The 65,953-nt window shown below is 40.2% G+C and overlaps 3 protein-coding genes across 4 annotated transcripts; all 3 read left to right on the top strand.

Moving 5' to 3' along the window:
• Positions 1-6,231: 6,231 nt before the first annotated feature.
• On the top strand, positions 6,232-11,078 carry trim35-28 (tripartite motif containing 35-28). 2 transcript variants are annotated; one of them, XM_055048076.1, is made up of 7 exons: positions 6,232-6,278; positions 6,362-6,880; positions 7,724-7,819; positions 8,067-8,297; positions 8,418-8,440; positions 8,537-8,655; positions 8,764-11,078. In XM_055048076.1, exons 2-7 carry the CDS (start codon positions 6,467-6,469, stop codon positions 9,294-9,296), a joined length of 1,416 nt encoding a protein of 471 aa, XP_054904051.1. In that variant the 5' UTR covers positions 6,232-6,278; positions 6,362-6,466; the 3' UTR covers positions 9,297-11,078. The 2 variants fall into 2 exon arrangements, with proteins under 2 accessions (XP_054904051.1, XP_054904050.1); XM_055048075.1 differs by lacking the exon at positions 6,232-6,278 and having other exon boundaries at positions 6,285-6,880.
• A 1,281-nt stretch (positions 11,079-12,359) lies between these two features.
• On the top strand, positions 12,360-32,825 carry megf8 (multiple EGF-like-domains 8). Its single transcript, XM_055047646.1, has 44 exons — positions 12,360-12,764; positions 13,380-13,572; positions 14,059-14,222; positions 14,314-14,523; positions 14,666-14,846; positions 15,253-15,341; positions 15,689-15,902; positions 15,994-16,177; positions 16,431-16,576; positions 16,663-16,773; positions 16,871-17,022; positions 17,134-17,235; positions 17,740-17,887; positions 18,234-18,397; positions 18,722-18,925; positions 19,553-19,750; positions 19,907-20,167; positions 20,280-20,398; positions 20,490-20,621; positions 20,822-20,935; positions 21,076-21,159; positions 21,406-21,645; positions 21,781-21,965; positions 22,074-22,287; positions 22,381-22,621; positions 22,740-22,872; positions 22,977-23,227; positions 23,406-23,516; positions 23,619-23,737; positions 23,863-24,100; positions 24,194-24,365; positions 24,546-24,709; positions 24,795-24,930; positions 25,012-25,243; positions 25,328-25,454; positions 25,530-25,740; positions 26,757-26,971; positions 27,053-27,248; positions 27,358-27,526; positions 28,134-28,326; positions 28,426-28,596; positions 28,703-28,827; positions 29,632-29,761; positions 29,873-32,825. The coding sequence occupies exons 1-44, from the start codon at positions 12,741-12,743 to the stop codon at positions 31,367-31,369; spliced, it is 8,664 nt and encodes a 2,887-aa protein (XP_054903621.1). The 5' UTR covers positions 12,360-12,740; the 3' UTR covers positions 31,370-32,825.
• Positions 32,826-33,690: 865 nt separating this feature from the next.
• Positions 33,691-38,660, top strand: LOC129371195 (gastrula zinc finger protein XlCGF57.1). The gene is made up of 2 exons (XM_055047647.1): positions 33,691-34,510; positions 36,934-38,660. Exons 1-2 carry the CDS (start codon positions 34,054-34,056, stop codon positions 38,313-38,315), a joined length of 1,839 nt encoding a protein of 612 aa, XP_054903622.1. The 5' UTR covers positions 33,691-34,053; the 3' UTR covers positions 38,316-38,660.
• Positions 38,661-65,953: the final 27,293 nt, after the last annotated feature.

A 65,953-nucleotide genomic window follows, 5' to 3' on the forward strand; every position in this document is an offset into this window, starting at 1 on the left:
AAATCCTAGAGCCGACCAAACAACCAGACCAAGACCCACTTTTTGAATTAATGTTGGCCCACTTCTAAATTAATTCTAATATGGTTTGCCTCAGATGTGAATACAGATTGGCCATTATCTGAACCAAGTATAAGAAATGTACAGCTGTTTGGACATCATGAGCCAGCTGTGCATTATGGTAAAAATGAGTTCTTCAGTGTTGCTAACCTTGCTACTGTATCCTCTGGAACGTACCTGATCCATAGTTTTTGATAAGCGACATTGTCACGTCTCGTCTCATTGAGCTTGCAGTCGAATTTGCCAATACGTTTCCAAAATTGATATCATATTGCAAAACCTGCTATGTATGAGATCCTTTTGACAGCTGCTGCAGTTTTAAAAACAGCACAAAGGCACACAACAAAAGCAACAAGCAGAACTTCCAAAGTTTGCTTTTTCCAGGTCTGTGATTATCTGTCCCGTCCCTTTTATTCCTGTCAAATGGGAGCAATGATGGTAACCAGCATGGCTTTGTTTGCATTCAAATTGTGCAAAAAAGCACAAATTGAATGCAAAATAAAGTTTGCTTTTGGTCTGGACTGCAGGACTTTCCAGGTGTGAATAAACTCTAAACGTTACAGGAAACAAAGCATTGAGGTCTTAATTTGAAGAACCCTAGTGTATGTGAATATATGTGTGTGCATGGGTGTACATATGTATAAATGTGCTGTGTTGTGGCTCTTGAAGTTCAACAGGTTTTTTGTGATGTTACTAAAACAAGACCACGATGACTCATTTCAAAGCTTTCTTTAAGGTGGCTTGCAGTTTCAAGAAAAAAATGTCAGGTATCTGATTGTTTCATTGTCATGAAGTTTCCTGACCCACATGCAGAATCACATACAGGACACAGAATGAACAATGGAAATTTTATTTCCAAACAAAGTGAAAATAAATATTTTTTTTTTAAATGTTAGTTTATATTTCAACAATGTCTGGGGAGGAGAGGAGAAGTTAGAACAGTGATAAGGTTTAAGAAGATGAGTAATAATTTTAGAGGAAGAATGAAGTAGGCTTCCAGTTCTAGGTCGGAAGAGGGATGGTTGGTGTGTAGCAAAGTTTTGTGTGCCATTAAGGTTCCAAGTAGTAGTGGTGGAAAGCGGAGCATGAGGTCCAGATGACTGCTCAGAACATTGAAGAATCAATAGGCAGGCCGAAGTTGGAAATGACGAATCGGTAGAGAACAACTGTATGTGGAATGTTATTCAGGGAACAACTGTCTCTGAGGTTCTTGGTGAATGGATTCATAGATTGGTGATGAAACCAGAAATTGGCAACTGCTCCTTTTATCCCAGAAGCTACAGAAACAATTGTGGCTAGGCGTACCAATCTGTAGCAACACAGTCACACCCTCTACATGTTTGGTCTCTGATAATGTTTTTGGAAAGAGTTCTGACCTTTGATATTAAACCTTATGAAAAAAAGATGAGGATAAAGTAGGGAGGAGAATGGGCAGAAATGATAGATGACTGCGATAAACACTTGAGTCCATCTTTAACATGTACCTATGCTGTAATTTCCAACTCTATTTTTGTCTTTTAGGGATATAACCCACTATGTTCAAAATAGATCTGTCCTTTCAAATTTATTGTCAGAGATGCAGACAGTGGTCAGCTTTTTCATAATCATAATCACGTCTACCAGAGTACAACACCTACGTTGAAATCGTCCCTGGCAGTAAATCCCCAACTGGAGAGTAAACTCTTAAAAAGAAAAAAAGATTTGTGACTTATAGAGCCTCACTTGTTAACATCAAAAAGCCACAGCCGTCCTGTGGATTTCCTGTGTGACATTTTGTTCTGTGACGACTGTAAAAACATTCTTACACTTTGCTTTAGCAAATACAGACTTGGTCTGAACACCATACTGACGTGACAAGACATGGCACCTCTTTCACTGAGTATATGTTATCATATTACAGCCACAGTTAAAGCATTTTATTCAGCTATTATGTTCTGAATTGACACAAAGAACTACATCATTGTGAAGTGGAAAGAGAATAATATACTGTTCTTTAATTTTGAAATAAAAATAAAAATTTCAATTTGAATATTTGTACAAAATATCCCATTTTGCTTTCGGCTTTCAAGGTTTGCTGAAAAATATTAGTGAGCAATTCACATCATAAAGACATAGGAACACACCAGAAATGTCAGGAATATATTTGGGGAGAAGTTGAAAGCAGAATTGGGTGATAAAGCATTATCTCATGTTTCAGATATATCATGAATGCCTTAATGTGATCATCCTAAAATTGGACTCAGGAGAGGTTGAATTCAAATGAACGCCACACTTCTCAGATATATATATATATATATATATATATATATATATATATATATGATATATAATATGATAAATATACTGTTTTCAATTTTATATATATATATATATATATATATATATATATATATATATATATATATATATATATATATATATATATATATATATATATATATATATATATATATATATATATATATATATATTATATATATATATATATATATAAAATTGAAAACAGTAAATCAATTTTCTTTCTTCTTCAGAATATTGGACTAGTTTGTACTGATTTATTACATATTTACATTTTTCCTTGCAGTATCTCATTAGAGATTAAATGTGATGGATTTTCCACATTTAATTTCTCTGCTATTGACAAGTCGTGGTGTGGTATGTATTTTAGAAGCATAATTAATTGACTCCAGGACTAAAAATGAAACCAGTCTACAGATTATGATGTAGGCATTAAAACCACTAATATAAGTAGCTACAAAACTGGCCCTCTGGATTAATGTGTTGGTGTGCTTTTGAACATTTGCTTAAAATTCATGGCTCATATTTGACAATAGAATGGAAAATAAGGGGGTGTAAGAGAAATTCTGCAGTATTTGTTTTGATCTTCCTGTTTCCCGTAGCTTTCTGGTATTTCATGACATGAGTTCAGCACATGAGAAATGAAACTCTCCAAAAGCCAAAAGTTCCTCATGCTCTCCTCAAAAGTAAAGTTGCCTCAACTTAGTGGGGGCCCATTTTTAGTTTCTCCTTTTTATGTCTGTATTAATTTGTGGATGGAAAAAAAATGTTTGCTAAAATAAAAATTGAAGCATGTTGTTTGAGAGATATTCAACATGCCCAATGAGACACATTTAACACTGACGACTGGTAAGGCTGATGTCTAAAAACTGAATTGGAGTGCATTATAGACCTTGTTTTGAGCTTGAAAGATTTCAGGTGTTAAATTTTGCTATGATGAATATGCACACAGCATACATTTTCAGCAACCTAATATATGCACCCTCTGCCATGACCATGAAAGCATCACAACCACAAAAGTCACACCATATTTCAGGTGTAGAGCTGTGAGTCCATAGCAACACAAACATTGCATCAAACCGTTCTTTGAACTTTCATGTAGTTATGTTTTGAGGTAACTAAAATAATACATGTAACATAAAACACATTTATTTCTAGATTAAATAATGTAAACGGACATCATGCTTGTCTTTGATGAAAGATCCTGTTTGGCAAAATCTGTTGTCCAAACTGGAGATGTGTGGAAAAATTTCCTTCTCTGCTTCTCTCGCTCTTTTAAAAAAATGAGGAATGAGTGAAAGATGCTACTCTTTGTCTTCATACAAAGAGGGTTTGTATGAAGACTTCCATTAAGTAAACAGCACTTGTGGCCTGGGAAATAGTAGATGCCACAAGTAGGTCATAAACTCTTCGGTTAGATGCTCGCTTGAACTAGAGCAGTGTGCTCTCATTCCAGAAAACAAGTGAAGAAACGAAGCATGTTGGTTGACTCATGTTTCCACAGCGACGAAGCAATGCCAGTGCACCTCATCATCTTTTGGAACTGCAGCAGCATTTATAGAAAGATATCTTCTTTATGTTAAATGTTTTGAAATTGTATTTCAAAAGTATTTGGTAATTCTGATTGAGTTGAGTTTTGAGTTGTTTGACATGAATGACACAAATTTTGTTTTCTGAATTTTTCTGTAAGTTTGATGTAATGTTCTCATCTTCAGTGTTGTGTTTTTATTAGCTGTGACCAAAAAAAACGCCATAATTAACAGAAATAAAATCATCATAATTAATAGAAATAAAGCCTGAAAGCAAAATGCTTTGTGCATTCAATCTATATACTTTGAGAATAGAGCTGCTGAAAGAAATTAACTTTTCAATAACGTTACAATCAAATGAAAATAAAAGCATATATTACAAAAGTAATCCAAGTCCTTGAACTATTTCAGTCTGAAACCACAAACTTTAATGTGTTATATTTTATTGAGATTTAATGAATTAATATGTGAAAATGCAGAAGGAATGGGATAAATCTAGAACTAAAACTCTGTTATGTATGCATTCAATCATGTAATAACCATAAACTGCTTTCTGTGCACAATATTGGCTTTAAAAGTCATCTACTTAGAGTTAATTTGTGTACAGTTTTATTTCAGTGATAATGTAACTGTGAAGGCCTCCAATGTTTGTCAGTGAACTTTAGTGAATAAATGACATCATAACGGCCAATAACCACATCAGTCAGGCAGAAATTTGAGGACACATTTAAATCAAAGTTTGTTTATAAAATATCATAAGCACTGAGCATCTCTCTTAAAATTGTTCAATCTATCATATGAAAATGGAAATAATGTAGTACAACTGTAAATACTTGACCATTTTTAATTTTCCTATTTCATCTATATTAAAACAGTTTGTGAAGTTTGCCAATTTTAATGATTGCAGTTGAACTCGACCCTGCAACAGATGTCCAAGTGATCTATCTCCTTCTAGTGTATCATCACGTGTTTAATCTACTCGGAGTTTTGGTTTTTGTAGAACAAACTTTGAATCTAGAAAAACTACCTTAACAGTTTTGGACTCCTATTCTTCCAACCCAGAAAAGGAATTAGACCAGAGGATACATACTTATACTTATCCACCAACCCTGAATAGGAGTTTATCTAGTTTATATAAACTATAAATTCACATAACAGTGTATTATAGAATCGTGATCCACATTGTCTAAGCACTTATGATTACATACTTTAGATTACTGTTAGCGTTTTTCTTCTTTTGCTTTTCCCTTTGGTTTGTTATTTTTTTCTAATTCCTGCAAAGCACTTTGTATTGTCTTGCTGCTGAAATTATGCTACATAAATAAAATTACCTTTACATTCACCTTGAGCGATCATCACTGTTTCTGTAGTGCTGGGAATGGTCAGTGGCGCCATCTGTTGGTCATAGCTGAATAAAGAAAAACAGACAAGTGGTACAAAAGGCTACACACTGAAGCATGGGTTTGTTGGGAGCAGTGATGGTTATAATATTGCAGCTCCCGGGAAGAAGGACCGGTGCTAACACTGCTTTGTGCATCTAAGATACAGCAGTCTGTCACAGTTCAGTAACAGCTTCTTCCATGGGAAGAGAAACATAATTTATCAATTAATTTATATTAGCCAGAGTCCTTCTGTCTTCAACCATTTCTACTTGTTGAGGAGGCATCCTGGGATACAGCTGACCTGTATTATTTAACCACCTCCTCTTATCTGTTGATATGCTGCTGCTCCAACAGACAAAATCACAGAAGATGGCTGATATTGATACCGTCTCAGAATTGAAAAAGTACATAAGCAGAACGTTTTCATCCATCAGTGCATTGATGGACTCCTTACACATCTACTTTGTTAAGAGAATGTTTCTGGGGCTTCACAAGGGGGAGCTTGACAAGGGCTGTCATTCATACAGGAACAAAGAAGGTTTTTAAGCACATCCAAAACACATCTTTGAAGCATAGAATATTTCTGAGGTCATGCCTTTCTTTTTATATGTCTGTTTTTAAAAAGGAGCCATTAGTTTTCAAGACCTCCATATCCACGAGAGGGTGGTGTTTTGAAATATACAACTTCGTTCCTTCTTTTTATTACGATTCACAGCAATGTTGTGCATTAATGATATAAGCTCTACATTTATTGGGAGAGATTTAGGAAAATAGTAATGACATGACATGAATGGAGTCTTAAAGGAATATTGGACACTGAAGAAAATCAAGAGTAAATGTATGTAGTAAGGGAAGCATTATTTATTTATCTTCTTGATACAACAAAAAATTAATATAAGTTAATGTTATTCATGTACAATAGGTGGCGGTATGAACCTAAAGATTGCTTGTGATCCGCCATTGCAGTAAAGAAGAAGAAGGAAGAAGAACCCGGAAACGGATTATCCCAGCGGTAAGACAAACTTAGTTCGCGCTGTAACCTTACTTGTGTTATTCCTCTCTGTCCATGGAATAACTATTTTATTGTTTTAACAGAGGTTTGGGGCTGTTTGACCTGAAAGAAAGTCGGGTGAGTCTTCGTGGCTTAAAAGAAAACAAAAGTGGGCCTAACAACTGGTTGGGATCAAGAAGCCTGAGAACATGGAGGAGGAAATGTTCGAGGACACTTTGCCTCTCCGGCAGGACCTGACGTGTCCTGTATGTCAGGGGATCTTCAAGGACCCTGTCCTGCTGCCGTGTTCCCACAGCTTCTGTCGGGAATGTCAGCAGAAAAGCTGGCAGTTCAACAACCGGACGTGTCCCGTCTGCAGAGTTCCCTACGTGGAGGGCAGCGCTATCAGTAACCGAGCCCTCAACGACGCCTGCGAGAGCTTCCTCAAGCAGAACAGTCTGCGGCCCGTCCAGGTCCAACTCAGCGAGGAGCTCTGCAACCTGCACCTGAAACCGCTGGGGCTGTACTGTGAGAAGGACGAGGAGCCGGTCTGCGTGGATTGTGTCTCCCAGCACGTCGGACATAGGCTGTGGTCCCTGAAAGAAGGCACATCCATATGCAAAGTAAAATCGCCTGTTTTCTTTACTGAAGCTCAGACAACGTGGATTACTATTCTATAATATACTGTTAAATTAATTTGCAAGACATAATAAACGGAGGAATGACAATATAGTCATTTCTCCATTTATGTATACTAAGGCCTAAAGGTTTTTTTTTTCAAATGTGCATAAGTGTGAAAAACAATATTGATTTTTACTCGAACTTAAAGAAGATGAAAGTACATTAGAACTGCAGAGTATTTAACAATTGCAATATTCATATGGCAACGTAATGTTAGGAGATTAATAATTGTTGAATAATATCCTCAGTGTTAAGAATATGAATTATATGGTAATATTTAGTCTTGAGTTTTACCAAAAGACACAGAATGATGGAAGCACAGATGAAAAAGAAGAATTAAGAAAATGGGCAAATATGAGGCTTTGCTACAGTTATCTTTTACCTAAAAATAATAATTGAGGCAATCATCCTGGTACACAAACCTGTTTAACAGGAGTAAAAACTGCCTGGAGTAATACTCAATTCAGACCTGTTCAGCTGAATTCCTTTACATGCGCGGGCATATTTTGTTGCTCTGGAGCACATTGTGTTAAACTGAAGGCCCATGGGCCAAATCCGGCCTAACCCAATGATTTCTGAGGCCCTGTTTACTCTAACGATTATATTGTAATAATTTATTAATAAATAGTTTTATCAAGACATTCTGCCACCACCACTGGCCCACTGATAATATTCTAAATCTTGATGTTAATTAGATTATATCTATTAAGATGCAGTGAGTCTAAACTGAAGTAAACATAATATTTATGTCTTTACTAAAGGCTGTTCTCTTTGTGCTTTTTCAGACGGAGCTTAGCTTCAAAGTTCAGATTTTTGAAAAGAAAGTGGAATTGCACAAAAAAATGACCAAGAAGTTTAGCAATGCAATGGAGTATGTCAAGGTAAGGTTACTGTCACGGTGCTCATGTTACAATTCATGGGAAAAAAGTTTGAATAATGATTCATAAGACTCAGACAAAACGGTTTTCATAACAAAACGAATTAGACTGACACAGATGCAGATTGGTTAGAATTAAGTGATATTTTTTCTTTACGAAAGTAAAAATTGTAATTCTACAATTTTCCATTGTCGATAACAGAACAAATTGCATACACTGTTTTATTTTTTTCTCTCTTGACTCATCACAGCATCAGGCTTCGGAAGCAGAGAAACTGATCAAGGCAGAATTTGAGCGACTCCACATCGTGCTTCACCAGGAAGAAGCCAAACGACTGGAAGCTCTGTCCATTGATGAGACGGAAAAGATCGAAATTATGCAGAGAATGATTAAGGAGACAGAGAGGGAAATTAAAGAATTAAAGGGCCTCATTGACACGATGAAGAAAGAGATGGGAAATGAGGATTTGGCCCTCCTGAAGGTAACAGAGGCAGCTTGTTTTGCCATCTCATTTCGAGTTTTTTTTATTTTTTATTGTAAAACCTGCTTCAAGGCTAATTTCCAACTCCTACCCTTTCTGCTGTTTTTCTTTATATTACAGAATTTCCAGAATGTAAAAAGACAGTAAGTCATGGCCTTAATATGTGGTGGAATCTCAGTATGTAAACACAAATACATTTGATTGTTTTGGGTTTTTAAAAAAATTAATTTCTTTTACAGAGCCCAGTGGGTTGAACCCGATCCATCCTTTCTTTATGATTGCCTCATAAACATGGGGAAGCATGTTGGCTCTCTGGGCTTCAACATATGGAAAGACATGAAGGATCATATCAAATACTGTAAGCATAGTTTCATAATTTGGGTTTTATTCAAGTAAAAACCATGGGAGGAAGTGAAACATCCGTCAAGTTGTTTGAAGGAAATGTTGTTTCTCGTTGTCTGTGCAGATCCAGTGGTGCTCGACCCAAACACAGCTTCCCCGTGGCTGTCCCTGAGCCCTGATCTTACCACCATGAAGGAGAGCTCAGAGCGGATGACCGTTCCTGACAATCCAGAGCGCTTTGATCCCATCGTCTTCGTCATGGCGACTGAAGGATACAAAACTGGTAAACACAAATGGGACGTCAATGTCGGTGACAACCCCAAGTGGATCCTGGGAGTGTGCAAAGAGGTTTTGACCCGTAAAAAGAAGTTCACGGTCTCCGCAAGTCGTGGCGTGTGGGCCCTAGGGCTCAGTAAAGGGGTGTATACCGTCCACACTGATAAGCGTACAGAGATAATGGTGCCGCAAGGTCCTGAAAAAATACGCATCAAGCTAAATATGGATAAGGGCGAGGTGTCGTTCTGGGATTCGGGCAGAGAGAAGCACTTGGTCACTCTTACACACAAGTTTGAAGGGAGAATATTCCCAATTTTTGGGCCTGGGCTTCATACTACTCCTATGGTTCTGGTTCCTGGAAAAATAGCTGTACACACATGAGCGGCCTCCTCCCCAAAGTATCACAAAAAGATTCAAGTTGATCAAATGTTGGATGAATTTAACTCTAAATTTATTGAAAGAAAGCTTTTGATGCAAAGTTAGTGTCTGTACACCTTACCAAATAAGATTGCTATGGGAAAAAAATCTGAATTGAATTAAAGAAAATTGAGATTAGTTTGCTATTGCTGCTAAATGTTTTTTAGACTATGCCAGACATCTTCAAGCGTAATGCTTTACTTCTAAATCTTGCATCAACTGGATTTTGATGACAATTAAGAATTTTGTTTAGAACCTATTTGTGTGTAAAGTAAAACTCGCTGTTTAAGGTTCTTGTTAAAAATGAAAAGCAGTTTTGCCTCTGCCTTTTTCAAAATAAATGATTATGCAGCAAAAGTAAGAAAATGAACAAGTGACCATATTAACTATAATTGCATATTAAAAGCTAAGAAGACACTTAGCTTTCAATATCTGTTTTTGTTTTTGTGTTTTTGCCAATTCAAAACTGCATACTTGCCTTTTTACTCGTCTTGGTGTTTGTTTCAATCCTTAGATATTTTTTCCTTTATTTTTTTTAATCAAAATTCTGCGTTTCAAATCTTGGCAGATTCAAGATTTAATTTCATTTTAATCATTTTGGGTTTTTTTTGTTTTTTTTTTAAGTGGTTTTTTAAACAACGTCTGTGTTAGCTTGATCAGAATTGATTGTATTAGGAAGCTCGTGTTCTTCACTTTTTCACCTGACTATGATGTACAGAAACAGAAGAGTAAAATGAATCAGAATGCAGAAAATGTTATCTAATACTTCAATGAACTGGGTTTTGTCTCATACTAATTATATTTCAATTTTCTAAAATATGCTTCAAATGTATTTTAAAATACATGAGTGTTATGATAAGTTACCTTACTCTTCATATTTTTTTCTTTATATAGTCTCTTGGTATAATTTTTTTCACATTTTGTTAAAATTTACACTATTATGTTTTAAAATGTTCTTTTTATCTCATTAAAGGACAAATACAGACTGTTCCTCTGGATTCATGATCCCTTCTTTGTGTGTAAAGTAAAACTCGCTGTTTAAGGTTCTTGTTAAAAATGAAAAGCAGTTTTGCCTCGGCCTTTTTCAAAATAAATGATTATGCAGCAAAAGTAAGAAAATGAACAAGTGACCATATTAACTATAATTGCATATTAAAAGCTAAGAAGACACTTAGCTTTCAATATCTGTTTTGTTTTTGTGTTTTTGCCAATTCAAAACTGCATACTTGCCTTTTTACTCGTCTTGGTGTTTGTTTCAATCCTTAGATATTTTTTCCTTTATTTTTTTAATCAAAATTCTGCGTTTCAAATCTTGGCAGATTCAAGATTTAATTTCATTTTAATCATTTTGGGTTTTTTTTGTTTTTTTTTTTAAGTGGTGGTTTTGTTAAACAACGTCTGTGTTAGCTTGATCAGAATTGATTGTATTAGGAAGCTCGTGTTCTTCACTTTTTCACCTGACTATGATGTACAGAAACAGAAGAGTAAAATGAATCAGAATGCAGAAAATGTTATCTAATACTTCAATGAACTGGGTTTTGTCTCATACTAATTATATTTCAATTTTCTAAAATATGCTTCAAATGTATTTTAAAATACACGAGTGTTATGATAAGTTACCTTACTCTTCATATTTTTTTCTTTATATAGTCTCTTGGTATAATTTTTTTCACATTTTGTTAAAATTTACACTATTATGTTTTAAAATGTTCTTTTTATCTCATTAAAGGACAAATACAGACTGTTCCTCTGGATTCATGATCCCTTCTTTTCTGGATGACAATATTTTCACCAATCGGTACATTATTAAAGGCTTCACAATTGATTTTAGCACTGATAATTTAAAATTACTCATCCATTCATTTTAAATACGCTGTTATTCTTGCCGGTGCATTCTTAGAGCCAAACTACACCTTGGACAAGTCTAACACACTGAAATCTGAGGGTAATCTTAAAGAGACAAATTAATCTACACGCATATTTTTGCACTGGGAGGAAGCCGGAGTCTGAAAAGAACCCAAGCATGTTTTCATATAGTTCCATGTTAACTACAATGGAAGCTTTCTATGTGATAGACCAGCACAAGCAATTAAATAATTCTGACCAATAGACAATGTTTTGTTTTACAAATAGGAATCTGAAAAGTTTAACTTGATTTGAAGTCTGTACTTTGAACAATCACATTTCACTACAATTACGGTCACAAGTCTGATGTCTGTCTATCAACATTAAAATTCTGGTAACTGAATCGAGCCGATTCTTCTTGGACTCAATCTTAGTCACAATGGCTGCATAAGATCTGCTATAGTTTTTTTTTTTTTTTTTTTTTTTTTTTAATCAAGCTTGCCACAGATTCTCAAATGGTTTTAGAACTGAACTTAGATCTAATGGTTCTAAATGGTTAGAATTATTTATTCTAACCAATGAATAATTATTCATTAATCATTTTATCTGTTTTCTCTGACCAGAGCACTTTCCATATGTTACTTCCTGATATGTGTATTGATGCAAGAAGGATTTACTGTGGCTTATTTTCCTACAGCATCTTTCTCCTGTCAGTCATCCATAAAGGCTGGATTTGTAAAGTACACAATAATTGTGTTGATATGCTGAGCTGTGGATCTCCAGATTTACCAAGGGCCCCTACGGTGAGATTGAATTACAGGCAGATTCTCTTTACTAATTAGGGGCCATCTGAATGGAAATATGACTGCAGAGGATTAATGAGTATCGAAGTAAAGAAAAGTTATTACAAATGCATGCCACAATTTCAAGATATTTTTTGTGAAATAACTGAAATAAATAGATGTTTAGTCTTATCAATAAATCCAAGACAGTGTCATAAACAAACTGCTCTCGACTCACTGTGTGGCTCTTTGTTGCACAACTTAATCTGACCTTTTAAAAACTAAACGTTGCTTAATCCATTAAATCCCTTGTTAATGCAGTGAACAAGGCTTCTGTCCAGATGTTGAACGTTGTCCTCCATCTCCACTGGATGGCAGTGCTTTTACAAGCAACCTGCAGCTCAGTCTTTGTGCTGGAAACCTCTGGCCACAGCTACCCAGCCATAAATACCAAAACAATGGCACTGAGCTCTATACCAGGCGGCTGACAGGGTAAAGGCGTTTAAAAACGTAGTGTGGGTTTGTGGTGGAGATGTTCCATAGCCGGGCGATTGGCTTCCCTTACAGAAGAGCATCGAATATCATAACAACGTAATTACTGCAAGGGTTCTCTGCGGCCACTGACGCATCTGGATTTAACAGAGCTCCGTGTTGCAGCCTCTATTCTCTGCAGCGATATACGCTCCGCTGCGGTTAGCCAGTCGAGCTAGTTTCGCCAAAAAGGACAGGTCGACTCATGCGGCTGCTTGCCTTATAATACCCTTCGACAATGTAACTCATTATGCAATCAAAGAGACGGGAACTGGTAAGTATGGTCTTAAAAATTTTATAATCAACGCGAAGACGGCCCCTGGTAATTAACGGTTTTCTGTCGGCTAGCTTAGCAACACCTTTCCCGATAGCCTTGTTATGATAGTCTCCAGAGTTCTTCCTTTTTAGAAATCCTTTTCATGAACCCTTCTCTCTGTTTTATGGGTAAAATTTGTGCAGTGGAGGGAGGTGTGAGGCTTCTCGTTGCGTTTTTGTTTGTTTTTAGCCCGTTATAGCCGTTGTTGCATCTAGGGTTAGCATGTAGCTACATAAAAATAGTTTTTTTTTCCTCCAGAAGCCTGTGCGTCTTGAAGAGCAAATATGGGAGTTTGTTCGTATATTTTTGTGAATGCCAGAGTAATGCTGAGCGTTCTGACGCAAACTGATATCCGGCAAAATTATCGGCAAAATTGCGCAATCAAGACGGTGTTTTCAGGACCCCTTTAAATATTTCACACCTCATATTTGATGATGGCTTTCATTTGTCAGCTGTCTTATCCAGACTTAAGTTTGTGGTGGATCGTGATCTTTATCAAGGAAATCTAAATCCAAACTTACTGTATGTGTATCATGTTTTGATAGAAATTAAAACAAGGCATTCTCCTTTCAGGCAGTGCCAGAGATGGCCTCCCCTTTTCCTGTCTCCGTTGTCATTCTGGTGGTCCTCCTGTCAGCTGAGTCACCTGTGTGCCAGGCAGGGGACTGCAAGGGCCACAGGCAGGTGCTGAGGGGGCTTCCCGGTTATGTGACTGACGGACCGGGAAACTACTCTGTTAATGGGAACTGCGAGTGGCTTATCAAAGGTAGAGTTGATGCAAATTGTTGTGCTTATCAGTCACATTACACACTCCATAGGAAAAGGTAATCATAGACCTAGAACTGTTTCAAATTTTGAGACATTACAGCTTAATTTTGATATTTATGTGATGGAGGCATTCACAATGGATGAAGGAAGTGAAGAACAGAGTGATTTGTGGAAGAAACCCTGTTTGTTCCTGCAAAAATACTTACAATGTTGCAGTTTAGATCAAAGCCTATTCATGTTAGTATGACCCAAAGGTCTAGACCTAAATCCAGTTGAGAACCTGTTCCATACAATACATCAACAGGCCAGACTTCTCAGATTTTTATTTGTAAACAAAAAAAAAAAAGAATCTTGTATTAATTTTTTAATTGTGATGCTTGTGGTTGTGTTTTTTGGGTTGTGGGTTGGATGTGGTGGAAGCGTTCATGCAAGACTCTTACATTACCAAGTATTAGACTGAGCAATATTTTCTTCTCTCTCTCAGCTCCCAGCAACGGTCATCGAATTGTGTTAAATTTCACCTTTATGGACACAGAGTGTACCTACGACTATCTGTTTGTGTACGATGGCGACTCCTATCAAAGCCCACTTCTTGCCAGTCTGAGTGGAAACTCTTTGCCTGAACCCATTGAGGCTAAATCTGGCAAGGTAACTGAATAGAAATAACATGTTATTTGCTGGGATTCTTTTTTTATACAGATGTAGCAGATGTTAACATATGTTTGTTTTCTTCTTCCAGATGCTTATTCACCTCTTCAGTGATGCTAATTACAACCTTTTGGGCTTCAATGCAACATACACCTTCTCTGTTTGTCCTGGAGCCTGTGGCGGCCATGGGCGCTGTGATTCCTCTACATCCAAGTGCCACTGTCACCAGGGTTGGGGCGGAGCATCATGTACAGCTCCTCTGTGTTCCCAGGCTTGTTCTTTGAATGGACAATGTGACAAGGTAAGAAGAAAGCACATGATTTTATGACCACTCTAACAACCTCTTATTAGCCAATTCTTCAATTGTATTCAGTGAAAAAGTCTAAAGTAAATCCTTCTGTTTTTATGACTTTAAATGTTTCGTATTTCTGGTTTTGTTTCAGAAAGGAGAACGTTGTCAGTGTAACCCTGGCTTCCTTGGCCACAGCTGTCAGCTGGGTCTCCGTGATGATAAGGGGCCGGGACAGTGGTGGCGTGTGAGTGAGGGAAACCCCAACGCACCTCCAAGGACAGGCTCTGCTGGCGCGTACCTGTCCTCTACTGGAGCCATGTATTTGTTTGGAGGTTGGTGCAACCCACTGCCACTGTTCATTAATTGGAATTAAATATTTACAGAGAGCAAATTCTGCTTTTGCTCACTATTTTTTCACAGGCTTTTAAGTTACTTGTCTTCTACTGTTTCTTCATTCTTACCTTTATTATAGTTTCACTTGAATCACAGATTATGTCTTAAATATTGTGTTAAGCATTGATATTTTGCAATATCTAAATCTTTGTTTTAGGTGTTTGTCCTGTTTGTAGTATACAGTCATATTTAATTATTGAGAATATTCATGTTCATTTATTTCAGTAACTTCATTCACTAAGTGAACATTAAGGCTTGTTTTTAATATGAAAAACAAACCTAATGAGAACTTATAATTTTCACTGTTAGAAATTTATTTTCATACTTTTTTTCTTCTATGTGCAGGATTTGATCTGAACAGAGCTCTTGGTGACTTGATCAAGTACAATTTCACTTCCAACCAATGGGAAAGCAGATCTTATGGTCATTCCCCTGTAAGTGCTTTTTTAATATGTAAACATTAAATATTTCAAAAGAGACTATTTAACAATGCATTTTAAAATCTGTCTTACATGTGATATTTTGTTTTTTAAAATCATGATTATCATCTTTAGTGTAAAGTGATCCATCATTAATATGCACCTTGATGTCTCTTTAATTGAACAGACTAAATGCTTTGTGAACAAAGGTGAACATGAGCTCTCCATAAATAATCCAATAATAAACTAAACTTAATTGCATTCAAATAAAAAAATGTATGTACGATCAAGCAAAAGCTGATAGAACGTCTGCATGAAATGTTTGAATTTTTTTTTCTCATTTTTAAACTCTCCTCTGTAAGCTGGCTCGTCACTCCCACACTGCTGTACAGTACATGGGTAATATGGTTATCTTTGGAGGAGAACTTGCTAATGGATCCCTGGCCAGTGACGTCTGGATGTACCGGCCTGTCCAGGATGATTGGCAACAACTCGGTTTCTCCCACTCACGCGGCGCTCCCAAACTGGCCAATCATGCTGCAGCAGTCGTCGACACCTATCTCTACATTTTTGGCGGTGAGGACAATATCCCTGCCTCACATTGCTGTGTGTGCTGAAATTGAGATTATATTTTGAGAAATACATCTTACCTCTGCCGTTGCACCAGGTCGCACTGAGGAGGACATGTTTTCCTCGACTCTGTATCGCTTCGGTTTACACGGTTCAGGACGATGGGAAACAGTTCAGCCCACCGGTGGGAAACCCCCTGCCTCTGCTGGCCACTCTATGGTGTTCCACAGCCCATCCAGGACTTTGTTGGTCTACGGAGGCCACAGGCCGACGACTGCAAGGTACACACCTCCTCATATGCGCTTGGCATTATTTTAAATTTTATTAAGGAGTAAGAGAAAAGTAGAACTGCTACCAGCAACCTTTCATATTCAAAATTTTGTCAAAATTAGTGTGTATTTTTCAAGTTAAAGTAAAAAAGAACAACAACTAAGCATCGCATTGAATTCTCGCATTGATTATTAAGCAACATGATAAACCGATATTAAACCACAAAGAATAGCTGTGCTTAATCATTTTGTAAATTTTCTTAAGGTTCAGCGTGCGGGTCAACAACACCGACGTTTTCCACGTGGACAGGCGGTTTTGGACATCCTTCCGTTCCCGTTTTCCAACCACTGGGCCCAGAGAGAGAGCTTTCCACACTGCCACGGTCATTGGAAACTACATGGTGGTCTATGGTGAGAAAGAGTACAATTAGGAAACATGAAATAGTTTGATTTGAGCTTCTTTTGTATTCATTTAGCTTTTTGCCCTTTTTCACCAGGTGGAAATGTGCATATTCATTACCAGGAAGAGAAATGCTATGATGAGGAAATCTTTTTCTATCATTTGGGCTGCCACCAATGGGTGTCTTCTGGGGAGAGATGGTCATCCAGTCAGTAACTCTGTTTTTTTCCTCTCTTCTTTTCTTCCTATAGGCTTTTACCACCTGTGGACATTTATTGCATGCATTTTTTTGTATTTTTCCTAAGATGGTGAAGCTGTGAGGGGGCGGTATTCACATGTTGCAGCAGTGATGGAAGGACGTGTGCTGCTGGTTGCTGGTGGTTACAGCGGTGTTTCCCGGGGAGATCTTGTGGCTTACAAAGTGCCGCTCTTTGTTAGTAGTGATCAAGGCGACAGGGTGAGTCAAAGTGCTCGACAGCAAATTAATATAGAGTAATATGAAGTAAAAACTGGAGAGAAACAGAATGAAAAGAAAAACAACATTTAATCCAACTTCCTTTTAATGTAGGACGCTGTTTGTGCCGAGGCGCTTGATGAAAGCATGTGCCTGAAGAACCCAGAATGCAGCTGGTGTGAAGGCCGCTGTCGAGAGTACCAGCCCACCAATCCGGTAACATTTCCCTCAGAACGATTTCTGCAGTTGTTTATTTTTACAAGATTTTAACCTTTTATCAGTTGGGCCTCATTGGTGATCAGAAGACTAAATGTTAAAACATTTTTTTAAATTATTTTTGGCATCAGAAATAAGAACTCACAAAATTAAATTATCTATAAATCCATCAACCTAAACTTTGCCTTTATTTCACTTTTTATAGCTTAATATTAAGTGTAATAAAAATCAGATAAAGCAAGGAGACATAAAGTTTGACCATGGGGATAATCTCAGAGATAATCTGTACATATGTTTGATTCAACTAAATTATTAGCTCTATCAAAGAATCCAACGGGTATTTTCTTCACTCTTATGTGTTTTGATCCTTAAAATGAAATAAGAATCAGTCCAAATCATAATTAGCAGACCAGACATCAAAAAAAAAAATCTTGTTCCTCTATCTTTTTGTCTGTGAATGCTTGTCTATATTTCCTTTGTATAACATGAATTTTCTGCTCACAGTGTGGCAGCACTGGGTGCTTGGGCCTGGCTCGCTTCCTGTCCGACTGCCAGTCCTGCCTTGTGTTCAGCGGCACGCCGGCTTCCCTTGCGCGAGCCCCCGGAGAATTTGGCTGGTGTGTTCAGAACGAGTCCTGCCTGCCAGTGTCAGGTGAGACGTAAGAAGGGAGGAAGGAGGGCAGAAGAGAGGGAACTAAAAGATGTTGGGAGCTGACATGGGAGGGACGAGCCTTCTGTGTGATCGTGTTGCTCTGGTGGAGTTCAGTAACTTGACAGCGCTCAACTGTGATTGGACAGGCTGCTCAGATGCTGATTTGGCTTGTCTGTCCAATCACGGTGTATGATCACGTCATTTTACTCCCAGAAAGCACAACACACAAAAGTCACAAATTTACATTTCAGTACAGTAGTGAACTATAAGAAACTGCTGTATAATTAAAGTTTTAAGAGGTCAGATGTGTTACTTGTGTGCTGACCTCTCCCTCTCGGTCTCACAGAGCGAAGTGCGTGCCGTGTGGACCAGATCTCAGGGGCGTACGGCTGGTGGGGGGAGCGTACCCGTTTCCTAACCTCCCTCCACTCCTGTCGCACCGAGAACTATGTCCCGGGACTGCACCTGCTCACCTTCCAGCACCCCCGCAACGACTCCCAGCCTGACAAGGTACGGAGTCTAAATCTCAACTGCTCACTCTTCTGGATGTGGTTGTAACTCCTTCCCTCTCTGTTTACACCTAATCCTCCTTCCTTCCTTTGAGACTGTGACTCATCTGCTGTTCTCCAACTTTTTTTATAATAACACCTCTATAATCTATAGTTATACTGAACTCTTTTATTTTTATTTTTTTCTTTGTTTTGCATAGACATGCCTTTATCCCAAATAGTTACACACATGTGGAGCAGTTTATAGAGAATAGTGCTTCTGTTGATGTGTTTCCACTTCCACCCACCCCTCCACTATCCTCCATCCGCTTCACCCCTCCGCCAGGTATCCATCCTCCGCAGCACCAACATCATTCTTAGCCCCACCACAGAAATGGATGTGGCCCTACAGTTCAAGGGCTTCATCCACCCCCTGTGGGGAGGGCCTCCACCTGCACCTCCTCCCACAGAGACCGTCTTCATATGGGCTCGCATCCAGAGGCTCCACTTTGAGGCTCGAGTGGCATCAGGACCTAACTCCACCCAAATGGTAAGGACAACAGCTTTGGAGCCACAAATGGCTCTTAGTAAGTTTGGCTAAAAATGAAAAAGAACCAAATAAATATAATTTAGATCTAATAACAAATGCGGGTTTGTAACATTTTTTTCTTTTTCAGTTCACTCTTGCAATATTTGCATTTGAAACTTTCCATGCCACAGATCCATCCTCACTTTGCAAAATTTTATGTTTCTCTTTATTTTAAATCCTAAACGTAGAAATAAAATGGTGGTTCTTTAAAATGGTAACAAATTTCCTTATGCTTACTTCAGAGTTTCAGCACTGGCCTCATTTAACTTCTGACTTGCGTTTTATATAAAGCCCAGCTGTACAAGTGATATTTTATGAAAGCTACAGTCATATTTACATGCCTGTGTGTAGTTTTGCTCTCTTGGCTAACAACAATACTGAGCATTTCAAAAGCATTTCTATTCCTTAATGTTTTAATGTATTTTACAATTATGCACAGCTTTTTGTTGGCCTATCACATACAGTCCCATTTAAATACATTGAGGTTTGAAGTTGTAATGTAACAAAATGCAAAAATGTACGAATATGTAAACTATTCTGTTGAATTATAAAATGATAGGATTTAATTAACTTGCTGTCCAATTGAAGGAGGTGGTGGGTCGCTGGGCAGCCCAGCAGGAGAAGGAGCTGAAGCTGCTGGTCCGACCAGATGGAAATAGACTCTTCTCCAACCTGACCAGAGGGAACCATTACCTCGTTCAAGCCGAAGGCTACCTTAACAACTCTGGCTCTGGACAGACGAGTGAGATGGCCCTGATCTGGAACAGAACATTGCCTGGAGGGAGTGTAAGTACTATTAATACCTCAACTTTCATGGACCAGTAATGTTGTAAAACCTGTAACTATAGGAATGATTGTGTTTCTTGTAAAATTCTACGCAAATAAATTCCACAAGTTCATTTTGCTAAGGTAGATTAAAAACCAAATATCCTTCCCCTCCAGGAGATTTCCTTCCTGTTCCTAGAGCCGTATCGCTCTGGTTCCTGCTCGGGTTACATGTCCTGCCTGGCCTGCCTGTCTGACCAGTCGTGTGGCTGGTGTCCGTCTCTGTCCCGCTGCCTGCTGCGAGACAGCCTAGACCTGGAATACTGTCCCGAGACAGAAATGGTCGAAGGCAAAGGAGACAGTCAGCGCCATCTGCTGTTGGCACCACAGCACTGCACTCTGTGTGAGGATTACAGAGATTGCTCTGCATGTACTCAGGTATGAAACAAAATGGTACCTTACAGAACATTGCTGTTGTGGCTGACTCTTCTGCAAATATGTAGATAATTTAGATATTTTTATAATATTGCGATCTAACTTTGGCCCACAGGACCCTTACTGTGAGTGGCAGATTAACTCCAGCAAGAAAGGCGACTTTCAGTGCAGCCGTAGAGGAAGGTTGGAGGGATCCATCCGCGACTCAAACGGGTGTCCTAAAGTCTGCAACCAGTGAGCAGAAAGACTAAAATATAAATTATTGCATAATTTCATCTGGAATTTGTGATTTATCACAAATGGATTTCTACTTTTTGTTTCAAAGGAGAAATACATGCAGTGAGTGTCTGTCCAACTCCAGTCAGTGTGCATGGTGTGAATCTGCCCAAGCTTGCTTCTACTTTGCTGCCTACCTCACAAAATATCCCTACGGAGAGTGCAGGGACTGGTACGACAGGTAAAACAAAGACACTCAGCTAAAATCTTGAGCAATTGCTGGATTTACTACTCACCCAACATAATATCGAATAATGTCTTTGTAATTAGTTTCTAATTGAACGTAATTTGCGTATTTACACCTCTTCGACGCATATCTGAATATTTCGTATGTGAGATTAACTTGTGTGTTTACTGATTTGTTCTCTTCTTGATCCTCAGTGTCCATTCGGTTCCTCAATGTAAGCAGTGTTCAGCTTTAAACACGTGCACAGAGTGCCTGAGAACATTTCAGTGTGGCTGGTGTGGTGACTACAACAATCCCACAATTGGAAAGTAAGAATGGCCTATTATAAATAGGAGATGTTATTGTGAAAAAAGGATTAGATTTGTGGAAGTGGAATAGACTCTGCATTAATTTTAATCATAGGTGTGCGAAAAGTCATGTGTTTTTTGTTTTTCTGTGCTTGTTTTAGGTGTTTGAGGGGAGACTGGGCAGGAATGGATGATCCATCTGTGTATAACTGCAGTGTGGCTGTGGCTGAAGCTCGAGCTGCAAAGTAAATGAACTCATTATACTTTGATGAGTCATGTTCCAAGCTGCCTTTATCGCAGTGAAGTGTTAACCTGGAATAAGTTGTTAGAGTTCATTACTACGCTAAAAATGTCTTTTTAGTAATACTTTTTAAATATTACCAGGCTATAGTAGTTATTTTTGAAAGCAGTTCAAAATAATAACCAGAAAATTTTAATCTGTCCAGTTGTGTCTTGATATAACTTTATTTTTATTCATTTATTTTTTTTAGTCCTGAACCTCAAACTTCAGCCCCACCCAGACCCCTGGAAATGGAAATGGAGATGGAGATCTTCGATGATGAGGAGAAAGATGCAGTCTGGTCTTACCCCACATGTCCTGATGTGGAGGAATGCAGGCTGGGTCTTCATAACTGTCATCCCTTTGCTACGTGTATCAACACTCCCACCTCGTACGAGTGTCACTGTGAGAGAGGATACACCGGCGACGGCACGCTGCACTGCAACCAGACGTAAGAGTTCTGTTTAAACATAGTTTTGTTTTCTTTTTTTCTTTATCTCAATCTGATGGGTTTGGTATTTATATGATTTAAATTATGATTGAGTTTGCAAATCTAATTTCAAATCAAATTTTTCCGCTTTCCCAGCTGTTATAATGAATGCCGTGAGGGCCAGTGTAGCGGCAGCCCACGGTTTGAGTGTGAATGTTCTCTGGGCTGGACGTCCGACCCTGCCACGCTGGTTCTGAGTGGTGTTGAATGCGACGTAGACTGTGGCTGCAACTTCCACTCCACCTGTATCACTGCGCCTGGGATCTGTGATGAATGCCAGGGTGAGGCCATTATTTAGCTCATTCTATGTCTTAAACAGTTGCCAGTATTTTCCTGGCAACTTTTCAGTGTGTTCACACTTTGTTCACAGTTGTTTGCTTGTCTTTCAGACTGGACTACAGGCCCTCACTGTGAACACTGCCGTCCAGGGAGCTTCGGCTCCGCCCTGGCTGGAGGTGGCGGCTGCGTTCCTTGTGAGTGTAACGGACATGGCGACCCGCTCCAAGGCTACTGTCACAACCTGACAGGCCAGTGCTACTGCACCCACAACACTCAGGGGCCGCACTGTGAGTCCTGCCTTCCTGGGTACTATGGAGACCCTCGGTAAGAATCATTTACTTTTCATCTCTTTGTCTAAACAAAACCAATTTCATGGGATAAATACAAACTCGGCTAAATGAATATTCCCACAAACAGGAACAACGGCACATGTTACCGTCAGTGCCAGGGCCGCTCCGTCCTGTTGTCCTCCACCTCTTCCTCAACCATCCCCTTGTCTTCGTCTTTGGGATGGCGAAGTGGCACAGAAGGGAAAGGAGGACTTTCTCACTGTCTTTGGGTCTTATCTGTCACTGAGAAGCTTGGACCTTGCAAGCCCAAACAGCTCTGCCCCCCAGTAGCGCTCACGTTACACCCAGACTCCCACACTTACTGTAAAGTGAGAACCAGTGTTACTTTGTTATTAATCCACTCATGGATTAATAATTAATAATGACATTTTTGAGCTGCTGTGACATTAACTTGTGTCTTTTTAAAACATGTGCGTTATTTTGCAGAATTCTTACGTTTACGTGTTCGATGGCCTCCCTCGTTTTCTGCCCAATGGAGTCGTGCGTTCTGATCATAACCTCATTGGAGCGTTTTGCGGAACAACAAGGACTCAGCCAATCACAGTCGAGGCCACCTCAGGTAAATGTTACTCATCCCTTTTAGTGTCTAATTTTGAGTCTAATTTTGAGTAGGCACCCAATGCACCTTCAGACTTCACAACGTTGCTTGTTTATGAACACTAGGTGTGATCTCAGTCTACTTTGAAGCCAACGTCTCTTCAAACAAACCTCAAGGCTTCAATGCGTCTTTCTGGGTGCGACGTTGTCAGCAGAGCTCTGATGAGGATGAAGAGGGGTCCGCTGTGTGTGCAGGTGGAGCCCAGTGTCAGGGTGGGCTCTGCCGGTGTCCTCAAGGATCTGGGGGGCCGTACTGTGACCGACCCATGTGTCCCCAGGATTGTGGAGCAACAGAAGAAAGAGGAGTTTGTAATGTAGTAAGTTTCCTGGTGGGAACATTTTATTTTAACTTAATTAACTTTGGAGAACTGGACTAAATTTTGTTTTTACAGTTTAGATGTAGACAGTTTTGTTTCTATGTTACCATGTGAACAAATAAACTTGTTCACATTAGTCCTTGTGGATATCTAACTATCCTTATTTGCTGTACTTTAGTCTCTGGGAGTTTGTGTGTGTTCGGAAAGCTGGTCCGGCTCTGACTGCTCAGTTCTGCGGGATCCCAACAGCTTGACTTGGGAGACTCTGTTGGACACACAACTGACAATGGTAGGTCCTAAAACAAATATGATCAAAATATGTTACATTTCCAATTGGAGCAGTTCATGAATTACAAATCTATTCTGACATTCAAGCACTTCCGTTTTACAGAAACAGGCCCATAGGTTCCTGCACAGGATGGGACACTCTCTGGTAGCTGGACCTCAGGGTAACCTGTGGATGTACGGGGGGCTTTCTCTGTCAGACGGCATTCTTGGCAATGTGTACAGGTGGGATGGAATAACCTGAGATAAAATCGCAGAACTCAGAGAGGCTTAATGTTTGACTTTTTTAGGTGCTTTCTTTCCTGTCCAGTTTGTCTGTATAACAGCAAGTCCCCCTCTGTCTGGTGTAGATATTCTTTGTCGGAGCATCGTTGGACCCAGATGTTGACCAGTTCTGTAGATGACTCGGCGACTCCTAGCGCTCGCTATCACCATGCTGCTGCGCTGCTTAACACTTATGATCTGGACTCTGGAAGCCATGACGGTGGTCACAGCCTAATGTTAGTGGTAGGCGGTATCACTCAAAGTGGTGTTGCCATGGATACCTGGAGTCTCAATCTCAGCAGCTTGGTCTGGAGAGAACACAAGGTTAGCGGTTGTTTTATCATGGATTTAGAATATTTCTTTGTGCGGGGAACAAAAATGTCTAAATGAAATCCAATGTTGACCCCTGTCTGACAGAGCTCAGTGCTGCCCCCGGTGGCCGGTCACACTTTAACTGTACGTTGGGACTCCTCGGTTCTCCTGATCGGAGGCTACTCTCCTGAAAACGGTTTCAACCATCATCTGTTGGAGTTCAACCCTGATTCAGGGAACTGGACAATTGTCCCCCACACCGGAACCCCACCCACAGGTTTCATAGCTGTTATTTTTTCACATTAAATAACCATACATCCACTGATGAACCTTCCGTTTAAAATCTCAAAAGGCTCTTGTTATGAAAATGTATAGAATAGTCAAGGGAAATGTAGATGGATGTTGCTAATGTGTTTTTTTGCTCAGAAATCTGATGCTACACATTCCCTTTTGTCAGGTTTGTATGGCCACTCAGCTGTGTATCATGAGCAGACTGATGCCATCTACGTGTTTGGAGGCTATCGCTTTCATGTGGAGACAGTGGAGCCGTCAGGCGAGCTCTACAGCCTGTATTACCCCAACCTGACCTGGTCTCTCCTGGTTCCCTCACAGGGGAAAAAGGTAACAAGTTAGCCTTGTTTTTATGTTTTTATATGCGATTTGACCACCTCATGCAGTGCTGATGTATTATCTGTTTGCTTTACAGCCCCTGTCCCGTTTCTTCCACGCTGCTGCGCTGATCAAAGACACCATGGTGATTGTAGGGGGGAGGACAGAAGCAGAAGACTACAGTAATTCTGTGTCTCTGTACCAGATCAACTGCAACACCTGGATACATCCTGGTGATTCTCTTAATATTAAGCTGCTGCTTCATTTCAAAATATAATATTCTATCGACTAATAGTTTTTCATTTGTCATTCAGTTTCAGTTGTTGGAGATCCAGTCAATCGCTCTGTGTCTCTCGCGATGACAACCTGGGGTGGTCGTCTTTTCCTATCTGGTGGCTTCAATGGTGTCACGCTGGGTAGACTCCTTACTCTGACCGTGCCCTCTGACCCCTGTGCCGTCCTGCCCACACCAGAGGCTTGCAACACCACCACAGGCAGCTGTGTGTGGTGTAGGGGTACCTGCACTTCTTCTGATGCTGCAGAGAGGTAACACAGACTATAAACCAAGCTTGAAATTATCTGCAGCTACTATAATTAATGCAGCATGCCTGAAACATTAATTGTCCCCAGAATTGGCTGCCTGTTGGGACATTCCACCTGCTCCCCGACTCCTCGTCTGCCAGATCAGTGCCGCAGACTTAAGACCTGTAGCGAATGCCTTGCTCGGCATCCCAAGACTTTTTCCAGTCCGCCTCAGGTATCATACTTTATTTTACAGAATCTGATTAACAAAACATTCAGGAAACTAAAATCATTTTTTTTATTTTTCCAGTCTGCTTTACAGTGTAAGTGGTGCACAAACTGTCCAGAAGGGGCTTGCATCAGTAGCTCTGTCAGCTGTACATCGGAACATGACTGTCGCATCAACCAGAGAGAGATTTTCCTGTCCAGCAACTGCACTGAGACCAGCTGCGAGGCTTCAGACTGCCCTAAGTGTACGGCTTCTGGAAAATGCATGTGGACTCGCCAGTTCAAACGCACAGGTACACAAGCTTCATTTGACAGAAATCGCTATTTTATTTAATAGCTGTTAAACTACTGTATGCAGTAGCAGCTGTTAATATAAGCTAATTCCCAAGGGCATCTTGGTTTGAAGATGGTCTAAGCACTGGGTGGGAAAAAACTTATTAGTTGCACTTGTAACTTTTTTCTGTTGCTTTTTTGATTGTGGAATCAATGGTGAATTGGCATGAGCTACATTATGTGAAGAACTTAAAAAAAAATCAGCTATACTCTCTGGGTTGCTGTTGACATTCAAGTTTCTGACTAACAGAACCAGTAATAATTAAAAAGTCACTTTTATAAGGAGGGTTTAAAAACTAAGTGTCAATTATGCCAGAACCAGGGGTATTCAAAGTGCAGTTTGTGAGCCATTTAACATTTCAGATTGTTGTAATAATATTTTACATCTCTGGCTGCAGTTTAAGAATGGTAATAAATGGCCACTTTAAATTTCTTTGGGTGGTAAGAAATTCACAGAATAAAATCTTTATTTTCTTTATTTTACTTATTTGACTAAAATCAGGCTACCTTCTTATTGTTAAAATATTGAATGTTTGTATATATGTAGAATAATAAAAAGAAATGTTTGCATTTTTGATTTAAAAAATGTTTAAATAAGAAAAGTTTATTTTTGCAAGCAGTCTATACATTTAACATAAATTTAGCCCACATGGCAAATCATATGAACTCCTCTGATTTAAACCCCTCGAACCTCTATTAATGTTTCAATACTAACATATTTTGTGGAAGTAATAAGAAAGGTCTTACATATCTCTTTTTTTTCTTTTTTTGAAAGTACAAAAGTCATTCAGACTTGTGATACATTGACTTATTCTACATTGATTAGAGGTGCTTTTGAACACTGGTTTGTTAAACCTTTATTTGTTGAGGATATGAGGTTCCACATGTATAGCTGAATATTTGTAATTAATTCAGATTTAAGGCATTTATGTTTATGTTCTACCAAATCACTGAATGCAGTGTGTTCCTCCTTCAGGTGAAACAAGACGAATCCTGAGTGTGAACCCCACTTACGACTGGACGTGTTTCAGCTATGCGCTGCTCAACGTCTCCCCCATGCAGGTGGAGTCATCTCCGCCTCTCCCATGCCCTCCTCCATGTCACACTCTGCATAACTGCAGCCTCTGTCTGGGCTCTAGGGGCTCTGATGGGGGCTGGCAGCACTGTTTGTGGAGTATGGCGCTGCAGCAGGTAAAATCTAACAGCTTTACCTTTCTTTGATTGTGTTGAAATAATCCTAATATTCAACAAAACCGTCTTTCTATGTTTCAGTGCATGAGTCCATCTTTTGTGCCTCTTCGTTGTGAAGCGGGCCAGTGTGGCCGGCTTCTCTCTGGGGGAGACTCCTGCTCTCCAAAGTGCTCCCAGCTCACCCAGTGCTCCCAGTGCATCACCAGGCCTCAGTGTGGCTGGTGTGCTTCTGGGGGAGGCAATGGAGCTGGGCGCTGCTTACAGGGAGGAGTTGATGGTGAGAATAATTTTCAGTTGAAGAATTCAAAAAGCAATCTTTCAAGATGTTACAAAATAAGTAATGTTCAATGCAGTTTGCCTAACTGTTACTAGTGATCTCATTCCAGGTGTGAGTGAGGGTGTTTGCCCCATGAGAAACAGCACTTGGTCTTTCCTGCATTGTCCAGAGGAGGATGAGTGTGCCAACGGTCATCACCATTGCAACAGCACTCAGGACTGCCACGACTTACCTGAGGGCTACCACTGCACGTGCAAGCAGGGTTACATACTTAATGGGTAATGAACAGCTGTCAGTAAAGCTGCTGTCTCATTGTTTTTATCTTATGTGTGACAGCTTTTCTAAAAATGTATTTTTGCTCAACTTAATACATACATAGAAATACTTAGTAACCCTGAACAGGAGCACCTGGCTTATGGTTACATACTTATGGTTACATACTTTAGATCAACATTAGATTTCTTTTCTTATTTTGCTGTTTCCTTTGGTATGTTATTTTGTTTGTATTTCCTTTTAATTCCTGTAAAGCACTTTGTATTGCCTTGTTGCTGAAAATGGGTAACAATATATAAATAAAATTACCTTTACATAAAATGCACATTGTGAAACATCAAATCCTCCTATCTCAAATAAATATACAATATATTTCACATATGGCATGCCTCTGTTTTATGAAATATGCATGTCTTTGGATGTACAATATGAATGAGAAAATATGTCAGGCTGTCCTGCTGTTGGCACTAGTTCAAGGATTTGGTGTGCAGAGGTGAGAGTATTCATCAGTGCAGCATGACATTAACTTCAGGTTATAGGCTACCATACCTTGCCTTGTCGTAACCTTATATATTTAACCATATCTCAATCTCTTGTGTTTTTTCCCTTCAGGGTTTCTGGTCAGTGTGAGCCGGTGTGCGCACAGGGCTGCGTTAACGGGACCTGCGTGTCCCCGGGGGTTTGCCAGTGCCACTTTGGCTTTGTTGGGGATAACTGTTCTTCTGAGTGCAAATGCAATAAGCACAGCAACTGCACCAGCGTTGACAAACCTGATATTTGTCTGGAGTGCCACAATAACACTCAAGTAAGTGTTAATAAAAGTCTGACATCTACACACTGTCATTTTTTTATTTTTATTTTTTATGATCAGTAATGATCAATATTTTTCTTGCCTAAATTTCAGGGTATTCACTGCGAGAAATGCAAGCCTCTGTTTGTAGGCTCGGCAGTAGACGGTGGCAGCTGTCGTCCATGTCGTGACTTTTGCCGGGGAAACGGCATGGTATGTCTGTCCCGGGATCAATATAATAAAGCCCTTGAGAACCCTCATCACTTCCCTGTAGATGCCGTTGAGGTATGTTTCTGAAACTCTCCTGTCTTTTTTCTCAGTCTCTGAAAACAAATACACCAATAAGTGTTCTTACTTTTTCCTTCTCTTTGTATCCTTGAATCAAATTCAGAAATGGGTGTTTGAAGGTCCCACAGAAAATAATGCTGTGTGTGTGAATTGCCAAAACAACAGTGTTGGGGACAAGTGTGAAGGCTGCCGTCGTGGCTACTTCTTACTGAATGGGAAGTGTGAAAAGTGAGTACTGCTTGGTGCTCAAAAGACAATAGATTCACTTTTTATTACCATTAAAAAACCTCTTTCACCCCATGCTCGGAAAAAGTATTCATAGCTTTTTTAATCACATTTTCCACAAAGTTCAATAGATTTTATTAAAATTTCATGTTACAGACCAAGACAAAGTTGCTAATGACTGAAGTAAAATGTAACCCATAGTTTACAAACTTTTATTGGGGATAAAAGAATTTCTGCCTTCCTGAAGAACACTTCTTTGAAAGTCTTAATAATCTATCATTCACCTGTTTTATGATGCAGTTTACGCTCTGTTGTTTCCTTTATAGAACAGCTTAGATCACACCACATAAAAAATGTGTAATCAAGTAGCATCAAAAGGAAGTAGTTTCATGTATAATTTTTCTTTATGTATTAATTTGGAATGTAAAATCACAGTGATAGAGTATGACAGCATGACAACTTCTAAAAAACTTCAAGGGTGTTCATACTTTTACAAGGCACTCTTTAAGAAGTTTTGTTATCCATTAGAAAACATATAAGTCACGTCTCACTGTTATTATTGGTGAGTGTAATGCTGGGCCTGTCAAACATGAACATAACCTACAATGCATAAAACAGTAATTTGGGATTTCTTCAAAGCAATTTGTGGTGTTTTTCTATCTGGATTAGATGCAACCAAAAAGCTACCAAGGCAGCAGAAATCTTCTTGTGCCTAAAGACAGAAAGCTGACATGCATATGTAAAAAACAAAGAATATTTGCTCCTTTATAAATGCTATTTGTTGCAAATGTTTTCTTTTTATTGCAGATGTCAGTGTAATGGCCATGCCGACACATGTGAGCCCGATGGTAGTGGTTGCCCATGCCAAAACAACACAGAGACCTCGTCCTGCCTGAGCAGCCCTCAGAATGATCGAAAAGATTGTTACAGGCAACAAGTACGACAAATATGTTTTTGTACAAGAAGATGGAGATCTATGTCACATCTGTCCTTTTTCTGCTGTTACTGTTTATTTTTTTCTCACATTTTGTCTCGCTCTCCCATTTAGTGTGCCAAATGCAAAGACTCCTTCAACGGGAACCCAGTGAACGGGCGCCAGTGCTACCGACAGTTTAACGTGGACTCGGAGTTCTGCTTTGACCCCACGTCCCAAACAAACTGCTTCCATGACCCCACCATTCGCAACCTGCCCAAGGATCGCACCGTGTTCTTTGCTGCTCAGCCAAAGTTTACAAATGTGGACATCCGGGTCACGATTGATGTTACCTTTGGAGAAGTGGAGGTTTATGTCTCCAACTCGCACGACACCTTTATTGTAGACGTGGACCGTTACACGGGGATTCACACTATTAAGATAGAGGACGAGTCAGCAAGTCGAGGGACAGCTGCAGGGGCAGATAAAGATTCTCCTCCCTCCCCTATAAAAGTCTTCGCCAACGCCTCGTCCAACCTGGGAGGTCCCGTGCTCTCCCACAATCCCCTGCAGCTGCAAGCCAAACAGCCGGGAGCAGAGAGAGAGATCAGAGAGGAGCGAGCTGAGGGACTCATCTCCTACATCACCGTGTGGAAGCCTCAGACGGTGCTGATCGTCCGAAGAGTTCGGGACCGCGTGGTCATCACCTTTCCCCATGAGGTGCACTCTCTGAAATCCAGCCGCTTTTACATCGCTCTCAGAGGCGTGGGAACAGATGATAGACAGGGCGAGTCCCAGGGGCTGCTGTTTGTGCGACAGGACCAGGCCCACATAGACCTCTTCGTCTTCTTCTCCGTCTTCTTCTCCTGCTTTTTCCTCTTTCTGTCTGTGTGTGTCTTGTTGTGGAAGGTCAAGCAGTTCCTGGACTTCCGTCGGGAGCAGCGTCGCCACATTCAGGAGATGACCAAAATGGCTTCCAGACCCTTCGCTAAACTCACCATTTACCTTGAACCGGAGGAGCCTCAGCTCATCTACCTACCTACAGCGGGTGGCGGGGTGGGGGGCAGCACCGTATCTATCGCTCACGCCCGCACGGGCAAGTTAAGCGGCGTGGTGGTGGGCCAGAGGGGCAGAGCGGGACCGGTCTATAAACACGACCCAGGCTCCGGACCTACAGCACACCACCACCATCATCATCACCTCACCTTGAGTGGGGGAGGCAACAGCGGACAGCATCTACCACTGCACTACTTAAACACCCATCATTACGCCAGCACCACTGCAGGCACCCAGTCCTCCCATCATCACCATCCATCTACATACTCTGGCTACCAGCAGTTCTGCCGCTCTGATCCTTTCCTCTCACAGCTCATGGGCTTCTCCTACTCCTCCTTCAAGGTGGGGCCCATAACCCTAGAGCCCACAGAGGACGGTATGGCCGGGGTAGCCACCGTCCTGTTCCAGCTGCCTGGCGGTGTCTTGGCACCAAATCGTGCCTGTTTAGGCTCTGCACTAGTTACCCTGCGCCAAAATCTGCAGGAATACTGCGGCCATGGCAGTGGAGGCGGCCACCCAGGGGCGGGCGCAGGCCGCAAGGGTCTGCATCAGCACCTGACCACCATGGCAATGTAGGAACGCAATCAGCAAATAAGGAGGGAGATAAAGACAGATGTGGAAAGCCTGTAAAGTGTTTGGAATATTATCAATTACTTTTTTTGAAAGCATCTTAGCTGAAAGACAAAGTCCAAAAGAAAGTTACTGTACCGCCAGTAAAATGAGCTTTTTGAACAGAAATGTACATACACTGTATAATGAATTAAGTGTCTTATATTGTGTGATGTATTGCTCTACAATATTTCAGTGCTTCACATGACCAAGTCAGCTGTCTCTGCAATGCACTACAACTGCTACTCTACTAAATAATATTTGGGTGTCCAATCCCTAATGAGGTAGGACCACACTACAGGTGAACTCTGATTAAAAGTTATTCACCAAAAAACAGGTGTAAAAGGCAATTTAGGTCAAAATACACGCTTTGGAACCAACATGTGCTTTATGCATTAAAAAGGTGACAATCAGACAGTGTTAAATTTTATTGCAAAAACACTAAAATTGGTACAAGACAATGTGCATCATATTAATTGTCAGCCCAGTGTAGAAACCGTGTTGCTTGTGAGGCGGTTACTTTATCAGTCAATATTAGTGATTTCTAACTAACTCGATATGTGGCAGACTTGTCAGCTACCTGTTTCTGTTAAACTCTTGGGTATGGTTTTGCATATTCATTCACCTTTTCTGTTGCTTTTCGTCTTATCTGCCTTCACTTTATGCCTTTTCTGCGAGTCAGCTGGCTTACACTTGAAACTTTTGCGGTAAACGTGTCTGGTGCAGCTCCTGGAGAAAGTTAAATAATATTCTATATTTCATGTCTTGTTTTGTTCTTTTAAAGAGATGACAAGGTAATGTGTTCCACATTGGTATTCTGTTCTGTCTCTAAATTTATTTATCAAACGCCACAGTATTAGTCCATAACAATGGCAAAATTATGCTTTTGAAGCCATTGTTTTGCTTTCAAGATGTTAGTCTGACTGGTTACACAGAATGATTGTAATTGCTAACAATAACTAGTTTAAAAATGTATCTGTTAAGAACTTTGAGAAGGTATGAGTGCATTTTAAGACTGAACCACTGTTGTGTTGGCACAGATTTACTTTTCTTTCCGTTTCTTTCTTTGCACTGCATGGATCCAGCAGCCTCCTGACCAACATTACTCCATTCTTCATTAACATGTGGTAAATAAATGAACTGGCTGTGAGGCTTCTGGATTCTTACCAGATTAAGAAAAAAATAATTCTTCCATCAATTGCAAAATAGTGAAGCAAACGTTATTAATAGGGGCCCTCTGCAAATAAGCTTTCGTCTTGTAACTTTGTGCATGAATTGATTTTTGTTTACATGCTTTATTTTTGTACATAACTTATGTTGTATTTGTTCTTTTGTTTTCAAAGAAAGGGAACAGTATTGTGAAAAAAGACTGAGTAAAGATTCAGCATCCCGAGTCAGCTGAAATAAAGTTTCTGGAACATGGCTGCATTTTGTCTTTATTGCACCAAATATTTAGATCCAAGTGACTATTCAAAAAAATGTTTTGTTTTTTAATTTGTTACAAATAAAACTCTGAAACTGTGGCATGCATTTATCTTTAGCTAACCCCTTAAGATTAAACTTTGCAGAACCATCTTTTTCTTATGTTATAGATCCAAGTCTATAGTTTGTTTTTACCAGCTCTGTATTTTGCCTATTCCTCTTCTCGCTCACAATTGCACTTCGGTCCAGACTTTAACTAAGCCATTCCATCACAAGAATATGCTTCGATTTAAACAGTCAGGGGTCAAAGTCACGCGAGGAGAATGTGAAGCTCAACTTCACGTCCTGCAATCTGAAAGTTTTGGGCTGAATTCCAGCTTCTTGTCTCCCGTTGATGATTATATTTTACTGGTTGGCTTTTGGAAGTTGCTCTTATTTTAGGGGTATGAGAGGTATTAATAATATTAATACATGCCACACTTATTTTTGAAAACCATGTAGAAAAGGAAAAACATTCTTTTCATGTTTTCTGGCACGTTTGGTTTTACTTCCATTACTTCCTATCCTACATTTTTGCTGTGTCCTTCCCTGGATGGATGGATGGATGGATGGAAGGATGGATGGATGGATGGATGGATGGATGGATGGATGGATGGATGGATGGATGGATGGATGGATGGATGGATGGATGGATGGATGGATGGATGGATGGATGGATGGATAGATAGATAGATAGATAGATAGATAGATAGATAGATAGATAGATAGATAGATAGAGGGATGCATTGTCTCTTTAATTAGACTGGTAGCGCTCATTGGCCTGACCTGTTTGGTCACAAAGGAAGTAGCTGCAGCTCTTCCTGTGTTGCTGCTATGTATTCGCTGCTCGCTTTAACACTAATGTAACCTATAAGCGGTGGGGACCAGATCGTATAACCTCAAAAAAAGGGACTCTCCTTAATCCTTATTTATTTAGAGCTGAGAAAACGCAGACCGCAGTGGCAGCCACAACAAAGCTGTGCCACTGCGGTTAATTCACTGATTGTGTAGCTTAGCTCTGATGCTAACGATTGCTAACAAATCAAAGCAGCCAACGACTGCGCTTGTTTACAGTTTCATTTAGCCTATTCTTTTCTCTTTTTTTCTTTTTTTTTTGCATGTAACTGTCCTTGTTTCTACGGGCAATCACTACGAAGATAAAATGAGATGCTTTTGGTGCTAAAAAGAAGATGAAGTCTGCCGTGACGACAGAGATGGAAGAAGAAGAGTACAATGTAATCACAGTCAAAAAAGAGTCTGACTCAGAGCAGCAGACCTCATCCGCTGAGGAAGATGAAGACTCCAATGAAGAACACACGACTAACGGGTGCGACCTGATCGTTTTAATAAAGGAGGAACCTCATCTGCTGGAGATCGGTGAGGATTTCTGCGAGGACACATCGAGCTGTTTGGACAACGAGCCTGACAATGTCAGCGACGGTTACCAACCAGAGGGACACGTCAAAGTTGAGTCTGACTCTGACCTCCCCTTTGATTGCGACTCCGATGGAGCTCCTGTCAAGGAGGAGACAGAGTCATGGTTTAAGGAGGAGAGGGACAATGAAGAGGAGGATGAAGAGGAAGAAGAAGACGACGATCCGGGGAACATCCAGGAGGAGTTTGAGGAGGGAGAGGGGGTCTGCACAGGTACAACAATGTCACTGAAAAAGAGATATACTCTTGTTGCAGGTTGCCAATAAAATCTGAAGCGCCTTGCAAAATTATTCACACTCCACAATAAAATTGAGACTGAAATTTTATGTAGTAAACCAATGCAGAGCTGGAAGCCCTCAATCTAATATTTGAAAGTTTTTACCAATGAAAAAATATGGTGTGGATTTATATTTGCTTTGTGTCTGAATGGGCGTCAACGTAACAAGCAGAAGCTAACACAGCAAAGAAAATTGCAGGACTGATTTGATAACCTTCAATTAACTGTGTGATGGTGTGTTAAAGGTGCATTATTAGTTTTTCTCCACTCACAAAGGACGTGTTTCTGGTACTTTCCCACCTGAGCTGTAGTCATCTGCAGCTCCTCCCCATTTAACAGGGGGTCTGTGGGATGCTTCTCTGATGAGAACTTTACCTAACCAGTCAGAGTGGGCAACAGGGTGGTGGTACGTTTACAGTAAGGATGGGTGATTGATTGCTTTGTTTATTTGGGGGATAAACAATGTAAATTATGATGAAAATAAAATCTAAAACCTGACAGTTTGGATCATTTTTGTTGCTTGAAAATGTTTCTTTTAATGTTAGTTGCATAACACATCAATGAATAAGTACATTTTAAAATCAAATTGAATGGAATTATATGGAGTTTTTCCAATGAATGTAACTGGCATAAATGGATGAGTTTTATTTGTAGAAAAATATTTGTGATTTGACTATATGTGGCAGATACATAGCCACAAAGACTGATTAACTTTTAAAATGAAAATTGTTCCCTTCACCAGTGTCTTATGTAATAAAAGAGGCAAAATAAATATTTCTCCTACTTACCTCTTCATAATTATGCTTTACTTTTTGTCTTTCACATAAAACCCAGATCAAATACATTCAGGTTTTTGGTTATCAAATGACAAAAAGTCAAATAAAAATAAAAATGGAGTGTTAATTCTTTTGCAAGGCATTGTTGCAGGTTTTAATGATTACAGTTCTTCCACATGAGGATTTTACCTGTTTTTTCTAAAGTTGTTGGAAAGTATGAACAGAAAAAAAATTGTTTTTAATTTCCCATAAATATATGATTCATAAGAGGTAGATCCTTGGAAAACTTTTGGAAATTGTTAAATTACTGCAAAGTTCAACAATGTAGACACAAGACTTTAACAAACTAGTTCAACATAGTCTAATGAAAAAAAATGACATGAAGGAAAATGAAACAAATATGACTGAAATACAGCCAGAGAAAACATCTGTTATTCTGACATCCTTTGTTCAACCGTTATGGCCAGTTGTGCCATGTTTAGAGGTTTTGACCTTTACTGTAGGAAGAAAAACATTCAACAATTTTTTTCAGAGTGTACATTCAGATATCTTGTTTTAGTGGCATTAAGAGGTTATCAAATCCCCCCACCTCAGTATCATCACCAGTCGAAGTGAGCTTCCTGCTTGTGCTGAATGTGTCAGCACAGCCATGTGTCACAAGATTGAGGCCTGAGCACTTGAGGGGTCCCAGGAGTTTTCACTGCTGACATTAACAACTTTTTTTTTTAGCTTCTTTAGACATGGAGGGGGTCCAGATAAGGTCTATGGCTGGTTTTGTTGTGGCCCATGACTAGAATTACACAGCACTTCTTTATAGTACAGTTCAGCACTGCAGGTTCACAGTCAGTTCAATGGGTTGCAGTTGTTTTTCTATGATGGCAGCAGGTTAATATCTCAATAAAAACACCTAAAAGCTCATCAGTAAAGCTGTTTGTTGTGTAAGTTAAGTTCTTACCATCTCCTAGAGCTTCAGAAATACTTTACCCAGCTTCATTGCCAATATGTATTAGAACAACTCGAATCAAACATTGTATTTTTAACATGGTTTTTCATACAGTACCCCATTCCTTCCCTGACTTGGTTTGAAATTTAAAATATCTACCAAAAATAGTAAAATCCTTTATTTATTTATTTATTTTATGATGTTTTTAGGATGCATATTTAAAAAATGCCAAGAAAATCCTACTTATATAGCTGAACTTTGTTTTGGATTTGTTAGATTCACTAGAAATAATATATAATGTCAGCACATTTTGCAAAATAATTATCTCAGCTGCATTATTTTTGATATTACAGATATAAAACACTTTTGTTGTTTGTTTTTTTTGTCAAACGGAAATGTCTCAGATCAAAGATACATTTAGTAAGCTATAATTTTAGTTGCAAAGGCAAAAAAGCTCTTGAATACACTGAGAACCAGCACCTAGTGTATGTCTGCAGGCAATAAGGATTTCCTGTATTATTTCCTTATTTCCTGCAATAAACTGAAGATATATAGTGAGTTCTGGTTTTCAGTTTCCTTTTTGGTTTTCTCTCAATTCATCATATAACTCACGTTCCTGTCTGTGTTTGTCTCTCCCTAGAGCTGTCTTCTGAGTTTTTCCCATGTCCCCACTGCACTGTCTCCTTTACTGACTTGGATTATTTAGAGAAACATGTGAAGTGGGTCCATCAGAAAGAGTATCTTGCTAACCTCAAAAAGAGCCTTCCAAACCACACCCTAAGCTTCAACCTGAAACACACCTGCTCCATCTGCAGCTGCAACTTTAAATCTAAAGTCCACCTCAGCATCCACATGCGTGAGGCCCACCCCTCTGCTCCCCCCCGCAGGCTTCATCCATGTCCGACGTGTGCGCGTAGCTTCCAGTACCTGAAGAACCTGAAGAACCACTGCACCCGCTGGCACAACATGTCTGTAGTTATCCGAGGGGGTCACCTCAGTTGCGCCGATTGCGGGAAGAGTTTCAAGGCCACGTGGGGTCAAGGTCGCCATATGTGTCATGAACCAAACGTTGAATCTGAGGATAAGCCGATCTGTCTAGATACCGGCTTGCCTTGTCCGGAGTGTGGCAAGAAGCTGCGCACACCCCAGAGTTTGGGGGACCACATGCGGACCCACACAGGGGACCGGCCGTTTGTCTGCAAGGACTGCGGGAGGAGGTTTGGTGAGCGCAGCAGCTGGCGCCAACACATGAAAATACACCTCGGTGACAAGCCGTTTAAATGTGATGTCTGTGGCAAGGCGTTCATAAGATCACATCACCTTAAATCTCACTTAACTACACACTCGGGGAAGAAGGAGTACTCCTGCCCTGAATGTGGGAAGGAATTTGGATTTAAGTCAAGCCTTGATCTTCATGTGAGGACACATTCCAGTGAGAGGCCTTTCCACTGCAGCATGTGTGGAAAGAGCTTTAACACTAGGAGAAACCTGAGGGTTCACTCCAAGCTTCACAACAACGAGAAAGCTCACCAGTGTGGGGAGTGTGGGCTGGAAATCAGAGATCTGGGAGCTTTAAAAGTCCACCTACGGACACACACTGGAGAGAGGCCTTACCACTGCACAGTGTGCGGCAACAGGTTCATTCGCCTCTCGCATCTGAGAAACCACCAACGCACCCACACTGGCGAGAGACCCTACAAATGCACTGAGTGCGACAAGAGTTTCATTCAGTCTGGTGACTTGGTGAAGCACAAAAGGATCCACTCTGGGGAGAAACCCTTCGAATGTCCAGAGTGCCACCGCTGCTATACTTCCTCCGGTGACCTGGGCAAGCACAGGAGGAGTCACACTAATCTGCGGCCCTACACATGCAAAGACTGCGGCAAAAGCTTCCGTTTGTCGGGTCATTTGAAAACGCACATGTTAACCCACACGGGGGAAAAGCCGTACTCTTGCCCCAACTGCCTCCGTAGGTTTGCACGCTCTCACCACCTTTCTGGGCATGTTGCTAAATGTCGCTGAGCTCTTATGAGATGATCATGATATGAGCTGCACACAATCTAACACTAGATTTTGATAAATGTGAGAAAGATTTAACTTGTTTTTAAGTAATTATTTATTAAACGCTGTAAGACTGAAAACTCTAGAGATAATTTAAATAACTAACCCCAATGCATGACACTTTTCACAGAACTGCCTCAAGCCTTGTCTGTTCTTTGTCCTGACTAGTTCTGAAGATGTTTTGTAAGACACTATTTTAAAAAGACTTGTGGAAAAAGAGCTCTATAGGATGTTCAGATCGGTTGTTTTGTCAGTTGAAATATGTGTAAAGGTGAAATAAATTATTCATTAAATGCATGAACCCTGTGTCATTTTACTGCTTGACATTTGGATCCGCAAATAATTGTGGGAATCAACAGAAGCTTGTCTTTTCTAATTAGCTGAAAGAGAAGAGTCACATTAACAAAGGCAACACCCCTTTAAAGGCAAGCACAAGATTGTCATTGTTTGTTATTTTGTTGGCAATTTAACCACAAAGTGATTATGTTCACAGGTCATGTGTAAAACTAAAAAGTGCCATCAGCACCCTTGTGAAAAAGCCTTCAAGTAAATTAGTATTTCCTTGCAGCAATAGTGCATGTAGGTGCAAAGGAAAATGTATTTTTGGAAAAGGTTGGAAAAACATACCAATGGGAACTTACAAAGTTTTGCATAGTCATGGAGGTTTATATGCTTGGAGAGTGATTACTGAACCAAGGAGTTGGACTGACTGATTCCCAAAGTGGGAGCAGCTGGAGGACCCAACGAGGTTTGAGGTAAGAGAGGGAGACCGACAAAGGTTAACAACAGAATGAGCACTGGAAACAAAATGAGATCGGAGCAATAACAGAATGTAAGGATAACCCAAAATAATCTTTGTCTTACTTCCATGACAATCATCCTCATTGTATGTGGTGAAATGATAACATTTGGTCCTGTCACAGTCCTTCAGTCTTAAGCTTTTTACATCATCATTGACTGAAGATGTTAACTTTAGGAAAAAAGCCATTTCCTTGTAACTACTGACTCATCAAAAATACATTACATTTGAGGATTTTTTTTCCTATTTTGAAGAGTGAATAGAAAAACTATTTTTGTGTAATCTCCTATTTCTACTTTATCTACCCAGGAAGTCATGGATGCCTTCATAAATGTCGCCAAACACTGTTCTGTTTTAAAGAGGTAAAGTATACATTTTCATGCTTTACCCACTCTTCATTGGAATTAATATAGATGTCCCTAACTGTTGCATATGTGATGTTAAGTTGCTATTGATAACACATTAAATAAGAAAAGAAATCTTGTTTTTATGCCAAAAATAAAAAAACTTACTGTCAGTAATAGCTCTGCCTCATAAAATGTGTTGTTTTTCCCAAAATGTGTGTAAATAATGACACTCCAATTGTGTTGGGAAGCTATAATGTTATTTTAGATTTGCATTAACTTGTTCTTTATGAGCTGGTTGTGTGCACAAATCTAAAGGTGAGCAGCATATTTTATTCGTACTGTGAAAATAGCTGTTTTATGACAGTGTATTCTTTATTTTACTGTCAAATATTGTAAAAAGATTCAAAGGAGGCCTTGATTAGATATTTAAACTTCATCTTTCACACATGCACACAAATTCACACTGAATCTGCTTGAAAAACAAAATACAAATCGCGCTAAAAAAATTTATTTTAGATGAAACTCCATCCGTTTAGACAAAAACTCAATCTCAAAAGAATACATAGGAAACAATAAAGAGGAAAATTCATTTTTGATTTAGTGATTTTAATTCTTTCTAAAATGCTTTGTTTTGCTACTTTTTTATTCTTTGCATCTTTCACGCTTCCCTCCCTGTCCGGATTGGAATGCATACCTGCCTCGTTGGTCAGTAATCATTGGAAAACCTTACTAACGTTCATACACACACAGGATATGCATCACTTGGACAAGGCCTGCAACCAAACCTGTCTTAGTCAATTCAGTGGGAATTGCTCTATTATTTTTATGTCCGCAATTACAGCTACAGAGCAGTAACTACGACTCCGGCACAGATAACAAAGATATATTTAGGAGTAAATAATATTGACTGTACCTTTGTTTAAAGCTGGAATCAATACTTCTTAAAGTGTGTCCATTTTTCATTTAGCCGCGTCATGTCTGTGCTGGGAGGAGGGGCGGGGAGATGAATGGGTGGATTCTCTAATTCCCCCCGTTGCAGTTATCATAATTGTTGAACAACCACGGTTTTTAAAGATCGGGCTCAGGGAGAGGCAGGCCACACAAAGAAAGTTAATAGATTTGGAAAATTGAGATGGATTGCTCAGAAGCCAGTTTCGGAGCGTTCCAGTGGCGTGGCAGGCAGATGGACAAATATGATCCAGGGATGAGGAGGGGGGGAGGGTGCTGGGGTGCACAAAGTGGCAGAGAGGGATTTCTGGTAAATACAGGGACATCTCAATAAATTAGAACATCATTAAAAGTTGATTTATTTAGGTACTTCAATTCAGAAAGTGAAACTCGTATATAAACTTAGCACAAACAGGAATGGAAGGTGTGTCTGGCTAATTATGCAGGTTGTAGTAATGCTTTTTGGCAATAAATCTTTTTCTGTTGAAAGTCCTGTTGATGTCCTTGAAATGGTGCCACATTTGGAAGCAAAAGTATCTGTGAGATAGAGCTGAGTTTGTGTACAGCTTGTTAAATGCTCCCTGTTGTCTTTTGATGGGTTGTATTACTGCAGTTTGAAGAAACAAAACATATTAGCACTTAAACAAGTCATTTGTTTAACGAACAGGGGTCTCAGATACCCATAGACAAACCACAGGCGCTGATTACCGTCTTGGTCTCACACTGCTGTAGGGGAGCATTGTGTTCTTGTGTCACATAACCAGAACCAAAGTATCACTTTTCTTGATTAACTACAAAACTCAACTGACCTAAACTCTACAGAGAACATGCAGAGGATTGTAAAAAGATATAATAACGCCAGACCCAACAATGTAGATGACCTCAAGGTCATTATAAAAGTAACTTTGGCTTCCTGAACGCCTCAGCAGAGACACAAGCTGATCATTCATGCCACCCCTGATTGAATTCGTCAGAATAAAACCTCAACTACTGAATGCAGAGCACAGTACATGAACCTAGTTTCCAGCTGGCCAAATTTCCATGTCAAAAATTATTTTATTTATGTGAAAAATTTCTGAGAAACAAAACGTTGAATTTCCTGTAGATGCAAGCAGAAATAAAGAGTGGAAATGAATTGTGTAATGAATCGCTGTGACAAAAGTTGCCTGATTCGAATGGCAGTAGTTCCTCTCTCAAGGCACCAGGGGGAAATGGAAAGCTGTGGAAGCGATGCTTCAGGGAATAGTAAACCTTAGGAAACATCTCTCACTCCAAAGTTAGACCTATGGAAGAGAATAAGCCTGCAGAGAGCACTGCATGTAGAAAACATGATCATGTCCCCTCATAAATAATACTCCTTTGGCTGTAATAGTGCATCCAGTGTGGGCCCTCTGACCCTCTCATTTGTCAGCTTTTAGGATGTTTCACAGCGTTTATTTGTCCACAGGGCCCTACATTTGTTTCCATCCGTTTTGATATCGGCCATTGTTTTCACATTTTCTCTGCTCCAAAGAAAATCTTCTCCCATATCCAATTTTCGCCTATGCTGAGTCCAATTTTCCCTAATAATCAGATGATTACGGTGTGATGTTTTCCTTCCCTCCCTTTTGGTGTTCCACTCTTTTTCCTATGCTGCTCCGATGCCCCTGCCATTCTCTTTCATTTGTCTTCGTGGAGTAAAGCACATGCTTGCTTGCATTATGTGAATGTTGGCTAAGGCTCTATCACAAATCCTCAACAAATCAGCATTACATTTACTTATCCTTCCTCATCTCAAAGAAAAGAAAACAGTCTGAGAATTAAATTATGGAGTCTTATAAAAGTCCAGTTGAGAGGATTTTCTTATCGTAATGTAATTCAAGCTATCCAATTTTCCTTGTATTTACTGTCTATATTTTGCCAATTTGGCAGGGGAACACATTGTGCGCGTTTGGCCCCTGGTGTCACCAGTGTCGTCACGCTACAGTGGTTTTGGTGTTAGCCGGCCTCCGAGGTCAGTGTGTGGGAAGAGACGGTGGCTCTACGGGGCTCATGCCCTGTCCCTTTGGACTCCTGCAGGTCCCACATCCACTCCTCTCATTCGCGGGAGAGGGGGGGTCAGCACACGGGTCAATACGTGCAGTTTGATGTGAGTGGGCGTAGATAAAACTGACAATTTTTTTATTTTTTTCTTTTGTCTTGTTATTTGGGAGGGCCCTCTGGTAAACCTGCCGCTTACTTCTCTCCCTCTCAAGCCCAAATGCCCCTAAAATCACAGCTCACACAAAGGAACAGGGAGAGAAAGTGTTGCTAAATTGTGCTACGCTGAGTGCTTGGAGTGGGCTGCCAAAGTTGCACATAAAAGGAGGGAAGGGAGCTGTTTATTCCACAATTAGTATCATTGCATTGACAGGTTGGTCAAGAGGTTCGGAAGATTTCTCTCTCTCCCTTAGCCAACTCAGACAAACTAAACTGGTCTGGACTTTTCCCACTCTGAGCCAGCTGAAAATCTTGGTGACTGCGGCCTCCCTCCTCCTCTTATCCCACAGTAACCTCTTGCTCTCTCTGTCTCTTTAGTGGAGGGATAGAGATGTGGAGGGCAAGAGAGACTGACAGTGTGTGCTCCCCTGCTCAGTAAATATGAACTGCAGCCAGCAGACAGACTCATTCATCACAGGGGAAAGAGAGGGAACGGAGGATGGAGAGGCACACAGAAAAGACTAAGAGAAATGTCCAAAAGACCAAAAGACGGAGCGAGAGACGGTGGTAGAGGAAAGGTGGGAGGAAGATAGGAAGCAGACGGAAAGAGGATGGACGAAGGGAAAGTGTTCTGGGTGAGAGGAGTGGGAAGAAGAAATAACAGGCTGAAAAAAAAAGGAGGGAGAGAGCCATGGATGATTGAAGGATATATATATAACGCAGGGTGGATGTGCATGAGGAAGAAAAATCTCAAAACACTGTACAATTGATGAAATATAGGGAGGGGCATTTTATATCTCATCACCCAGGGATCTTGTGTTGTGATCACTGGCCTTAAGCATCTTGTTTCAGCAGCAGTATTAGTTTTGCTGCCCTGCAGCCTGAATGTCTCCCACTGATGTGTCGCCTCGCTTATTTTGACCTTGAATATGCACTTCATGGGGATTGGTCTATAGGTGATATTTTTTTTGTTATTTTAATGCAAACATTTGTTCACTGTGTCAGTTAAGCTAAATTTAAGAAATTTAATAATAATCTAAAGCAAAAGAAATGTTAAAAACGTGATTTTAGCAATGCACCAATCGGTTAACATGGAGCTAAAGTGCAACTTTTTTTTCCTCTTGTTTTGCTCTGATGAAGGATTCAGTTTTTTTTTATTATTATTATTTTCTAATTCATTAACACAAGAATTCTTTTTTGTTTGGCTTACTAAAAGCATTGACCACCAAAGTGTCCTCTGACACTTTTTTAGTTAAAAAAAAAACTATTTGGTGCATATACTTTGATATATAAACATGAATGGAGGAATTAATTTTGTAATTCCTCCAGTTTTCTCTTCCAAACCATGGCCTCTCAAAAAATACAGAGATCCAATCCAAAAAATGTCAGTTTAGCATACTTCAAAAGAATTTAAACCAATATTGTACTTTGTACAATAACGATTAGTGTTCTGTAAAATGTTGCTTTACACTGCTCTAACTCTACGGCTTCATTTATAATGTTGGCTTTTCTGCTTCAGTAATTCAGCTCATTTCTATGGCTCCAATTACACAGCAATTTCATAAGGCACATGACTGGTTCAATTGACTGCCCATTTACTACATGTCGCTTCAACTCAGTCCAAATTAAATAGGCCTAGTCGTATAAACTGTTTGGTTCCGTCCTATACAATCCAATGATGTAGTAGTCAAATTCAAATCTTAACAAACCGAGTCTTGGTCAGCCCAATTTATAAGACAATATTGTCAAATCCAGTTGATTGCAACAATGTCATCTGGTGTAGAATTGTCTAGCCAAGGAATTTTAACCAGTTTAAACCAATATTGCTAACTTTTCATTGATTAAACCTTTTCCTCAGCCAGCATGTGATGACTGCTCAGGAACAACTCACTGCATGATTTTTATAAATGCATAATTGTAAAGATTACACAACTTCCATTTTCCAACAAGTGCACTTGTCATTCAATTTCCCTTGTTTACTTGGTGATAGGAAGATCAAATGTTTGTTTCTTTATCCTTACAAAAAAAAAGTCCCCACTTATTTTACTCTGAAAACATTTCAGTCAGCAGTATGCTCTTTCATTTTGTTTTCAGTCTAATAAAAATATGATAATGGTTAAGGCTTTCTTAAAGTTTTCTCTTCTTTTTCTATTCAAAGTGATCTATCTCTCAAAGAAACTGCAACAGAGGTTTTGGTTGAAAGTGAATTTACTTGCGTAGTTATAATAAATTTTCCATTAATGAATGACTGTATTCATTGAAAACAGAAAACAGAAGCTGATACCTGGTGAAACAATTGGCCATCAATTTGTCCCTCGCAAATTTGATAATTTTTAGAACAAAAGTTTGATCCGTTTTTGAGACTCACCATGTTTATATGATTGATTATTCTTTTGTTTTCAACAACAAACATGACTCTGACTTTTTTTCTCGCTGAAACGCTGCAAATAAATATGCACTTCTTGCCAGTTTTCAGACAAGAAGTGCAAGAAGTGTTTAAAATCGTCCTTTCATTTGGTATATGAACAGAAATTGATGCATTTAATGGCATACGTTTTGCCAACTTTGTTCACCAGAACTTTTTTTTTTGTCATTTTGGTTTTCTCACCATGCAAAATGCAGTTTGCATCGTCAGATTTTCTTACTTCATTGTAGGTGTGCAGCAGATCAAATTTTTGGCCAATTGGCATCCCGATTCCTCTTTGTAAATATTTAACAACTTCCTACATTTTTCTGTGCAGACCAGTACTAACAACTATTCACACGAGCTTTTTAAAAATCCCACAATTCTGAATTTCATGTAAACTTGCTTGGTTTCTCTTTCCCCAGTTCCAAGTCTGCTTATTCTTTTTTTTTCCCTCTCCAGAAAAAGACAGGAGAGAGAGAAGATGATGTGTGACAGACGCTATTTTTCGACTTTCTGTCCAGGAGATTAATATTGACACAGTGTGCTTCTTACCAAGGGCTTGTTGACTGTGTGTGTGTTGCACTTTGATTTCATTATCCTCCGCTCAGCCACTTTTTTCTTAAGAATCAGACAATAACAGATGTGGTGACTGAAATGGAGGCACTGGTGTTTGAGAGGCTGAGTGAACAAGTCATATTGGGTGCATCGGTCATCAGTCCTGTTTGCCGTGGTGGTGTGAGCCCCCTCGAGGGGATCGACCTCTTACTTTATCAAGCTTTTCAGCTCATCGTGGATGCAGACATTGGCGAAACACATATCAGTTTGGAAATTTTATTGAACACTATAGCACAGTGTGGCTGAAGCAGTTTAACAATTGTTGGGCAATTTTTAAATACATAAATAAGTATTTGAAAAAAATGGATTGATTTTTCCAATTTTCCCACTTATAAAGAATGGAGAAGTCTATAATTTTCACCGCAAGTACATCTAAACTGTGACAGATGGAATTTATAAAAAAAAAAAAAAAATCAGAAAATCCAATCCAGAACCACACAACATTCTGGGGGATGTAGGCAGAGGAAATGCTTTAGCTGTTCAACCTCTCACCACCAGCTAAGCAAAGTTGTTGGCATCAATCATTCATAGTTTGGTTACCTAGCAACAACTTGCTGAGTAACTTACGCAGCAGCAGTTTTATGTTTCGCCACTATGCCGCAAAACTGCTTAAAATTAAAAAGGACAATAAGGCCACGCCACCATTTTGGGAATATTTCCGATATTTAAAACAAAAAACTAATCAATAATTCTCAATAACAACTGATATTAAACCTTTTTCAGCCATATTGTTCAGTCATGCTCTCTCCTCCATACAGATCATCAGCTTGCAGGGATGTTGCTTGACAATGCAGAGCTTCAACTTCCCCCAAACATTTTCTATTGGGTTCATGTCTGGAAACTGGATAAGCCACTCCAGAACCTCCTCAGCTGCCCCGCTTGTGTGTTTCAGGTCACTGTTATGACAGAGGTCTTACTTAGGGAGACAGATTGGTGCCCACAATCTCACAATACATGACCCCATCCATTGTCTCTATTTAGTGTCCTGTCCCTGTTACAGAAAAGTTACACCAAAGCATGATGTTACCACACCCATGCATCTTGGTTGAGATGGTGTGCGTTCCTATGCAAATGTAAAATCAGGCTTGTTAAAACCACTCCAGAAAGCTATCTACATGTATCTACACAGACTCAGAGCAGCATTTACTCATTGATTTTGATTCTTGGCCACAGATGAACATTGCTCTTCTTTATTTTTAAACCTGTGACTTTAATGTTTGGCTTTGGGATGTGAAAGTTAAGTGATTTTGCTTTCTGTGGATAACAATCTGTTGGATTTGGTCAAATGCTCAAACTGTTTCATTCCTTGGTGTTTTAATTCACCCTTTTTTTTTTTTTTTTTTTTATGCGCATTCATAAAATAGACAAGAGTACAAACAAATCAAATTATCTTACTTTACTGTTTGAATTTGACCATGGTTACATCTTTCCATTTTATACATCAATGGGCCTTAATTCTCATCCAGGGCAGCTCTGTGAATTTTTCAACGCTTATCGAAACGTTTCAGAGATGGGTACAAGAGTTGGATCCAACAGCTTCCTGATTTTGTAATTTCAAAGTGCGGGGCTTGCTGGTAGTGGGAGAATAAAATCAATAGGCCTCCCCGGAGAGGAGCAGGTATGGGCTTGTAGTCTTATGATACAAGAGAGGATCCGACACAGGAAATGCAGCCGAGGAAGGAGGAAATGGGGAGGAGCGAGGCAACTTCATTGAATAAGCAAATAGAAAGCAAAACAAGAGGGATAATGCAAGAAGGAGACGAGAGGCCAGTGGGGGAAACAGTTGTCGCCAGAGACTTTTATTGACTTTTCCCCCCCACCTCCTCAGTCCACGTGACTCCCAGATAAATTCACACAGAGAGGGAGAAGGGTAGTGAGGGGAGAGGAAGAGAAATGAGAAAATAAATTACTCTGGAAAGATATGACGATAGGCTACACGCGGCTTTAAATCTAAAAGGGAATTCGCGACACACTCGACCAATTTGTCACTGTGCTTTTTGCCTCTTTTCATTTCTTTTTTGATACTTTGCCCCCCTATTATTTTCACCCCTTCTATACCCCGATGCCCCTAATTTACCCCAGTTTTCCCAGGCAGGCCTGTCCAATTCTTCTTCACTATGTGTTTTCCAAATCTTCTCCCAGAGATGACATTTCTTTGCTTTGATAAAGGAGTTCTTTCAGTCTTCTTTATACCATAAAATGTATTTCCTTTGCATGGCAAATTTGTAAACTCGTCTTTCAGTGGGTGCTCCTTCATCACTAACCAGTCAGATCTGAGCCTCCCTCTCTGTAAACGTGGGTTTGTCAGAATCTGAGAGAAAGAAGGAAATGAGATGCATTGTAAGAAGAATGAGGGGCCCATGGTAAAGGATGGCAGGAAAAGAGGTGGAAAAATGGAATGGAAAAGAGAAAAGAAAGAAAACGCAGACTTAAAGTATACCCCCCTCTCTTTTATTTAATTTAGACGCCAGGCGAAAATCGATCCTGCCATTCGATACGCAATCCGAATCAAGGCGAATTAAGCGGGCGGAAATTAACTCTGAAAATATTTTTGATGGAGTGGCTTGTAGTCTCTCGGCCAAATGGACTGCAAAGTGGAACAAATGACAGGGGCCTAGTGGTGGAGACAGCGCCGCTCCATCTTCCATTAGGCCGTAATGGGATAGGTCCAGCCCCCTAGCTCGACTCGGCTGCATTAATCAAAACAGCCGCTATATTAAGATTTATGGTTCTCCACTCCAGCGAAGCCGGAGCGGGAGCCAGTTCTCAGTGTGTATGTTTGAAGGAGGGGGTCGGCGAGTCTCTCTTTCCCTCCTGTCTCTCCATCCATCCTGTAGACTTTGCTCCTACCTGTGGGCCTGTACACAGAATGCGTGTCGCGCCTTCACACACACACACACACCTTTAATCCGGAGACTGTGTAATCGCATCCTGTCATCTATTGTCAGCATTCATGTCAAGTCCTGACTCTTTGCTTGACTCTGAAATAAACTCGTAATAGCCGGTCTATATGCATATGAGCATGCTACTTAATCAAAGATTATGATAAGTGATGTTGTGGAAAATATAAATGGCTCCATATGACCTTCAGGCAACACATGGAAAATCGTAAATAAGAAACTGATGTCTATAAGAGTAAGCCCTTTAAAACAGCTGTGCAAAAGTCTTGAGTCAACACTCAATTTTGAATACTTTGCTTCCAAAAAAAAAGCTAATTTTCATGTAGCCTTTAACCTGGTCTTGATTAGCAGCTTTCTTTGCTTTATGTATGTCTTTCAAGTTTCTGTTTAGATTTCGGTTGGTTTCTTTTCATTTACACGTCATCAGTCAAGAATCACTCAATAGTATTTGTTTTTGCTTCAGTTTTGACCTCTGTTTGGACATAAACAGACTTCAGAACTCAGAGTATAATCAAGGGAGTGCACTCATCACAGCTGATCACTGATCGTCGATCTTTAAAAAGCCTGACCTGCCGATTCCGATTTTGGCGGAATCTGATTTTTTTTTTTTTTAATCTGAAATGTTCTAATTATAGCAAGAAAGTCACTGAATAGGTAACAGTGGGGTGATTACCGTTAACTGCAAACAAGCAGACATGACCTGGTGGGTCTGTCAGACAAACCTCTCTCACAGGAGAGTAGAAGAGGACAGAAGTTAAGTTTTTTATCTACTTCTAGATAAAATCATCTTCACATGAAAATATCGGCCAATCACCAGACAGGGCTGATTTAACGGCTGATTCAGCAGAATGCACTTGCGATTTACTTTGTTATTTATGTTTGGAGCAAGTGGTGCGGTGAATTTTTACAGGTAACTGGGAGTGGATTTTTAGCAGAATGGGCTGAAAAGCTCAACAATGAACTTGAGGTGTTCAATTGGTCTCAAATTTCCCAGATTTCAATCCAACTGAGTATATGTTGGATGTGATGGCATTCACTTTTCAGAAATTCTTAAAGTTTATAAAACAAAAAGGTAGCATATTCATTAGACTAGCCTCAACAGTCTCAAAATAGGCACTGTTACTGTTGACCCATATTTTCTCCAACTTTACATCACTGTCCTCAATGTGCCATTCTAATCTGATGATTAGAATGGCATATAAAGCAAGTTTATATGCCATTCTAATCATCAGAAACCTTTCCTGCAAACTGTGGGTTTAGCTGAAGGATGAGAAAACTAATAAAGCTTAACTCGATTTCAATTTGATTTAATTTACTTCTAAGTTTATTTCCCAAATAGCTTACTAGTCCCAAAAGGAAACAAAATAATACCTATGAAATATGATACACTCTAATGATCAGGAGCAATTTATTTATAAGAAAATTTTGCTTCGCAAAAGCAAAATCAGCCCCCTTTGAAAAAAGAAAATCTCCAACCTGATTATGCTGAACACTGGGTCGCCTCAAAGGTGTGAGTTCAGTCCGCTACGTTTGACAATGATAACACACAACTGTGAAAACATGTGAGGAAAGCCTGATCATTTCATTCGCAGATGACAAAGTGGTGGGAGTTATTAATGATAAAGATGAATCAGTTTAGAGGGAGGAAACCAGCAACCGTACAGTAGAAAGTTGAACAGATTCGAATTCCTCAGAGATCAGCTCTTCTATCTACTCATTTGGTTGAGGAACACCATAGGGGATCATTAAAAAGGTCTGGAAGAAGTGCCACTTTTTGAGGAAAGTGAAACAAGTATCTGTCTCTTTCACTATTCTCACAGCAGAGCTGTGTGTTATCAAATCCATCTCATTGCGATGTTGTATGGCATACGGGGAGCTAAGAAGGCCACCAGCATACACCTACTCTCTGTTTCAGAGACACTGCAGGATAGAGATTGCTGCAGGATGTCAGAACTCCTCATAACCTTTGAGAAAACTTTTAGAAATGTTGCACTCTTGCAATCAGTATTTTGGCGCTTCAAAAGTAGAAGCAATAGACTGATATAAAGCTTCCTGTCTGCAGCTTTTCTGCTGCCAGAATATGCACGCATCTCTGCACTTATTTTACATCTTATTTGTTTTAGTGTTTTTTTTTTTCAACTTGTGCTTTCTGTCTAAAATAATATTTTTTTTTACTCTGTTTCAATTTTATTTCTCAGAGAGATTACATTCCACACCATTCAGTCAAATAAAAAGTAATGGATTTCAATGAAAACATAAAGAACTGAATATTGATTTAATATTGTTATGTGACACCATGTAACATATGGCTATAGTTTTAATCTTTTTCAAATGTTTGCTGAAAAAGGATCATCCCAAATGTTACTAGAATGTCTGTTTTCCTATTTTATTTTTATTTATGTGTCCTTAAGAATACAAGAAGTCACCTCATTCTCTTCCAGCATAACCACCAGAGAACTTAAAAGTGGTGGGACTTCTTGTTGCGAAGCGTGTGCAGCAGCAGCTTCTCTCCTCCTGGCAGTCGATTAGGAGCACATAGTCCAGTGAGCCGCTGCTGTGACGAGCCACAGGGACAGACAGGGGGAGACAGTGTGACGGAGAAGACTGTGCAGGCCTGAGAAGATTAGTTGCTGGGAACAATCCGAAAAACTTTAGCTAAGTTTTGATGAGATGAGACTGATCGGACCCGGCGCTGAGAGATCTTCCGTTCTTTCTTTCTCTTTTCTCTTTGTTTCCAGAGGGAGGCTGGAAGAAGTCTTCACACCAGATGGATTGCACCTCCCATCTCTTCCCACACACAATTCTCCATTACCTAACTTTCACACCTCTTTCCTCTTCTCCCCTCCCTTAACCTGTGTATCTTGTCAGTATTTTCCCTCCATTATGTGTGTCCCCTCTCTTTCCTCGCTATCGGGGTCCCCATCTTATTCCACTTCAATCTCTGTATTCCTCCATTCCCCATTCCTCTAACTCTCCCATGCGGGTAGCCAAACCTACATGGAGACATCTCTATCTCCATCTCTCTATCTCTGCTTTCCTTTTTCCACTCCTTCCTTTCCCCTTTTTTCCTTTTCTTCATGTGAGCAAAGTGGAAGCTCGCTGCCAGTTTCAGTTTGCCGAAAGGTTTATTTAAATTAGAAATGCTTCAGTCTCCTCACCTCTCACTCTCTTTCTTTCTTTCCTTCCTTATTCCTTTCTTTCTCTCTCTTTTTTATTTTTTTTATTTTTTACCTTACTCCATTTCTTACCTCCTTTTCTCGGCTGGGCATGACTTCCTCCTTTGCTCACTGAGGGCCTCAAGGGTCCCGTCAATACCAGGCAACTTTGTTTTGTGCATGGAATCAGTGGGAAGAACAGTTTGGAGAGGGAGAGGAAATGAAGAAAAGGGGAAGTAGATGCAGGAGAGTTGGAGGGAGGTCAGAGGAGACCTGCTAGTCAGTCTGCTCCAGTTCCTCATTCCCTCCCAGCTCATTCTACCCACATTAGGACCGTTAAACAGCTTCAGGCTGCTTTATGGTTTCAGCTTCTCCAACAGGAATGACCTTCCATGTGTTCATTATCTCCTTTGTCTGGAAAAATCTTCCCCTAATTCCTTTACACCAATGGAACTCTATTATCACACATCTCATGTTTCTGGCCGAGAAGGTCAGTCATCGCACCTAATCATCTCCTCTGTTAACAATCACCCGTCTCCTTTGTAATCCCTCCTCTCCTTCCCTTGGCTGTAATCCCCGCTGCCCCCTCCCTGGCTCTTCACCCATTAACACACAATTATTTTCGGGGTCTGACACAGGCGAGGGGGAGGAAACGAGGTGTGGAGAACACAGAGAGCCTGTCCCTCTAATGGCTCACTGACACCAGACGAGCTCATAGATCATGCCGATTATTAATACCACTGTTAAACAGCGCATTCATGAGGCCACCGCCACCACCAGCATCACCCACACATCCTGACACACACTTCCACAACCCCCGCCCCGACGCCCTCCCTTTGCTGTTCATATTTCATTCCCAGTGCACGTCTTCATACGAGCTGTCATTCATGCTTGGTGAATCGGCATCAATTTCATTTGAGTCATTTAAACAATGCCTGGTGCTCATTACACCATGCGCTTTGAAGGGTAGAATCAGATTTACTATTACAACTCTCTTTGGCAGCGCCGGCTATTACTCGCAGGGTTGCTTCCTTATGATTTGCCTCCTGCAGTATTTCTAATGATAGTAATTCCAGGTTTGATTTGATTACTGTGTATACAGTGAGGTGAGATATTCGCTTTGACTCACCAGTAATGACCAGGGAAATGTGGCCTTTATGCGCCAGTGGGGGCCCATCTCAGTGCAGGAGATTGAACGGCAGGCAAAGAGGGTGTGTGTTTGTGTGTGTGTATCAATGACCTGTCCGTTTAACCGGTGGGGTTGCAGGGAGATGGCAGGGGGGGAGCCAGGCGTCCCCAGAGAGCAGGGTCTGGGGAAATCACACTCTCACTTTCAACAAAACAAGCTGGAGGCTGCATAGCAGCTGGCAGCAGGCAATACACACACTCCCACTCTCCATGTACTAGAGTTTCTATGCAAAGAGACCCCCTTAACCCTCCTCTTGTCTTCGGGTCATTTTGACCCGAAGACAAGAGGAGGTTGTTCTTATTTTTTTCGTCAAGTTCACATTTGAATTGCTGCAGCAGAAAATTCCATCTGAGTTGTGAACACTGTAGGTCTGATTCAGGACTGTTAGATTTCAAGTTTCTGTATGCAGTTGCAATTAAAAAAATGTTTTATAAGGGCTTGTCCTCGGTCATGTCAACCCGAGGGCAACAGGAGGGGGGGAAATTTGAAAAGATATCAGTTTTACGGAGATCAGTGATGCCATTCCATACTGTTTGCCTGTCCAGCTGTGATTTCCTTAGTCTTCCGGTCAGTCTGACCTGAGGCCTGGGTTTGGTTATCTTTATTTCTTTTGTAAAGTTCACATTTGGATTGCTTGAGCCTAAACTTCCCCCTGAGTTGTGCACACCATAGTTCTGATGCAGGACTGTTAGATTAAAGTTTCTGTATGCAGCTGCAATTGAAAAACATATTTTTAAGGGCTTGTCCTCGGTCGACATAAGCCGAGGACAACAGGAGGGTTAATGCTCTGGATCGAAGAGTGTGACCTGTATTAAAAAAAAAAAAAAAAAATCAGAAGGCAGTTAGGATTCATTCAGAAGTATTCATACCCCTTGTTCTTTCACAACCACAAACTTTAGTGTACTTTATTTTTGTGTGATAGTGAATCCATATGGATAAACATGAAGGTGGGAGCATCATGTTGCGGGAATGCTTTTCCTCTGTAGTTATGGGGAAGCTTGTAAAATACCAAAGACACAGCATATAAAATCTGTTAGAGGCTGCAAAAAAACTTGACGAGCCCAGAGCTCCAACTTCTTTCTGTCAGATCTGCAACGTAATAGATTAGATCAAATCATATGTTGGAGTTGTCAAAGTCTAGACATCTGGTTAGGAATCTATGGTAAGGTTTGGACATTTTGCAAAGAACAAGGGCCAAAAATGGTTGACATTTTAGGTAAAAGCACTTTCTATTGCCTTGTTGCTGAAAATGTGCTATAAAATTACCTTTACCTTTAAAAGCACTCCAAAAGACTTATAAGTGTGATTTCAGGGATGGTTCAGGACTTTTGTGTACAGATGAAAGCCACACCTTTCAGATTTTTTATTTGGCAAAAACACAGATACTTTTCTTTCATAGTTACCTACTACTTTGTATTTGCCTGTGCTGAGAATTTTTCTTAAAAGATTGAAGGTTTGTCAGGACTAAACTGATCAAAGCTGAATGGTATCAATACTTGACTAACGCTGACTCACATGAGTATTGAGGTTTTTTGCTTTTTCCAAGTTTTCCTGAGAATGTTGTTGTTTTCCAGCATTGGAAACTTTCACAGGTCTGAAAGCTGCACGTGCGTGATCAAGACAAAAAAAAAAAAAAAAAGAGAGAGAAAGGATCAAGTGAAAGCTGGGTTGTGAACGTTCACTTTAGTGTTCTCTTGCTCCATTAGCTGATCCCTGGACTCCACGTGAGCTCTGCTAGTGCCAGCTCATTGATTCCTTAACTAATCACTCTAATTAAAATGCCTTTTATTCATTCAGTGGTTTACATGCCAGTCTACTACTTCCATTTAAGGATCAATCGCCACACAAACACCCAGAAATTTCAATCAGCATTTTCATAACGCCTTTGATGACTTTCTACATGTGTACGGATTTATGCCTTTTTGCTTCAAACGTGATAATCCCCCCTTTGCTAAGCAAGCTGCAGCAGATCTGAGCCAGTTGTAAGGCCCTCACAGTGTGCAAACTACCCACGGTGACTGTTCCTTGGAATAGTTTGTCACCTGAGGAAATTGGTTTCCTGTTTATGCCTCACGTTATAAATCGCTCTGATCGTCTCTAGATGGTTCAGGCAGAAAGAATTTATATCCTCATTATTTGAAGAAATTAGAATAGTATAGTCATTAAATAATTAAATTATACTGCCAAAGAATTATACGTTGTCTCAGGCTGTCTCGTCTTGATGGATGTCTGTTTATGAGTCGTTCCGCTTAGAAATTCCTACAACATTTCTTTCCTGATAATATATCAATTTATCAGCAGAGATTTTTATGTTAATTTCCTCCACACCCCCCGGCCCCCTCCTCTTTAAAACAAAGTATCTCGCTCTCAAACGATCTTGAACTAATTAAGCAGGCGTTAATTAAAAATTCAGGAGAGGATGAACGCGCTCGCATTGTTATGGAAACGTTGGAGTTAATCAAGCTTCCAAATTATTGATAACATCCTTAGTACAGTGATCGATCGGGGAGGGATTAGGTGGCAAAATAAAGCGGCAGCATTCAGATTTGATGGGCGCGCAGAAACAATTAGGTCCATAATGCAAAATATCAGTCCGAGTGACAAATAGGATATCTTTTTTTGTCATATATATGTGTGTGCTCGTGGACGTCAGCGCGTGCACGCGCGGGTACTTTTTGGATGGAAGGGATCCCCTCTTCTGACTAAAACGTCATTAATCAAATGTTGCGCATTTGGAGTCTGAAATATTGACGTGCGCTGATATGAATATTTCCCCCTTTTTTGTCGTCTATTTTAAAAGCAGCCTGTGTGTTTGCATGTGTGTTTTTTTTCTCTCTCTCTCTCTCTCTCTCTCTCTCTCTTTCCTGCCTGCACGTCTGTTTACGCCGATGTCAGAGCCTGTGTGGCGTGCACTTACAAGGCGCTTCATCATTCCCACCAGCGATAGGAGCAATTCACCCATAAAGTGGGTCTTTCGCCCATAAATAATATTCAAGTCGCTCTATTGTTAAGTGAAAAGTTGACTGGTGTTTGATTTTTTTTTCTTATTTTTTTTCTTCTTCTTCTTTTCCGCGGCGACCTCGGGTTAGGACTCATACATCACGGGATGACAGCTATAGAAAGGCCCTAAATTAGCAACTAAATCGAATATTGATCAGCTATGTGCGGCCCTGCGAGTCGCGCCTCCTTGCCGTTTTTTTTTTCTGGAGTGAAAGAGAGGAGGGGTGCGTTGGAGGGTGAGGGGGGGTTGAAACGGAGAGATACAGGGGGGATGCGGGGGGCAGTGAAAGGTGCTTCTCTCCTCTCTTTCCCTCTCTGTTCGAGTTCAAGCGTTTGTCTCTGTGTGTGTGTTGCTACTTCTATGAAGAAAAAAAAGAAGCTTTTGTTTTAAAAGTGATCATATCTATTATGTCCTTATAGAGATGTTCTGCATTGCCAAGTGGATGTAACGGCGATGACTCTCATCTCAAATCTGGCAGTAATGCCAACTTAAGCTGTCCATCCATCAAGGTTACAGCCCCCGCGCCGTCCCGCAGCAAGCCAAACATCGCTTCCCGCTGTTTACATAAAGTTCAAATGAAGTCCCTCATTACCCGCTCGCCGATTGGCTCTTGTTTATGGATCATTGACTTGGCTGGCGCTGTTGCATCGACTTCCCCTCGCATCCCCGCGCCGCTGCTGGGAAGCGTGGGGAGGTCGGCGGCCGTGTGCGCACGCTCCGCCAGCAGCGCGGGGACGGGGCGTTTGATGAAACGATCAGGCAGACTCTTTTGTCTCTCCCGGGAAACGTTCTGTGTCCGGGGCGGCGATGAGCCAAGCCCAAGGCCGGGGGAAGTGGGTGGTCAAGGTTGCGCCGGGTCAGTGAGATTAGCCCCGGCGTTGAAGATGTGGAACAAAAAAAAAGGAAAAAAAAAAAGAAAAAGAGGAGCCGGCCAGGATCGTCAGGTGCCGAGGAGTCGGGATCAAAGTATCGGGTGTAGAAACAAGTGGGGCGTAAGGCGGGGATGAGCTGAGGATTACAGCGGGCTAATTGGAATGGATACTTTTCAGGATGTTTCTCCAAGACAGGGTCTGTGAGCTATGGATTTTTTTTTCCAGCTTATGCAAATATTTTGATCATGTCACAAACACATTAAAATCCTGGTCTGAATTGTAAAACGGTCGTGCAGCCACTGTCCGTGGTCCTGAATCATCCACTTGCCTCATGGGCAAGACATGCTGAGAGACAGAACACATTTTAGTTGGGCTGGTTTTTCGTCAACATCAAAATAAGCTCCTTAAAAAGCAAAATACGCTTAAAAATAATCACAATTATCATAATTCAGCGGTAATAATACGATAATTCCGCAATTTTGGCAATTTTACTAACAAAATGTGTTGAATTCGAGCTTATTTTTTGAATAATTTCACCCCAACTTGCCTATTTACATGAATAAAGTTATTTTTCAACTATTTAGTTTCATGTTGAGTCAAGTTTTTTGAAACAACAAGCAATAGTTGTCCATTTAATCAATTTATACAGGGCATAAGACATTTTTACTCTGATTCATAGTTCTTGATCAAAACTATAACATAATCTGATATTTCAGAGACTGTTTTAAAAATGTATGTCTAAAAACCAACCCAGATGGATTAATGCCAAACACATCTGATTATAAAGGAGGGAGTTTCATTATTGCAGTCATTAGTGCTTTAGTGCAAACAACTTTTATAAATGTTAAGAACTGCAGAGTATCCCCTTTTGTTGGGAACAGAATCAACACTTTCACTGTTTCTAAGTTGTGCTATTTTCTGGCAACAAATCCCTCAGTGTTAAGAAACTCTGCTTGCTTGATCTAAGCCTTTGCGCTGTTGCTCAGCGAGTTAAAGCTCAATGCAAACTTACATCCTTGCTCCAATAAAGAGAAACTTTGTAAGCACAAGTGTAACAGCCATTCTTAACTTTACCTAATGTACAATATTTATTCATACTGCAACTAATGAAACTTATACTGTTCACTGAAGAAAAATAACATATTGAGAAGAAATTGACTTAACTATCAAGAGTTTGAATTCCAGTCAAACTCTTCAGTTTGGAGTTGTCAATTCTAAGTTGTTGTTGTATATTATAGCCATTATTGGAAATCTTACATGCACAAAGTCTGCCTGGAGGTTATACGTATCCCATCTCCATACCGATAAAAAAATATTCCTCAATGGGGTTAAATAATGAGGAGGCGTGTGAGAGGAACTCCGTCAGTATCCTGTTGTGGGTTGAAAACCATTACCTGGTTATGTTGGAGCGACGGAAACTGGCCTCTTCTTCTATTTTACCTCCTCCTCTTCCTATTCCTCTTTTGTTGTTGACCCCGTCCAAATCGTTGTCCTTTCATTGTCAAAATGTAATATTGTATTGCACTATGTACTTGTTGGTTGATAAGTTACAAGAAGTATCTTTGAACTATTTCAGAAAACTAGGTGATCATTGGTTGAGCTAATGCTTCACATAAAGTACTTTCCACTACATTCGGTCATTCATGCACATGGTAGTAAACTGCACTGCCCTGAGGCAGTCAGCCAGAAGCAGGACAGACGTGCACCATCACCACGGGTCCTCTACCTGCTGCTACAAGACTCTTAACACAATGACTGAGGCAAAGTGAGGGGGAGCTCGAACCAGCAACCCGCAATGACAGGACAGACATTTTGGTCAACATAACCAAAATGTTGACACACACACCTAAAGACATAGAAAAAAGTAAACGATTATACATAATCACTCGCATGGCTGTACAAAAACATTTGCAACTTCTTTACAGGAACGAGAAACTGCTTTTTAATATGCACAAGTTACATAACGGTTTGAAGAATGAACAAGTTTCAATTTGGTTCTGAGAAATGGACCAAAACGACAGAAAAACTGTAACAGCGTCTCAGTCTCTGTCCATGGTGCTGATCCCAGTTTTTGCTCTTTTCCATGACTTTTTCTCACCCCTTCTGTCCTCTCACGTTCCTCAAGTTAAGAAGTTTTGAATTTACTCTATAAAGATGCAAGTTTTGCAAGTTGACAACCATCTGTTAAACATCACAGAATGTCCTCCTCCACTATCATCCCTTTTCTTTGACACAAGCTGCGTCAAATCAGCAAAGCCCTGCACTAGGACACATTTTCCTTCCAAGCAGCATCTCACACAACGTAATATTTGACGTTTATTTCTTTACTTTGTCCAGTTACAACCTGACAGGGTTATAACTGGACTGTTATAACTGTTATAAAGTCATCTCCATATCCCTTCACTGCGACATGTAGACATACAAAATAGGACGAGATCAAGAAAGTTTTTGGGTTTAGTCTGAAAACCACCAAGCCCGTTTTCACAGCACAGATAGTAAGAAGGAAGTAATTGCTACATGGCCAACGTCTCTTTTTTTAATGATGTGGAAAGTAAAGGAAAGCAAACGAAGCTCCATTATGCTACTATTTAGGAGCTCTGCTTGATGTCCTAATTATATAGCCTTCATGGAGAATCCTAATAGGGCAGGAAGGCGGGGAGCTGCGGGGACAGGCGGATGAAGTAAAGTTGTCGGTAACGCACAGCCCCCCCTCCCCTCCTCTCCCCCCTCCTTCACGCGCCTCTCGGGCCTCTCGCGGCTCCTCAGAAGTCTGCTCGAGGACATTCCGGGAACCATCTGTTTCCGGCTGAGCGCGGCGCGCGGGGCACGCAGGAAGCGAGGCTCACAAATTTGCGCGGAAAGGTGGTTGTCTGCCAATGCGCTCGCTTGGAAATATCGCCCCCTCTGCCTTGTTCCCTCCCCCTCCTCCTCCGCTATAATCCCCTTTCTGTCTCGAAATACACCTAACACGAGAAACGAAGTGTTGCGGTGCAGAACGGAATATCAAGCTAATAACTCTGCGGGAGGAGACAGCATTTTGTACAATGCAATTGCCAAAGACGTTGCAGGGAAACTCAGAACTGGTAGAGTTTACTGTGGTATTCATAAGAGTTAAGGTCGGTTCATTTATGACGTGAATCACTTTGATTTGAACTGCCTTGTTGCTCAAATGTGCCATAGAAATAAACTTCACTCATTTCTTTAGATATTCAGATTCTGTCCAAGTACTTTTTAAAACTATGAACCAAGTAAATCTGTGAAAAGTTTGTGGCACCCAAAAATCTTACATGCTTTTTCTCTAGACTTTATATCACCTTTTCATTGTTTTTCATTCCACTTCTTTGCCATGAATGCATATTGTTGAGTTTGTGCTTAAAAGTGATGGAAAAAGCTAACGACCAAACACAGGACCTATGACATGGTCAATCTCATTATCTACTGCTTTCAGTAAAGAACTCTTTGGGATTCACCTTGTTAATGTCAAGGTTTTTCTTTCTCTTTCTTCAAAAACACATTTTGTCTCACTAAAAGCATAAACGTTCCCTCTTTTTGTGACCAACATAATGGAGTGCATAAACGGTTCCAGAGTCATTCTTATTTAGTATTTGGTTATGCACTAAATTAAAAATGTATAAAGAAAATAAAAATAAATTAATACACAAACAGATAAATAGCATCAATAGGAAGCAAGAAGGGAAGCATGAATTAAGATGTTTGCACACTGCAGAAAACAATCTCTCACTGTGCGTTTGTTTTGGCATATTGAGACATTTTGAGGTTGAAATAAGTATTACCACAGCCAGTATTCAATTAAAACTTAACTTATAAAAGTATCCTTTAGTAACTTGATCATAATTTGAACTTAACTGGAAATGCAAGATCTACTCTTGCTCTCACTTTTGAAGTGCTTCCTCCCCCACCTGTTAGAGGTGAGATAATGTGACCTACAGAAGCATCGCTGGATACCAAAGGAGCCTGCAGACACCTAACAGTGAGAACGAAGCGTTAACAGGATCATAGCCTGAGGCCGAGAAAAAAGTTTTAGTCCAGGTGCATTCAACATTTCTGTTGAATGCACATTTTGTTCAGTGTTTCATCTCACCATGCTGTTGTTTTGTGATCCAGCTGCCTACTTGCAAAATTTACACACTTTACACACACTTGCACAACTCTTGCTAGATATAGCTTTCCAAAGGCAGCAATGTAAATCCTTCAGTTATATTCCAGCATGTCTGACTGTTCCTTCCAGCTTCCAAACTGCAGGGTGTCTACAAAATAGCATCAGCTAATTATGAAGCAGACTAATAGAAGCATCTTAAAATAACTAAATCCCAATTACAAACATTGCAACTAGGTACAGTGCCAATTAGCAGAAGTCCTCAGCAATTAACGCTTTTTCTGAGTTTTCATAGCAACATAAGACAACTTACAGAACTCAAAATAAGGCAAAGTGTCAGTGAAGAAAAGAAGATTCAGTAAACAAATTTGCAAATTGATTTGTCTCAGAAGGAAGGAAATAAATATATGACTATGTTGATGGAACATGGGTGAACAAGAGAGAGATAACCTGAAACAGCCCAACCATCTCACACTTTTTTTGTTGTTGTTGTTGTTTCAAATTCTTTGATGATAAATTGGTGGTTATTTTTCTAACTCATGCATTCGCTCACAGGTATAATGCATTTTTCTCTTGGACATATTGCAGTGGCTCAGAGAAGAATGTTATCACATTTGGAGAGTGATATTGATTAATGAGAATCTTGTTGTCACACACTGAGGATACGGGCGACTGATTGCTAAAGATCAAAACAAAGGAGAGCGCCAGGTAAGAACAAACATGGAGGAACGGTAAGTAAAGCTGACAAATGTAGACACAGTGCCGTTTCCTAGAACATCACAGATAAAGAGGAGGAAAAAGGAGGAATAAAAACATTTCGCAATGTGAAGAGGAGCACCATACACTGTAAAGGAGGATGGAAGGAAGAAGAGAGGACGAGATGGATGGATGAGAGATAATTGCATTAGAAAGAAGAGAAGGCCAAAAGGAAGGAAATGATTAGAGGAGAAGGGACTGATATCCAATAGAGAGGAGGCGAAACGAAGGAGGGAACGGGTGGGAGAGGAGGGTTCACTTACTGCCCACCGTTCAATACATACTGACACCCTCTCTGTGTGTCAATACACAATGTGTGTGTGTGTTTCTGTGTGGGCTGGTGGAAGTCGGTTCATCCAGGCATCCCACTGTATTGTTTATCATTTTCCAGTAACAATCAGGTCAAGCTGTTTTTCCATCCTTGTATTTCTGGAACTTCCACTTTCAGTTATGATTAGGGGAAAGTAGTTGCTCATATTGATGACATGCAGTTCCTTAAAAAGGTATTCACGCTTCTTAAACTTTGGCAGATTTTGTCCTTATAATACGACAAAGTTCAGAGTATTTTATTAGAACGTCATAAGACAAACGGATGCAAATAATTATGCATGTAAAGGACAAGGATGCCTGGTTTTCCTTATCTTAATAATAAGAGCAGCATACATCATTGCTTTAGTCAAAACCTTGTAGTTACAATTAGAGCTGAAACTGAATCACTTTACCAGTTTTGTGCTTTTAAGTGGTGTGTGAGTAGTTTCCTTCAGTCAGATTGGAAGGAGGGTGTTTGTGAAAACCAATCTTTAAGTTTAAACACAGATGGACTAAGGTCTGGACTCTGACTGGGCTTTTCTAACACATGAATGTGCTCTGATCAGAAATATTTTGATTGGACAGTTAAGACTCACAGTCTCAAGTCCAACAGATTTTTAGGAATAGTAATGTGTTTAGCACTGAGCAGCTTCCTGGGCCATACTAAAGGACAGCATCCCCTCAGCATAATGCTGCCACTAACAAGTTTCTCCATGGAAGTGGTGTGTTGTGGGCAATATTCAGTGTTAGGTTTGCTCTACTCACAGCATTTTGCCTAAGATGTGGACCAGTGCAGCTCCTACTAAGTTATTTGGAAATGTTGACTGCTAATTTGATTAACTGTAATATGATTTTAGCTTGTTTTGTCTTTTACTAAATGATCATTCATCAAATTATCATATTGTATAAAAAAAATAGCTAAAATAAATTAATGCATTGTTTGGTGTGGATGTCCTCTTTTTTAAAACTGTGTTTTATCACTTACACTCCAGCCTGTTGCTACTTTCACCTTTTTTGTCTTCTGCCCTGAAAGTTATATTATCTTGCTGTATATCTCCTGCACCTCCCCATCTATCACCCTGATTCACTCCTTTCACTCGTTCCTTCCTCAAGCTCCCTCTTTCCAGGGAGCCCACCTTTTTGTCATTGACCTCTACCCCTCTGTGTCTGGGCATTGACTGGCTTTCCTCGTGTCGCTGAGGCTCTCTGTCGATACTTACCAGGTTTGGCCACCCTCTGCGCTCTGGTCAGAGAGCTGCAGAAGAGAGGGAGACACACCAGATGCTTTCCAGCTGTGAGAGATAAAATACAAAAAAGAAGACGCGTTAAGGAGAGCGAAACGTCAGGAGTACAGAGGGGAAATGTAACAGTGGTGGACTGTGTGTGTGTGAGCAGATGTTCAACAACCTTTTTAGTGGGGTTTACAAACCCTGACTGCTTTAAATGATAGTAAAAACTAAGGTATCCTGTTTAGTAGAAATCTGCATGTCTGCTTCACCCTTTTTAAAAGGCCAAGCGATAAATATTAAGACATACCAGCACTCTGTCACTTCTGAAGGTGTAACAACCACAGAGGCTCACAGTTGTTGCAATAAAGGCTTTAAAACTGAAAATTAATTCAATTAGGTATCCTAAAATCTTTTTTAAAATGGTTAATGATTAGCACTGAGTCAAATCTGCTGTCTCTTAGATCTAGAAGAGCCCTGCAGCGTCGGTACCAGTTTCCATGCTGTTTTACTATCACTTCGCCCTGTGTGTTAGCTGGAGTTTCCTTCCAAATAATTAATTGTCATAACTTATATTTTTACTTAAGCGCAGCTTTAGAAAAACCAAATTTCCCACGAGATGATGTAATATAAAGGGGCCATTTTATTGGGCACTTTTGCTAACGTACTTTTTAAAGCAATGTAACCATCCAATCACATGGCAGAAACTCACTGTATTTAGACATCCAGATGTGGAGAAAACAGCTTCCAAATAAAGTCCAAAATGCATTTAGGTAACTTTGAACGTGGCTTGTTTGTTGTTGTAAAACTGTCCAGTCTGAACCCCGTGCCAGCAGGGGGCACTAAGTAGTAGGGAGTCTTGGTGACCAGCTCCATTAGGAAGTCATGTTTTTAAGAAACAAGGGAATATATCTGACACAGACCTGAAGCAGGACCTGAGAGATGCATCTGTGGTATGTCAAGTTTCTGCCATTTCCTTTGAAAGCAGCTCTGTCGGTGCTAAAAAACAATTTCATATTCACTAGATTAAGTTTGATATTTTTACAATATGCATTTTAACTGAAGAAAGTGGAACTAAATGTACCTGGGAGACAGAGCTTTAGAAAAGTTTATTTTAATTTTTTCAGGAGTTGCTTCTGACATGCAACATTTCTTCATCCCTTGAGTTTAAGAGCCTCAATGAGCCAGGCCTAAAAGCTAAACTAAGTTTCTCTGCAAATAATAATAATAATAATAATAAACAAACCTAAATGAGGTAAGACTGAAGACTTTTGATCAAAACAGCAGAGCAAAGCACAGCGAGTGAACAGTCTGAAAAAGGTTTCGGTATACAGATTATAGAATAAGCTGCATATTTATCCTGAAGTAAATAGGTTGAGTTCTGTAATCATTTTATAGTATCCGGTAAATAGAATTATGCATTTATGAAATCCTGCAGTAAATATTGTTTTGACAAAGTAAATGCATGATTCTACCGTCAGAATTCATACAGTATCACTTACAAACCATGTGGGCGTCACGGCCTATTTTACAGTCTACTCCATCTGCAGCATGCTCGGCCTCCCATTCCCTCTTCCCCTCTTTCCTCTTTACTCTTTTCATTTCCTCTAATCTCTCACTCTCCCTTGCTCTACCTCTCTGTCACTTTGATTTCCCTATCCACTGGGCTGTGGGATGTGTGCATGTGTGTGAGAGGGGGGGAAAAGCAAGCGTGTGTGCATGTGTATTGTCCATTTAAAGAGCATGACTTAATTGTGTAAAACTGTTTCACAATTGTAAGAGAATCAGTGGACGTGTCCTTTAGCAGATCAGTAGACGTGGCATTGGAATTACATGGTGTGTCTCGTGTAATCCGTGCACCTCAAGCATCTTTTCTTTTGGCTGCTGATATCTCAATGCATTCCCGTCTTTGGATAAAAAAAAAAGGTTTTATCACAGCCCAGTTTGCAGCTGTCAAAGAATATGTTCCATACGCATGTCTGTTTTTGTGGATGCATGTGTGAACAACAACATAAGTAAAAATGTGTTTTTCTACTCGTGGGGCATGTGTGCGTGTGTGTGCCCTTGCGTCTTGTTGGATATACGCGCCTATATGAGAGTAGACAGTGTGTGCGAGGAGAGCAGGGGAGTGAGAAGGAAGCGGCGGCTGTTGGGGGGGAGAGAGGCAGCACCAGGCCGAGGGGCCCCCCTCTTGTAGACAGTTTGACTGATGACATGCATTAAACAGTTAATCTGTCTGATTGAATGTTTGCTTCCTCCAAATTGAAACATTAAACAACAAGGCGAGAGAGAGAAGGAGGGGAGAGCCCGGAGAGGAGAGAGGGATATGGCTTCATCTATTGCCCAAATCATGCAAAGCATGAGACTGGAATATATAATACTGTCCTGTGAGCCAGAGAGAGGGGCTGCGAAAGGAGGAGAGAGATTGGAAGGGACAGAGCGAGGAGTGTGAATGAGGGAAAGAGAAAACGAGAGAGTGATGAGAATAGAAAGGTTCTGGGAGGATGGAGAAAATGTGAGGGGAGTCAGAAAGACGCAGACAAATATGCTCTTAGAAAGACTATGTAACTGTGTGTTAAATAAATCCTAGTCAAAAACTAAACAATGCTTTTTCAATTGAAATATTATGCTAATTGCAAAGAAAAACTTGCTTTTTTCATTTCTTAAGAAAATCTAACATGTTTTGTCCAACAAAAGCTTTTCTGAACAAGCATACCTCCCGTCTGCCCAAATAGACATTATCATTTACTGAATGTGTGATTTTAATGTTTGTATCTGCG

Source organism: Poeciliopsis prolifica, unplaced genomic scaffold, assembly GCF_027474105.1.
Source record: "Poeciliopsis prolifica strain line A6 unplaced genomic scaffold, Auburn_PproV2 SCAFFOLD026, whole genome shotgun sequence".
Classification (NCBI taxonomy): Eukaryota; Metazoa; Chordata; class Actinopteri; order Cyprinodontiformes; family Poeciliidae; genus Poeciliopsis; species Poeciliopsis prolifica.

Excerpts from the sequence above, each read along its gene's own strand:
- LOC129371195 (XM_055047647.1), top strand. The coding sequence starts at position 34,054 with ATGAAGTCTGCCGTGACGACAGAGATGGAAGAAGAAGAGTACAATGTA. Across the intron at positions 34,511-36,933 it reads GGGAGAGGGGGTCTGCACAG|AGCTGTCTTCTGAGTTTTTC; the intron begins GTACAACAATGT and ends GTCTCTCCCTAG.
- megf8 (XM_055047646.1), top strand. The coding sequence starts at position 12,741 with ATGCAATCAAAGAGACGGGAACTG. Across the intron at positions 15,903-15,993 it reads CTATCTCTACATTTTTGGCG|GTCGCACTGAGGAGGACATG; the intron begins GTGAGGACAATA and ends CCGTTGCACCAG. Across the intron at positions 25,741-26,756 it reads TCGCCAGTTCAAACGCACAG|GTGAAACAAGACGAATCCTG; the intron begins GTACACAAGCTT and ends TTCCTCCTTCAG.
- trim35-28 (XM_055048076.1), top strand. The coding sequence starts at position 6,467 with ATGGAGGAGGAAATGTTCGAGGACACTTTGCCTCTCCGGCAGGACCTG. Across the intron at positions 8,298-8,417 it reads AGGATTTGGCCCTCCTGAAG|AATTTCCAGAATGTAAAAAG; the intron begins GTAACAGAGGCA and ends TTTATATTACAG. Across the intron at positions 8,656-8,763 it reads GAAGGATCATATCAAATACT|ATCCAGTGGTGCTCGACCCA; the intron begins GTAAGCATAGTT and ends TTGTCTGTGCAG.